General features: G+C 44.3%; 1 protein-coding gene across 1 annotated transcript; it reads left to right on the top strand.

Moving 5' to 3' along the window:
* The first annotated feature begins 18,412 nt into the window (after positions 1-18,412).
* Kpc2 (Kip1 ubiquitination-promoting complex subunit 2) lies at positions 18,413-65,501 on the top strand. The gene is made up of 10 exons (XM_065444914.1): positions 18,413-18,832; positions 19,002-19,063; positions 19,135-19,242; positions 19,386-19,488; positions 23,846-23,954; positions 34,751-34,872; positions 37,534-37,652; positions 37,770-37,856; positions 55,115-55,253; positions 64,456-65,501. The coding sequence occupies exons 1-10, from the start codon at positions 18,577-18,579 to the stop codon at positions 64,596-64,598; spliced, it is 1,248 nt and encodes a 415-aa protein (XP_065300986.1). The 5' UTR covers positions 18,413-18,576; the 3' UTR covers positions 64,599-65,501.
* Positions 65,502-72,089: the final 6,588 nt, after the last annotated feature.

Here is a 72,089-nt window from a genome sequence, read left to right as displayed (position 1 = left end):
TGCCGCTGCGGTGGCGGTGTTCCTTATCGACCACGCTGTGTAGCCAGTGCAGCACGCAGCCGTGCTTCGCCGGGGTCGACGATGACGAGGCGGAGACTGCGCGGCAATGTTGCGCAGAGTGCATCGTCACAACCTCTATGTTATCTTCATCTTCCTTGCTCTCAAGCTGCATATTTGTTAGCGATCGGCAGCCTGAATTCATCTGCTTTTACCCTTACTGCATCTACGTTGGCCCTATTTCTTCTTCACTAATTTTATTCTTTCTCTCTTTAGATTGAGAGGAATCCTAGACCTCACTAACCTCTTGTCACTGCCCTTTACCCTCCCTAACACTTCTACATCCTGCACTATGCTGGTATCCGCAGAGGGTATGAAATCTGTTTCATTTCTTTTTCTTCAATTAGGGATTTTCCAGGTCCACTTCCTGTTACTCCGCTTGCTTTTACTGAATAAGGTACTAATTCTTTGGAGTCTATTCCTTTCCGCGAATTCTGTCAGCCTCTCTCCTCTAGTGTCCCTAGAATTGATGCCGTAATTGCCAATTGCTTGTTCGCCAGCCTACTTTTTCCCAAATTTGCCATTGGAAACGGCCATGAGTACAGTATGCTGAGTTTACACCTTTCTCATTGCTAATTCAACATCTTCATGAAACTGTTATATTTATTCATCGACATGATTAGGGGTTGGAGTGTAGGCCTGTACTACATTTAATCTATATCTCAGCTTTATTACGATGACTGCTACCCTCTCATTAAGACTGTAGAATTCATCAATGTTGCCCGCTGTGTCCTTATGGATTAGAAATCCTACCTCGTATTCTCTACTATCTGTAGGACCTCTGCAGCACAGGACGTGGCCGATAGTAGCCACTGTATAAGCCTCACCAATTCTTCTAACATTACTAAGGCCAATAATATCCCTAGCAGTGTTTGATAATTCCTCAAACAGTCCTGCTAAGCTAGCTTCACTCGAGAGGGTTCGTGTGTTGAACGTTGCCAGGTTCAGTTTCCAGTGGCGGCCTGTCCGGTTGGTCAGGTGCACCTTAGCTGCTGGGAACTGAAGGCCATGGAGTAATTGTAAGAGGGCGTATCACTTATATTTCCTTGAACGTAGGGTCGTGTGACATTTCCGTCTTTTTCTCGGTGGGGGCGCACAGAGAACTGGACAAATTGGTGCTCGATTATGACTGAGGTATTTCGATGGGGGCGAAATGCGAAAACGATTGTGAACCGTGACTTAGGTGCACGTTAAAGATCCCCAGGTGGTGGTCCCAATTGATCCGGAACCCCTCGCCTGCGGCGTCCCTCATTCAACCCACCGTGCAGTTTCGGGACGTTAAGGTCCACAATTTAATTTTTCAATGAAAGCTCTCATTTTCATTGCCTTAATTTTTCCCAATGGTTACATCAGGGAGGAAATGTTACGTGGACACGCCTGTGGCTCTAGCTTTCGCAAATGGAGCAATCTGAACACGGCAACCAGGGCGAAGTCGGAGGTAATAAACGAAGTCTCGATCCGGGAAAAGGAGCAGACTACGCTTTTCCCTCAAAAGGAGACGCGCGAGACATTGGTGTAGGGCCTTCTGCATTGCTGAGCGAATCACGATCGTTAAAGTGTTTCGTATCAGCTTCCTGCTGTTTTCGGTGCATTAGATGTTCCTTAAATTTGTGCATGATTCATGCACTTAGCTCGTAAACGCACCAGTGTTTTGTCTAATTATTCCATTTAATGCGCCAGGTAATTTTCTTGTTCTTACATTTTCGATGTTCTTAATGCTATATGTTAAAATTGTTTTAACTTCATACTGTTAAGCTTGCCATGTAGCTCTAGATCTATTCCTCTATCTTGTACTATACAGGGTATTTAAACACAAGTGTGCCAAACCTTTAAAAAAAAACTAGATAACGTGCTATGAATGTGCACTCAACTCTGTATTGTCGACTGACCTTTGGAGCAACTCAAAGCATTTTTTCAGTGAGGATAAATAATTAGCTAGAAAAATATAGTGGACCAAAATGTAAAGTAATGAGTTAAACGCGAAACTTTCAAATTATAAGTTTTATAGTGTATCGGGAAATATTCAACCGATTTCTTTTCATGAAGTTAGCTGTTGTGGTTTAATTTTTCCTGGGCGTCATAGACAGCACGTGAAAAAAAGAAAGAAACCGCAGGTCTAGGCGCTTGCGCACAGCGACATTAGTGCCTTCAAACATTATTCGAACCACCGTACTTCGAACGAATGATCAATGCAGCCCGCACTGAGAAAATAGTGAATAGGCCGCAAGCGAAGATTACGGTTGCGACGCTACGCGGCCACGACCGTCGTCTCAGATGCATCGCCTACTGCCGCCATAACCTCCTCGTCCACGCTGCCTGTCAACAGGAGAAAAAGAAAACAGGCCTTCACGAATTTTTATGCGCTGTTTATCGCCGTATCCCATGGTTGCATTCGCTCCATCGCCTCAGCAGTGAAATTATCTTGACAAATGTGGAAGCCCGGACCATCGTCTTTCAGCCGTCTCCTTTGCTTATAGCATATTCATGCATCCTGTCTGCCTGCACTGATCATGCATTCGAAGTACGTTTGAGGGCCCTAATGTCGCTGCGCGCAAGCGAAAAGGTTAGTCTCCGAGATCCGGCAGACTCATCCTCGCGTTCTCAAAAAAAAAAATTGCCAACGCGGTTAAAGTTTGTCGAGTGATAGCACGGTTTTGCTTGCTTTGGGAAAGGATACAGACGCTGCTCGGCGCGCCAGCAGCCGCGAGCGAATGGACCTTCATGCTGCGCCTCGCTTCAACGCGAACTGAGCGTCAAAGCACAGCGCATACGAAGCTACCAGCACTCGGTGCACTTTGTACACATCGCAGATCGTTTTCAAGATATGGGCGCCCACGCGGAGCACGCAGCAGCCGCCGGTAGTGGCAGGCTAAGTCCCAGTTTGACCTTGGCTGAGCTTGAAGGTCAGATTTATGGAACCAGGCGCTTTCTGGGTTCGTACCTGGAGCTATCGCTCTGAAAGGGCCGCAACAGCGTTTTTTAGTGGTTGCCGGCTCATAGCGACATCGTTCCCAATGACCTGACAATGCCACTCGGTTTGCACACGACACTGCCTGGAAACTTCGGACAGTCTAGAACAGACGCTGCAAACAAACTGGGATGACTGGCTCATAATGACACTCTAGCTGGCTGGAACTCCCCCGTCTCTTTAACTGTCACCTACGAATTCTCGACCCATCCACGAAGCTACAGCTCCCACACTGCCTCTGCCACTGCGACGAAACATCATTGCGTCAATTGTGGCAGCGTATGGCATACACAAAGAACTATTCGTTCCCCATTGAGTAAGACACTTCGTGTGGAGTTTATCCAACATCTCCTGTGCATCCGTTCACACTGTGACACCAGCGCCTTCTACTTCCCACACGCTTGATCACGTGTATTCAACATCATTCTCTTCCACAAAAGTATTTGAACCATGGCCACATGCGTCATAAGCTGAGAAAGCGTACGTGCCTTACTGCTGTTCTTGATGTTGACAGTTCTCATTGAGTGACTTTAATTCCGATGTGCATCTCCGAACTAAGTGTTACCCTCGGTGTTTTCTCTCCTCTCTTTCTTTTCACACCTTAACCACTTTACCCCTGCGTAAGGTAGCAAATTGAACGTGCGTCTGGACTGACCTCCCTGCCCTTTCATTCGTTTTTATATATTTCGATCTCTTTCTCAGATCTCGCACGTTCGTTTTGAAGCCCTGAAGAAATAAGACTGCAAAAGCTATCTTATTGGAAAGAAATCAATTGGATGTTTCTCAATACGGCTCTACAACTTCTCTATTGAAGCTTTTGCGTTTAAATCAATATTTAAAAAGTGGATAATTAAGTTTGTTAATTAATGACATAAGCTGACAGTAAAAGTACTTTGTGTTGCTCGAGGTGATTATCAACAATAATGAAGTACTTGGATTCGCGTATAGGGCAAACCTAATTTATTTTAAGGCTTGGCACGATATAGCTTAAACGCTGTGCATATGCTGCTGCTTGTACAAATGAGTGAAATAGAGTATTAAAAACTGGTTTAAATACTCGTTTTTAGCTATTCAGTTTCTCGAGCATCTAGAACGAGTATGTAAATTCCTCAAGCCCACGTCGGCCTTGGCTTTTCGATCTCGGTTTATTGCCAAAGAGAACGTAGAATAAATTAGGTGAAACAAAGCTCACAATTCTATTGTACGTGCTCCACGTTAGTAGATTACATCAGGAGCACAATGTATGGTTAGAATTTATGATGAGGAGGAGGGGGGTGCATGGCCGGGGCAACCACCATTCGGCGTACCAATTACTCCGCTTATACCGGAGGGGAAAAAAACTGGTTCGGTAAGCTTTCATAATAGGTGCCGTCGGCTGCTGAGGATATTTCAGACGCATTGAAAAGTCGAACCTACTGGTGGCTCTTATGCAATAACTACATGGATCCATATAATTGTTATATTAGGTAAAAAAGAACACTGAACATTGCCACAGTCAAAAGTTAGTTTTGGGCTAGGCAGTAATTGTTTTTATTTCTTTTAGCTACGTTGACCGAGTGTCTTTATGCAGTACTGCAATATGCCACTGCGAAAGGCCCCGTAAGGGAAATGAAATAGCTGACTTTTATAATATGTAACCCGGCCTCCAACTATCGTTAATACATATGAAAGTGATTTATGGGGTTTAATGTTCCGAAGCAACTCTGGTGCCTTGAGAGACGCCGCAATGGAGAGCTCAGGATTAATGTTGACCACCGGGCAGAAGTGCAGCGTTCCCACTTTACCGAAGGGGGGAGGGGCGATCTAGTGTTATACAGGAACACTAGGGCGACCTAGTGTTCCTATATATGCTCCCGCAGGGAGTGCGGGAGCATATACAGGAACACTAGGGCGACCCAGGTGGTGGCGCCACCCGGAGGAGGAGGGGAGAGTAAGCCGAGCGAATTGTGCCCCCATTGAGGGATGCACACAAAATAAATCAGTCAGAGTTGTGGTCAAAATTTGTGGTCAAGTTTATTTCAGCCTAGTTCACTCCGCCGTAAAAAAAAGAAAAAAAGAAGAACGATTACAGCAGTATACTACATGTCCAGAACAAACAGCAGCCAGTAATTAGGGCTGCCTAAGGTCTGTGGCCTGGGGTTAGGGGGGATGCGAACGCACATCGTGGTTCGAACTTCAACCTATGGTTATCTTCGTCTATCTTCGAGCGATAGGGGTTACATACGTTCGCTTCTGAATGCCACTGTGCTAAGCGAGTTAACGGCTTTACCTGAGTCAATACGCATTGTCAGTGCCTGACGTAGTAGTTCTGGTAGTTGTCTAGTAGTAACTCTAGCAGTTCTGGCAGATTGTCAGTGCCTGTGTGCGTATATGCGCGTTTGTGTGCCTGATACTAAGTTATCGAGGTTCACACAGAGGAACGTTACACCACGTTTTCAAAATGACACAGCGCAACAAAGAAGGGAATAAACAGCCGAGCCGGTCAAAAGAAGCAACTTCCAACTGCTTTATTAGCAGATTGCACGGATTATATAACCACAAGAAAGCATCAGACAATATCGTCAAAACACGTCGCGAAACGTCACAGAGAACAACACCATCATTAGTCATAGAACACGTGCAATTCTTTTGTGCACGGCTGAACTGATCAAGAAATTTTTCCTCCTGTGAAGATCGGCACAAAGAAGGGGCGCTAACAAACGTACTGCCAGCGCTTAGTATGAAGTCAGCTTCAGTAAACTCTCGCGTAAGTTGTGATCGGTGCTTTTTCAGCACTTCACAGCTATCGAAATTCGGCGTACATTCACAATCGCGGCAGCGAATTCCTATATGTCCCTGAATTGCTCTGTGCACATTATAATAATGTTCTTGAAATTAAACACCGACTGGCCCGATCCTCAAACTATAGCTGTACCACGGAAATAAATGCCTCTGTCCACGGGCACACAGAGTCACTGCAGGCTGTGCTCTCAGCAAATGAACAATGAATCATGTCAAGAAACTTCATTGCCCGTAGGATCGTCAGTGTTGTACGCAATGTACGATGTAAAAGAAATAACATCAAAGTCAAAGCAGCGTCCATGAATACTTTGTTTAGCGCAAAACAACAGATACAAGAAAGACGACAGGACAAGTCGCTTGTCCAAAAGTCCTTGTCCAAAAAGTATTTTGAGTTGCTCAAGGTGATTATCAACAATAATGAAGTACTTGGATTCGCGTATAGTGCAAACTTAATTTATCTTAAGGCTTGGAACGATATAGCTTAAACGCTGTGCATATGCTGCTGCTGCTGCTTGCAAAAATGTGTGAAATAGTGTATTAAAAACTGGTTTAAATACTCGTTTTTAGATATTCAGTTTCGCGAGCATATAGAACGAGAACAAAGCGCCTTGTCCTGTTGTCTTTCTTGTGTCTGTTGTTTTGCGCTAAACAAAGTATTCATCAATTCGCACCAACTAGCCCGCCAACGCATTGTGCTGAACTATCAAAGCAGCGTGTCTTTGCGAATCTAGAAACACACAAATGACGATGTCCATCATTACCGGACCTTCACCTTATGTAAGTGCGTTTTCATGCTTTATTATACAGGGTGTCCCAGCTAACCTTAGCCAGAGTTTAAGAATATGCAGATACCACATAGCTGGACAGAACCAATGTAATGTTGTTTGCCATCGCCTTGGTGATACTCAAATTATTACTTTTCATTGCGTCTAATGAGATAAATAGTAATAATCAATTAATCAACTTCTCAAATATTATAATTCGACGAAAAGTGTAAATGAAAAGAATTGTACAGCGACCTGAAAAACTCCCGATACAGCTTTCTCTTACTCAATACGCGCTACATCAAAGTATTTTTCCGAGCGTGAAAGAAGCCCGCAAATGCACGCAAAGTGCCTCGAGTGGCCAGTCGCGTGGCATTCGCATATTTTAAAACTCTGGCTACAAAAGTTAGCTATGGGACGCCCTGTATACAAGGTCTTCACTTTCACCAGTGTTTCAAGCGCTAATCTTTTATCGAAAGAACACCAGTAAACAAATGTCTACAAAAGAAGGCTAAAGAAAAGCGCGAGACCATGTTGCGCGCCGCAATTTTATTTATTTTTCATTAACTTACCTAAGGTATAGTGCAAATAACAAACAGCAGGGTCGTCTCAGTAGTTTTAACAGCACCCGGTAAATGTGGCCGGCTCAGTGCGTCACCATACTTGCCCATTTTTTCCTTCGCCACATATTTGCATTTGTCTTTGGAGTTGTATGCCCCTTGTAAAACACTTCGCGGGTCTTTAAGGTAATGAAATGAAATGAAATAATGTATATGCTGTGAATCAAAAAAGGGTTCCGTTCACCCATCAGCGGGAGGGGACACAAGAAGCGACGCCACCCGGTCACACGTGCGTGACGGTGCGTCACCTCCCCCTCCCGCTTTTAACACCGCTGATAGAAAGCAAAGATGTGACGAAGCGTAAATGTGCCACTAAGTAAAGCCACTTCTAACATGACTTGTCCTTTTCAGTTTATTAGCTTTTAACGCAGACGAGAATCATGGCTGATGAGCAATGACCTTGGCATGAAAACGGCCTTTATTCTGCAGCAAATGTTCTGGTTTGTCGTAATAGAGGGGGTGGGGGTAAAAGGGCGAGGGGACTTATATGGCCTACAGGGGTCCTTCTGACCTTCTTTTGACCTCCTTGATAGGTCAATGAGATGGCTATTTACCATGGATCCTAAAGCTGCCACTGTTTTAAGATAGTCGTGTCCAAATTGTTTGGCGAAATGCATAATCGTTATGCGTATTTGCCTCATAGGCGCTCCTCAAGCCTCCCGAAGCAATATACTATACGAGACGCCAATGTATATTGTGATGCATATTCAGGGCGGATGTGCCGAAACTGATGTTATTAGAAGTCTTGGTAAACTGGCGTGCCTTGGCAAGCTGTTTGAACTCGAATATGCAAGTAAATCGGGTGCGCTAACTTTACTTATTAATTGGGTAAGTACGTATTGTATATCGGCGCCTGTGCGAGCAAGCGAAGATGATGCTGACGAAGTGGCGCCGCCGATGACTCTTGGCTCGCGACTCAGTCGGTCCTGCCTTGCAGTCAATCAGCAAGTGTTTCAGCAACGCAATCAAGGGGACACACTAGTGAGCTATGTTTAAGTAGATTGTTGCTAATCGATGTATCATGTACTTTCCAACGTCCACACCAGGACGACATCGAATGAAGCTATTTAAGATAATGGCAAAGCGTGCGGGCGCATGCGTCGCTAAACAAAACGGCATTACTTGCAAACACCGATCGCATAAACTGATACCCACAGCGCGTGGGGTCCCCCTTTTTTTTTTTGCTATTCGATATGGGCAATAATTAATTATATTCGTTTTATTTATAAGCAGGCTCAATAGTACAGCAGCTAAGGATAAGGAAAAAAGAGCGGTTCGTTGAATGCTTACAACTTCTAGCTCACTAAAAAATTGACAGTCGCTTAAGAATCCTTACGTGATTTGAATGCGAAAGGAATATCCTTCCTGCCGCAGGCGCCACGAGTACGTCAGTCGTGACGCCTGCGGCTGAAAAGATGTTCCACATCCACCGCCAAGGTTTGTGAGTGGTGGTGCTGGCTAACACTCCCAGGGTTAGTTCTTGTAGTAAAATATAAGTACCCAAAAAAAGTGGATGGGAAAACGGTGCCGCGGTAGCTCAATTGGTAGAACATCGCATGCGTAATGCGAACACGTGGGATCGAATCTCACTTGTGGCCAGTTGTCCACTCATCTACTTTCACTTCCATTAACTTATCATTTCTTTAATTCAATTAGTAAGTACAAGTCATTTCCCCTGTGTTGTCCTTGGCGTTTCTGTTTGTTCGCTTCTTATGACAAGGTTGTGTATATATATTACGTCCAAGCGCGTAAAAGGGACGCGGGAATCGAGAAGAGGAGAACGAAGACTGTGCAGCGGCCATTCCTGTTGTTCGTAGCCTGCTGTTCCTGCTCTCGCACGCCTAAATAAACCGCTTTTCCCCGTGCTTGTAACAATATATATATATATATATATTGTCGCGAAGCACTTTGGGCAGTAAGCGTTCGCGACTGGGACGTTGGAGCAGCGAGAGGTAGTGTAGCTGACCGAGCACCGAAACAAGGTTGTTCTTTCTCGTCGTCGTTGTCTCTCTCTTAGCCACAGCCCCACTGCTCCCTATTTTACAGTACAGTTATCTCCCCCGCGGAAAAGGAAGCCGTCCCGGTGACCTACGGGTAGGACAGCACAGGCGGATCATAGTAGGGCTTGAGACGCTGGGCATGCACAATTTCGCGTCCACGGCGGCGATGATCCAAAGGTAGCTCGAGGGGTTCCACAATATAGTTGACTGGAGACGTTTGTTTGATCACGCGGTATGGGCCCTGGTACTTCGACGCGAGTTTCGGTGACAGTCCAGTGGTAGAGGCTGGAACCCAAAGCCACACTAGCGAGCCAGGAGCATAGGATACAGAAGCATTGGAACTTTCTCGATGGTGCTTCTGGCGTTGCTGGTCTTCTGACGTAAATATACGGGAAAGCTTGCGACACTCTTCTGCGTGTGCAGCAGCTTCGGATAGGGTAGTTGTTTCCGTGGAGTCAGGGCGGTACGGAAGGATAGTATCCATTGTGGAAAAAGGTTCGCGTCCGTACAGGAGAAAGAAGGGCGAAAATCCCGTGGTAGTCTGCGTGGCGGTGTTGTAAGCGTAGGTCAGAAAAGATAGGACATGGTCCCATTTGGTTTGGTCGGATGCAACGTACATGGCCAGCATGTCACCAAGAGTGCGATTAAAGCGCTCGGTCATGCCATTAGTCTGCGGATGATACGCAGTAGTGGTGCGATGAATGATGCGGCATTCTTTGAGGAGAGCCTCGATGACGTCGGAGAGGAAGACGCGGCCTCTGTCACTGAGTAATTCCCTGGGAGCTCCGTGGCGAAGGATGATGTGGCGCAGGAGAAACCAGGCGACATCACGTGCAGAAGCGCTGGACAAAGGGGAAGTTTCCGCATAGCGCGTAAGATGGTCGATGGCCACGATTACCCAGCGATTGCCATCTGATGTGGTTGGCAGAGGTCCATAAATGTCGATGCCTACTCGATCGAAAGCACGTGCTGGGCAAGGCAGAGGCTGCAATGGGGCGGTTGAACGACGAGGGGGATCTTTACGGCGTTGGCAAACCAAACAGGAGCGGACATAATGATGGATGAATCGATACATCCCCCGCCAGTAGTAACGAAGGCGTAGACGCGCGTATGTCTTCAGTACCCCTGCATGCGCGCACTGGGGATCGTCGTGAAACGCTGCGCAAATATCCGAACGCAGGTGTCGCGGGATGACAAGCAACCATTTGCGGCCGTCCGGGAGGTAGTTGCGACGGTACAGGAGCCCGTCGCGAATGGAGAAGTGATGTGCTTGGCGACGTAATGCGCGATTGTTAGTGGGTGTCGATGGGCTGGACAAAAACCGCAGCATGGACACAATCCATGGGTCTTTCTTCTGCTCCAGAAGAATGTCCGTGGCAGCAAGGGAAGACTCGGACAATGAGGCTTTCGGGAAGCTAGCCTCGTCTGTTAGTGGCGAACGAGACAAGGCATCCGCATCCGAATGTTTTCGGCCAGAACGATACAGCACGCGAATGTCATACTCCTGCAGTCGAAGGGCCCATCGAGCAAGACGACCGGACGGTTCTTTTAAGGATGACAGCCAGCACAGCGAATGGTGATCAGTTATGACGTCAAACGGGCGGCCATAAAGATACGGACGGAATTTGGTTATGGCCCAAATTATAGCGAGGCATTCCTTTTCTGTGACAGAATAGTTCGATTCAGGTTTAGTGAGTGCACGACTGGCGAAGGCAACGACGTACTCATCGAAGCCAGCCTTTCTCTGAGCGAGAACGGCCCCAAGGCCAACGCCACTGGCATCCGTGTGTATTTCAGTTGGAGCGCTGGGGTCGAAATGGCGCAGGACTGGTGGTGACGTCAAGAGACGACGCAGCTTTGTGAAGGCGTTATCGCAATCCCGTGACCAGGTTGAAAGGTTGTGGTCACCATGAAGAAGCTGCGTTAAAGGTGCAATTATAGTGGCAAAATTGCGGATGAAACGGCGAAAGTATGACGCCAATCCAATGAAGCTGCGCAGTTCTTTCAAAGTCGTTGGTCGGGGAAACTGGGCAACAGCTTGTAGTTTCGCCGGATCAGGAAGTACACCTTCTTTCGACACGACATGGCCGAGGATGACCAGCTGCCGGGCAGCGAAGTGACACTTCTTCAAGTTAAGCTGGAGGCCAGCATCGGCGATGCACTTTAGGACGCGTTCAAGTCGAAGTAAGTGGGAAGGAAAGTCCGGTGAAAAGATAACGATGTCGTCCAGATAACACAGGCATATCTGCCATTTGAGGCCGCGCAAGATGTTGTCCATCATTCTTTCAAATGTGGCAGGCGCATTACACAGGCCAAATGGCATCACGGTGAATTCAAATAAACCGTCAGGTGTGATGAAGGCCGTTTTCGGACGGTCGGACTCAGCCACTGGCACTTGCCAGTACCCGGATCGTAAGTCTAAGGATGAGTAGAATTCAGCGCCTTGGAGGCAGTCTAGCGCGTCGTCAATACGGGGTAGCGGATAAACGTCCTTGCGTGTGATCTTATTAAGTCGCCGGTAGTCCACGCAAAAGCGAATTGTGCCATCTTTCTTTTTTACCAGCACTACAGGAGAAGCCCAGGGACTGTGCGAAGGTTGTATGACACCGCGTTGGAGCATGTCTGCAACTTGCTCAGCGATCACGCTACGCTCCGTGGCGGATACACGATACGGTCTGTGGCGTAAAGGCGCATGGTTGCCGGTGTCGATGTGATGGACAACAGTGGAAGTACGGCCTAAACGAGATTGTTGTAGGTCGAATGACGTGCGAAAGCGGTCTAGAAGATGGACGATCTGGGCGTGCTGCGCTGGAGTGAGGTTGGGATCAATACTCTGGTAAAATGCTGGGTCACACGGCGGCGTGGGAGCAGAAACTTGAAGGGCCAGAGCGTCAACCGGAGAAGAAGCCGGGTCGTCAGGCACATCGTAAAGGAAGCTTGGTTCGATTTCGTCGGCATAACCAAGACACTCATTGTGGAGCAGCCTGGCAGGGCAAGGAAACAGGTTCGATACATAAAGTGCGCTCGAACCTTGTCGAATGGCAAGAAGGGCAAAAGGAAGCAAGAAAGGATGGCGGCGTGCAACAAGCTGAGACGGCGTGAAAAGAACTGTGGAGTTGGAAAACCCAACGCAGGAAACGGGTACAAGTGCGGCAGAGTATGGAGGAATCTCGGTGTCGGCGGTGACGAACACACGACTGGAAGTGTCATCAGTATCTTCAAAAACGTTGGTGCCGAATGGCGACAGCGCGAGTTCAGCACGGGCACAATCTATAACGGCATGATGAGAGGACAGAAAGTCCCATCCTAAAATCATGGCATGGGAGCAGCGAGGCAGAACAACGAACTCAACATGGTATAAAGCGCCGCTTATAACAACACGCACGGTACACTTCCCTAAGGGTTCAATCGGCGCAGCGCTTGCTGTACGTAATGAAATGGCTGAATAAGTCGTCGCGACTTTTCTAAGGGTAAGACGAAGCTGGTCCGAAATCACTGATATTGCTGCTCCCGTGTCTACAAGCGCATGAACGGCAATGTCTTCTGCATAAACTTCAAGGATGTTCGCAGGAAATAAATGAGGTCTTGAGGAGTTCGCTGAGATCGCAGTTCTTGCCTCTGGAACTGCGGTCCTTAGTTTTCCTCTCGGATAGCTTCAGGACGACGGATAAGCGGCGACAGAGAACGCCGACGGGGAGACGGAGACCGACGGGTATTGAAGGGTCGGGAAAGAGGAGACGAGGCTTCGAAGGGCTGAGCGGCAGTAGCAGAACGGGACGGAGAGTCGAAACCGTTACTTTGTGCCCTCGGAGAATCCGAAGGATACCATCCACGCCGGCGGCAAAGCCGTGCTACATGCCCAGGTAGGCCACACGAATAACAGATAGGCCGATTGTCATGGGTGCGCCATGGATTAAGAACAGCGGGCGTAGACTGTCTGAAATATTGGCGAGGTGGGCGCACGGGCTGCTGTGGCGGCCAGTAGCTGCTTGGGTGGGCAGGAGAATATGTTGCAGCTGCTTGCGGAGGTGAGGGAAAGGCGCTGGTAAGTCCGGATTGATTACCTGCAGAAGGAGGCCGTGGATTGGCTACAACGGCAGCGTACGTAAGTGGCACAGGCGTAGGAGGCGGTTGATGAGCAAGTGGTACTGCGTTAGCGACTTGTTCTTGTATCAGGTGACGGAGATCTGGAGACAAGCGCGGCTCTGAGGCTGGAGCGACTGGCAGAAGAGAGAGTTGGCGCGCCACTTCTTCTCGTACAAACTGCTTGATGCTGTCGAAAAGTTCTGAACTGCAAGGAGCCGAAGTGACGCCATCACTCAGAGCTGAAAGCGCGACGTCCGGAGCGAGAGCTCGGCGCGTAGAAAGCCGCTGTTTGCGCAGCTCCTCATAGCTCTGGCAAAGCGCTATGATGTCGTTGACCGTCTGAGGATTCCTTGCCAAGAGCATTTGGAAGGCGTCGTCTTCGATGCCTTTCAAGATGTTCTTGACCTTGCCATCTTCGGTCATATCAGGGTCTATACGCCGGCAGATGTCAACTACATCTTCAATGTAGCTCGTAAAAGTTTCGCCCTTTTGTTGGGCACGACAGCGAAGCTGTTGTTCAGCCCGAAGTTTGCGCACAGCAGGGCGACCGAATACTTCTTGAAGTGCCGTTCGGAATGCTGACCAGGTGGAAAAGTCAGCCTCATGGTTGCGGAACCAAAGATGGGCGACCCCGGAAAGGTAGAAAGGGACGTAGCCAAGCTTGTCAGCATCAGACCATTTGTTGTGGGCACTCACTCGGTTGTATGATGAGAGCCAGTCCTCTACGTCATGATCGTCAGTTCCATTGAATATGGGAGGATCCCGTTGGCGTGGCGCACCAGGACAGATGACTGGAGGCGGTGCCATGGGTGGCGCGGTAGGGCTAGGCTCCTCAGGCATGGGAGATGTGACAGGGATCGTTCGGCTTCGAAGTTCCAGGTTGGCAATAAGTCCAGCACCTTCCACCAAATGTCGCGAAGCACTTTGGGCAGTAAGCGTTCGCGACTGGGACGTTGGAGCAGCGAGAGGTAGTGTAGCTGACCGAGCACCGAAACAAGGTTGTTCTTTCTCGTCGTCGTTCTCTCTCTCTTAGCCACAGCCCCACTGCTCCCTATTTTACAGTACAATATATATATATATATATATATATATATATATATATATCAGGCACGTACCCAGGATTTTTTTTCGGGGGGGGCCCACCACCTCCATCATCATCATCATCATCATCATCATCATGTTATATGTCCACTGCAGGACGAAGGCCTCTCCCTGCGATCTCCTATTACCCCTGTCCTGCGCCAACCGATTCCAACTAGCGCCCGCGAATTTCCCAATTTCATCGCTCCACCTCGTGTTTTGTCGTCCTCGATTGCGTTTCCCTTCTCTTGGTACCCATTCTGTAACCCTAATGGTCCAACCGTTATCTAACTGGCGCATTACATGACCTGCCCAGCTACATATTTTCCTCTTGATGTAAATTAGAATATCGTCTATACCCGTTCGCTCTCTGATCCAAACCACTCTTTTTCTCTCTTAACGTTATGCCTAGCAATCTTCGTTCGATCGCTATTTGCGTGGTCCTTAACTTGCTCTCACGTCTCTGCCCCATATGCACTGGCAAAATGCACTGGGAAATGCACTGGCAAATGCATTCGCACCGGACATATTGCACTGGCAAAATGCACTGATTGCACACCTTACTTTTCAATAATAATGGTAAGCTTCCAGTCAGGAGCTGACAATGTCTGCTGTATGCGATCCAACCTATTTTTATTCTTCTGTGAATTTCCTTCTCATGATCAGTGTTCCTTCTGGTTAATTGACCTAGGTAAACGTACTCCTTCACAGTCTCTAGTGGCCGACTGGCCATCCTGATCTCTTGTTCCTTTGCCCGGCTATTTATCATTATCTTCATCTTCTGCATAATAATATTCAACCCCACTCTTACACTCTCTCTGTTAAGGTCTCCAATCATTTGTTGTAACTCGTCTGCATTGTTGTTGAATACAACAATGTCATCGGCAAACCGAAGGTTGCCGAGATATTTGCCGTCGATCTTTACTCCTAAGCCTTCCCAGTTTAATAGCCTGAATTCTTCTAAGCATGCAGAAAATAGATTTGGAGAAATTGTGTCTCCCTGTCGGACCCCTGCTTTTCTTGTGTAGAATTAAGGTAGCTGTAGAACCTCGTAGATATTCTAACGCGAAAGACGAGTCAGTAAGACGAGAAACTATTTACAGATTATATTTACAACAACGGTTGCAGCGCTGACCGGTTAGATTCACAGCGCGAGCCCATTTCGTTCTTCCTCCTCTTTTCTGGAGTGATGGCGCCTTCGCGCCCCGTTCAAACAAACAAATACCTCACGCATGTAGCAATATTTTCCAAGCTTTTTACGTAAGCGTTCTGCACTCCTTGATTACGTAGTGCCTCTACGATTGCTGGTACCTCTACTGAATCAAATGCCTTTTCGTAATCTATATAAGCCACATAGAGAGGCTTATTGTACTCTGCAGATTTCGCGATAACCTGGTTGATGACATGGATGTGATCCATTGTAAAGTATCTCTTCCTGAAGCCAGCCTGTTCCCTTGGTTGACAAAATCCAGTGTTAAACTTATTCAATTGGAGATTATTTTGGTAAAGATTTTATATAATACTGGGAGCAAGCTAATGGTCCCATAATTGTTCAATTCTTTAACGTCTCCTTTTTTTTTTGTGGATTAGTATAATGCCTGCACTCTTCCAGTTTTCTGGGACCCTTGCAGTCGATAGACACGTCGTATAAAGAGCCGCCAGTTTTGCAAGCATTATGTCTCCTCCATCTTTGATTAAATCGACTGTTATTCCACCTTATCCTCCCGCTCTTCATCGTTTCATGTCTTTCAGGGCTCTTCTGACCTCATCGCTAGTTATAGGAGAGTTTCTGTATCCTGTTCATTACTGTTTCTAAGTGAACTATCGTGACTCCTCTGGTTACTGTATACAGGTCAGCTTAGAATTTTCCGTTGCTTTTACTATATCTTCGAGATTCCTGATGATATTATCCTCCTTATCTTTTAGTGCATATATCATGGTTTGTCGTATGCCAGGTTTCTTTTTTACTGATTTCAGGCTGCATCCATTTTTTACGGCTTCTTCAGTCTTTCTCATGTTCTAGTTTCGAATATATATTATTTTCGCCTTGTTGATCAGTTTTGACAGTTCCGCGAATTGCGTAACGCTGTGCGGCCGCCAGTCCCATACAACCGCGTAGAGCGCAGGACTCTGCGATTCTAGACGTACAGCGCTCACCGCGAAAGGTTAGAAAAACACCCACATAAGCACAGCAGAGAAGTGGCTACGTGAGGCGGTTCGACCGATAACTGTAGAAGCGTCATTCAAAACAAGTAATTGTTCTCCACTTCCGCCGGCGTTTTCTCTACTTCCTTCTTCAATAAAAAGATGTTGATCCATAAATATTCTCATAAACAACGGTTAACTTTTTTATTATTCGCTTTTGCTTGCAGTTTGTTTGTTGCCTTGGCTCTCTCCCTTAGTAGATCGCTTAATTTCTCAACTCCTTGCAATTTTTGTTTCCAGTTGCCAATTTTCACGAAAAGTGCTATACAGTTGGGGAAAAACAGACAAGGTAACGGGCGACAGTCATCTTGCTTATGGGTTTAAGGGTTATTGCAGGGTTTCATGATGGACGCTCTTTCACATTATTTTATTTCTCACCTTATCTAACCCATATATCACGTGTATATGGTTCCGGGCATCTGCCAGCGTCGCGGCGAGCCGTAACTCAAGGAAACAATGAAGCAAAGGGGTAAGTTAAAACGCAATTGGCGTTTTCTCCGGCCGCAACTCGTTCCATGAGAGTACAAACCAGCCGAGTAACAGCCGCATCCCTCTCCTGGTCCCAGGATCAGCCTAAACAAAGAAGGTTGAACTAATAAAGGCAACAGCTATGCGCGTGACGGTTGAATAGATGGTGCAACTGAACGCATCTCGAGTTAATCGCGTGGGTGCGGAATCTACGAGAAAACTGTCCTTCACATAACAAGAGATGCCGATAACTTACGCCATCTAAAAGGAGTGAAAAAGGGAGCATAATGCTGACCGATGAACAGCTGCGAAGTCTCAACATTGATCTGGCGGCGCTTTAGGAATGTGTGAGGAGTGGTGGCGTGGGCGGGGAGTGGGGGGGGGGGGGGGGTATGCCACTTGATTTCGGGGGGGGCCCGGGCCCCCCCGGGCCCCCCCCTGGGTACGTGCCTGATATATATATATATATATATATATATATATATATATATATATATATATATATATACATATGGTGTCCCAGTTAACTTGGACCAAGGTTTTAAATATACCCAAGAGCTCCAGAGAACTCGTACCGACTTCGTAGTAGTCGTATGTACTTACGGCCAGTATCTTTTCATCACGAAGTATTAATTGCTTTTAATTAGTGAACGTTTTAATTATTGCTATGTATCAGAACGAAACCCTGAAGTTTACAACTCTGTACCTCAACAATGAAAAATGATAATACGATTATGTGATTTGAATCTAATAGAACATTTAAAGCAGACAAAATTTACATGATACACATGAATATAAAAGAAATTTAGTAATATGGAAATACAGCTTTTGCAGAACCCTTATAACCAACGTAACAAATTCACGTAAGATGTACAATTACATATAGAATTTGTCCGCTTTAAATGATTTAATGGATGCTGTTTATAGAACCGCGTTATCTGTTCTCGATTCAGAGCTATGAATTTGTAAACTTCGTGCTTCTATATTTTTCAAACTGTCGAATATTTGAAAATCGTTTTACCAAAATTGAGGGCCAAAATCGAAATTCCGCTTCCAACAGTCTCTAGAATTTAACTTTCTCTCTTAAATGCAACAAATTTCATTAAAGTCGGTCCAGGTGTTATCTCAGTAAAACGCGTTTGCGTTTACATGTATTTGAATAGGCCGCGTCAGAGTGGGACCCGAGCTAAAGCTTCCTCTTTGTAAGAGTCCGCCGCGGGGTAAAATTACCGCGCTAAAGAGAACTTCATTGAATTTGGAAAATAAGCATATTTGGTTTGCCGCACATATACCTTTCAAGTAAATAAGGAAGCGAAGGAAATAAATAGTTTGCAGCACAACATAACCACTTTCTTGGTTTCGAAATTGCCCGTAGGTGGCGTCATAGTGCTTCGCACGTCTTCGGCTGCTAAGGCGTGTGCGTCGCGAACAGCTGATGTTAATTTTTGCCTCGTTCTTATTTAGTTGCTTCGAAAATGCACCCGCAATCGCATGAAAAGCTGCGTCCAGAATTCTTCTAAGTGCGTTTGTCTTGCTAGTTTTGAGATATGTTATACTTAAGCACAAGGCTCAGTGGTGCGTGCGAAATGAAGATCAGCGTAATGAGTAGTTCTGGTGTTGAGTGGACTGTTGAGATTTTGCCCGAGTACACTGTTGAAAAGCTGAAGCAAATGTCTCTCAGTCATTTCTGCAACCCGCTGGACTGCATAAAGCTTTCCGATTTCTACAAACTAGTATCCGTTTCCCAAGCAAGACCGCTGTGTGATCAAAGTTCTGTCAGAGAGGAAAAGATCCGCGATGGAGGTGAGTCTACCAAAAGTACTGCTTGGACATCGAAAATTTCATAAAAAGTGTGCGCTTTCATTCTGAAATATACGTTGTGTGCTGCTGTGCGGTCCTTAACACAGTATAACGCAGTATCTGGTAACACAGCTGACGAGTTCATTTATAACGTGATTTGTTCTCTGCGCAGATGAGCTGCTACTCCTGAAACGTAGTTCCACGTTTTCTTTAAATGCGAACAAGTCAACTGAGGTAATGTGTTTTCTTGTTTTGTCACTTTGTGTACATCGTTTTATTGTGCCTGTGCAAAACTGCCGTAACAGGGTCAGAAGCAAGCAGTTCCGGACAAAGCTTCCATCGATTTAGCGACGGCGAATGTCGAACGCAAGAATTTCGACAAACCTGCCATGGGCGTGCCGCTAGTTCCTGATGTAAGTGCAAACTTTCTTCGTGCTTGCAATATAGCAGTGTCCACACACCTTGTGTTATTGGTTACCACTGCAAACTCTTATCGGCGCTCTAAATACTTGGCGACGTCTTTGCACTGTTTGCCTTCCTTCTGGACCTGTTGCAGTTTCACACTGAGCTGAGAAGGATATTGGTTTCTCTTGTGGAGTTGTCCGAGAAACTGCTTCGTCATCATCCGGACATTGAAAACATCTTCAAGAATTTGCAGGGTGAGATTGCTGTGCTTCTTCTCTATATATGCTCGTTGTTACAGCACCTTGGTACATAAGCGTGGTCTACAAGTCTCTTACCATCTGGCGTCATAATGAGGCAGCAGTTTTTAGCACAGGCCGCTGTTATTTCTCTTTGTCAAGGATAAAGCTTTAAAGCCAAAAGACATGAAGAGAAAGGAAGTGCATGACTCTTTTGCAACGTTTCTGCAATTTTGTACGAGGTCTGAGACTTAGTTCTATCATATGCAATCCTAGGTTTTACAGTAGCATGTCATAGAGCCGCAACAGTTTTATTTGTCAGCAATGTGCACACGTAGAGTTGTGAGAATTACGTATCAGAAAATAGCTTTGTGAGATATGTAACTCCATATGGTTCATATTAGCAACTGCACAGATCCAAATCCCATTTATTTGGAATGATTAGTGGCCAGCTACAGATTTTTTGTGGTAGATGCTGGGTTTGAGATCATTTGTGCAACAGCACCAGAAGCATGCATTTGGTACATGTATTTGGTATATATACATGATTTTATGAAAGCAGAGGTGCACATGGTTTGCTACACAAGTTGCCGGTGGTTGCTCAGTGCATTTCCTTTCCAAGCTCTGCCACTACTTGCAAACGGCAAAGTCTCTAGCATGCTCCTCTGTAGAAAGCCATATGTGCACGAACTTCGCATTCTTCACTGATGGATCCCAAACACAGTAGCTAACGCAAGATGTCACAAGTTCAGCCTGGAGCTAGCTACTATGTGCTGCAGTGAACTACAGGTACGTTGTGTGTGGCAAATCACTTGGCTACCATAGTAAGTTTGTGAGTAAGGGTGGCCTCTTCTCTAGTGGACAGTGCGCTGTGTGTAATTCCTGCCGACAAAGAAGGCGGTTTTGCTGTGTTACCTGCTCAAGACTTTAACGCCAAGGCTCTAGAAGCCATCAGTGCCACGTTTAACTGTCATAGGGATGTGTCGCTGGCCAAGGTAAAGGCTGTGGCAAAGCGCATGTGCAACAGACTTAACCTGCAAAAATTAACCAAGGCCTTTGAAAACAGCAAGCGAGATCACCTACAAGTTTTCTTCAGTGCCAAAACGCATAAACCCGGTGTTCCGTTACGGGTTATTGTGTCAGAAATTGATACTTGGCAAAAGCTGTTGGCAGTGTTTTTACAACAAAAGTTGGGCCTTCTGCCTGTCAGCGACCCTTTCCTCGTTAAGAGCTCAGAAACTGTGATTGAATTTTTGAAGTCACATTCTGACCGTGGTCTTCAGGCGTTTTCCATTGATGTAAAGGATCTTTATTATTCCTTGCCGCATAGAAGCGTACTGTCCTGTGTTGAGCAATGTATAGATAAGTATGGTGCTGTTTCCTTCCAGAATGAGGCCGGCATGTCTTGCAGTCAATTTTTAGAACTTTTACAGATTTATCTTAATTCCACCTTTATCACTTGGGATAACCAATGTTTTTTGCAGAAGAGCGGAATTTGTATTGGCTCTTGCATTGCTCCCATTCTTAGTGACTTGTTTTTATCCTGTTTAGACCATGACATTTCTTTACAAGTGCAAGGCACTGCAGTTTTTAAAACATTTAGATACGTTGATGACTTTTTAATTTTCATTGACTGCTCTTCTGATGCCTTCATTCTGGAAGCTAAGAAAGCGTTAGAAACGTTTCAGAAGTGCTTAGCCCCCCTTCAAACTACTCATGAGCTGCCGGCAGATAGGTCTCTTCGTTTTCTTGATCTTCGCCTGAATTTTCAGGACTGCCACACGTGTTGGTCGTACGAGCCGCGAGCCAACAAACCACTTCTGCTGTATACGTCCGCACATTCCAAGCTTGTTAAGTGGGCCATTGTCTGTTTGTGCTTCAAGAATGCCCTTAGCAAGTCTTGCTGCCATGTTGTGGACGCAAGCTTGGAAGCGCAAACTTTACGGTTGTCCTTGGCTGGATATCCCAGGGTGGTGCTAGTGTCTGTCGCGGAACGCATCTTAAGAGAAGCGCGATCCAGTACGCAAAAGTCAGTTGCCGATGCCCCTCCTGGCACACGCCCTAAAGTTAGTGTCATACCCTACATGCACGGGATTTCCCACAACTTGAAAAAGATTGCCCAAAGAGCGAATGTAAGAGTTGTTTTTTCTGCTCCCGACAAGCTCGGCAGGCTTCGCAGGCTGACGGATCCGAATGCCGTCCCTTCCGATAAATGCAGAAAGCATCACCGAAAAAAGTTTGTCGAGTGTGTACACCGGGTGGTGTACAGCCTTCCGCTTTCATGTGGCAAGAAATACATAGGACAAACTGGGCGTTGCCTCAATGATCGGCTCCGTGAGCACAGTAACAATGTTAAAAACGGCTCTGGCGGTTTCTTGGTGATCCACTGTCGCGATCATGGGTGCAAACCTCTTGAGGATCAATGTACGATTGTTTCCCGTGGCAGCACGCAGCTCATCCGTGAGATATCTGAAGCACAGATGATCGCAAAATTGGGTGATGCGTGTGTCAGCTTCCCGTCTCTAGCTCTCACAGAAAAGGAATTACGTTACTTGGACGCGGCATCACACGACACGTAACCATGTTACATGATTTCGCACTTCATTTCCGTGTAAGCGCATGCGCGATCTACGTGCATGCCATGTATAAAATGACGCAGTGGCACAATAAACTTAGTTGAAAGTTTGCGCTTGGTGTGTCGTCTTCTTTCACGTCCGTGTCGTTTTTTATGTCGCGCAATAACTTTTAAGCAATGGATTACCAACTTGCCCGGAATGCTGCTCTCATTGAGTAAGGGATGTGCCAGACTGCTGTGTGTCATGTGTTTTGTTTGTTGTTGTTTTTCAAAAGCCAGACAGCCTTTTGACGAAATTGGAATTTTCATTTCCTTAATGCCTTGTAGATCTTGAGTAGTATTTGTTTGTGTAAGTCGCAGTTCAAACACCAAGGGAGCTGAAATGTATGGGAGAAAAATGTAATTGGCGTAATTTAAGTGGACTCCAGATAAACAAAAACTTGCTTAAATGGAATGAGAGTACGAACTTTGGTTGACCACATAAAAGCATGATGATACTGTTCTTCACTTAATCTAAACATTTCTTTTTGCAAACTTTAGTTAACGGAACTGAACTAAAAGCTAGCATGGCCTTCACTGGCTGTTATACAGGATGCGAGACAGCTACAGCACAACAACCATGTGAGATGGTAATGATGGAGGATCAAGAAAATATGATCAACCTGGCACTTGCACCACTCTGACGTCAGTGACTGCTCTACGGCATTCACACTGCTCAGCTTATTAGCTTGAGCATTAGCTGTTGTGTCTTGATGTGCAGAGCAGCCACACTAAGTAACTGTGTACCAGCAATGATGCTGCACATGTTATTGTGTTGGGCCATGTGTGAGATGAAGCTTTACTGGTTTATATTGAACACAGTGATACTGCAGAATGCTTGAAGAAATCTTCGTACATACACTCATATTCTACAAAAGAAGCTGTGAACTTAAAGCAGAGCATAATCGCAGAGCATAATCGTAACCATTTTTTGAACTCTCCTTATATTAATTTTCCAATGGCGTTGAAACAAAGCTAGATTACAAGATTTACATTTTATTTACCATCAAGTTAAGTTTAAGCAGAGTTCACTGCTTTGATATTTTGAGACAAGAAAAAGAAACACACTCTCGTGAGTAACCTTAATATGAGCAATTAACCACCATATACATTTGATTCAGTGTGTGTGTCATTCAATTTACTTTTTTCTTGCAATTTTCAAGTGGAAAATAACTATGTTCGCAGTCAAAACAGATTTTCAGACAACCTGTAACAGTTGTTCAGAGTGCCCCTTATAAGCACTAATGATGAGAGAAGCATGCCCTAGACATGCTGTGGTGCCTGTCGATGTGTCTGTTTTGAGTGTTTCTTCTTCCGGTGTTTGTAAATTAAGTGAGCTGAATTTGCAGTAAGTAGACATTGCATGCATGCACAGGTTTGTGAAAGCACATGTAGTAAGTGTGCCAACAGCCCCATTGTTGCTTACAATGCAAAAAAGAAACTTGTTTGGGATCATATAACTGAAGTGGATTTGCTTTAGCTTAGAACCAGTCTATTGTCTTGTGACAATCTTGAACTACCTTCACTTCTTTTCAGTAATACTATAGAGTCGTCAAGTTGTTAATGGCCAATTAGTCTTTTACCATGGTCGATGCACGAAAACAGTGCATCTGTTACATTGAAAAAAAAATATATCAGGCGTAGATCACAGTGTAAGGCTTACCTGAAATTCTTTATTGCATGATATTTGTGTTGTGTGTAAACTGCTTGCAGAAAATTTTGTAGGTGTGTTTAACTTGGGGCATTGTGATTTTACCCAAGGCAAGCTTATGGAGAACCGGGAACCTGAAATCGATGAAGCAGCATTGAAAAAGCTGTTGGAGATGGGATTTGATGAGCAACAAGCAATTCAAGCATTGAGAGAAAACAAGTAAGTGTGACTGGGATGCAACTTGCTATGGTGTGAGAAGCTGTAAGCATGCTTTTGCAAAATACACCATGCTTACATGTTTGTGGTAGGTTCCATTGAATGGCCTTAGCTCTTTCGTTACCATAAGAAATATGCTCATTTTCAGTACTTTTATGTTCTAACATTTTATTTGAAGACGTAGTAGTCGCAATGTACACTATGATACATAAAATTATAGCCTGATCACTGGTGTTTTAAGTGACTGTATAGCAGTAATAATTGCTCACACAATTTTTCAGAATTTCTATGTGAAACTTCAAGGAAGCACCTCAAGGAACATAAATGAAAGTAATAATTTGCTATCTTTAGTTTAAGTACTGAGAGAAAAAAAAAATCTGAAATGTACAAGATATGCACCTGGTTCCTAGTTACCAATTTTTGTACGTCAGATCATGTGAAAAAAAATAGGAAGATTTATTGGCATGAATACTAGCCATAGTGATGTCCATGCAGTGTGGGAAAGCGGTAGCTTTGCACATGTGAAAATGGGGAAGTTCCTATTTTACAGGGAGCACTTGTGTTTACTCATTTCAGCAGGCACCTGGTTCATGTTTTACTGCATTCTTTAGGCTCGCCAAGCAATGGTTTTCAGGTCAGGGAGCATGTAGAAGCCTCCTCATACTTAATAATTGCATTCGAGCAGCTTTTCTGGGCAAGTAAGGTCGTCTAGTGTGCATTCAGCTGGTGCTGGAGCCTCCACATGCATTGTTCAGTTCCTGTATAGTACTGTACAGTCATGTGGACTGCTGTGCAATATTGCACAGTAATGAATAAGGGCACTTGAACAGGTGGTGTTCAAACATGTAAGCGCGTAGGCAGCTAGTCAAGCTCGGTTGAAGGTCGGTCTGTAATCCACTGCATGCTCTTGTATGGATGAAAATCGTACACGGCGGGAAGGATTGCTCGTAATAATTTGAGCATACATTTTCAAAGTGCTGATAAAAAAAAAAACAGCCCATCAAGGGTACAATAATGTTGCCCTTGAGGTTACTCAAACACAATTATCAAAATAACACGCACTCATGAGAATCTACCGTTGTTTGAGACATCATTAAAACAGCCTATATGTCTAGATCAGAAAAATGACAACCCAAAAGAAGCTTTGCTTTGCTTATGCTGTCATTTAAAAATTATCTTGCAAAATCGGCAGAAGCACAAACTTTGTGTCTTTTTACTGACAAAGTGCTGGATACCACGGAGGATAATCTTGATGATACCTCCAGTCGAAGTTTTATTTTTCCAGACTCTGCACTCTGCCAAGAATTGTCAAATCTGTCAGATAGCTCAAGCTCAGTCATCATTTCAGAAGGTGCATGATGTTGCTAGTCAAAGAATTTCCACAGAAATGTGTAACAATGAGTAGAAAAAGTGTCGATCGAATTGACTGATTTCTGTAGACATGGTAACGAAAGAGTTGAAGTAGTTCATCATGGCATAGGGGAAGCTCAGGAGTTTTCATTGTACTTGAAACCATGTCGAACATAAAGTGTATGCTCGCTGTTTTAACTAACAGCTAACTAACAACTAATTAAACTAATTGATGCTCTTTGCCTGCTCTTTGCTTATACTCGCTGAACTTAATAGGTTAATATATGTTAAAAAAGGGAATTGCTAATTTCAGTATACATTTGTGTAGTTGCAAAATAAACTTATATAACGTGCCTTCTGCTCATATCATTGCATATTAAACCTACTGCCTTAATGCCTGCCTTCTGCTCATATCATTGCATATTAAACCTACTGCCTTTATGCTTACCTTGACTTGCCGATATGTGCCAGATATGTAGTATGCAAGATCTTTATGCCATCAATTTCGTACTTGAGGTATGGTTCTGAACCCTGCACTTTCATTGCAAAAACGGGACCCATAAGGATGTTCAACTGTCACGTCCCATTTTTTAAAATAGTGTTTATTTAGCGATGGGTAGATCTTCGTGTTCAACAGTGTTTGCCTCTCGCCAGGTGATGTCTTGATGCACTCCTGATGACTTTTGCAAAACCTATTGAAGGAAAATCAGGATTGCATCACCTCTATCATTACCTAATCCAGTGCGTGTACATCTTACACTCTTGTGGAAAATGGCAGGTGTTGTTGCCTCCACATGCAGCATAATTTAGTCACACTATAGTCCTGACTTGGCATCATGTGCAAATGAGAATTTATTGAGATGCATATGACTTACACAAATTCAACTTTGCAGCCCATCGTCATAAAATGACTGGCAAAAAAAAAAACAATCAAACAGCTAGAAAAAAAATGGCAAGGAGATGAGGAGAACGAGATGAGGAAGTGATTGGGAAATTGGTTCAAAGGCTCACTGTAGTTGTAGGCAAACAGCCTTGAGGCCAGCCTAGTCCACTCCACTGCAGAAGAATGCCAAAGACAGCCCCAACATCATGAGGCCATCAAATCAACCCCGCACTTGGTCTTCTTTCCTTTGAAAATGTTTCATTCCTTTAATAAACACTCTTAGGTTGCATCTTGTGAACTAAGCTATTAAACTGTTAAGAGACACTGAAACACGTTCGTGTGGTGCTTGTGGGTCAGACTGTGCCTATCATGTATTGATTTGGTGCATATAAATTCCATGGAGCTTTTCTTTTTATGCTTTTTCATTCATCCTTGTCATCCTGTTTGCGCTGTCATATTCATAGTATAAATTACCAACACACCAGTGGCGTAGCCAGAAATTTCGTTTGGGGGGGGGTGCTCACATTGCAGCTTGACCTCCTCCTTATAGAATTTTACGAAGAGTCCAATACATGAATAATAACTGTGTTGCTATTGCCAAAGATGCTGCAAACGAATTCTTGAACGTTACGCACTGTCAAGACAAATAAAATATGTATTTTTTCATAAAATAACATACCTTTACGTCCCAAAAATTGTGCCCGAAATAACTGATATCAATGCTTCCATGTTCTTTGTCTATTTAATAAGTAAAGAAAGTATTGCACGAACTTTAGAACTATATCAGTTTGAAACCAGCAAAGCAGTGCATGCCACTTATATGAAAAATGTAATGGCCCTGAAATGAACAAGTTGAGGACGAATATGTTAATGAAACTTTGTCAGTCAAGAACCTTGTTTACATTTTTGTACACATGCAATGGCCAGGGAAAAATCTCAATGACGCTGTCATTTGTTCAAATGTATTGCGCAGGCTGTTACGACTTTGCACCGCTGCACCACTATTACGACTTTGTGGTCCCGTAGCGCTCGTCACCCGTTTCGTGACAGAGCGTTGGTAGCGAAGACTCCGAGCCAGGCGTCGATGAGAATAACAAAAGGGACAGGACATGAACGGGTCGGCACTGGGGCCGAGTGCTCACAGCAAACGCGACTGTTCCCACACGGCGACGTCCGGCGAAAATGCGTGACACATCTCATTCCAGTCGAGAGCGGCACTGGCTCCCGGTGGGTCGGCGGTGGGATCCGGTTTTTGAGGCGGCCGCCTCGCAGCTTTATACTCCCCGAGAACCATTGTCACTCAAACGGCCCAATACAAAGTCAGCACTCGACGGTCGTCCGAGAGGTCCAACCAGCGACCGCGCTGGCCACCCGGTTCAAAGTTCGCGCGCGCGGTGACCTCCAGGCAAAAGGAGGTGCGGCGCCGGGCTGTCTGGCACTCGGTGACACGTTCGAACATGTTGCCCGCCGATGCTCCTCCGCAGGGCACCGCTGCCTGACGGCTCAGCATCTTGACTTGTCAAGGGAGAATTTGGGCGCTCGCAGGATAAATTCTGCATCTTGCAGATTCGGAATCCGGGCTGGTGGTAATGGCACAACAGCATGCCCGCCCTCAGATAAGGCGCCGGGAAGACGAGCTGCCTCCACGTGGCTCGGATGCCAGGCGCGCACGTTCGTCAGGCTCGTCCAAGTTCACGTCCAGTGTCGGGACGCCAGGTAACTTCACGTGCCCAGGTCCCACCCGCCAGAACAGGAGCTCTGCTCACCGCGTTGTCGCCAAGGCACCTCGACCAGCTCCACTCGGTCATTCCTAAGCCCTTGCTTCTCGCCACTGGTCCCGGTTGGTCGTTCTGCAGCTTGCAAAACCGACCGGCATAAGGCAACACCCAACACGAACAAATGCCCTCTGTCTCCCCTCAAACACCAGACAAGGCCATAATCCAAATCAATCTAACTAAATTGCTATCCCTCTTTTTGCTCCTGCTTCAACAAGAGGCAGGTGTACGATCTGGTACACAAGGCTCAAACAACCAGTTTTCAAATTAACAACACACCAAAATATCAGGACCAATTAATAATCAACAATAATAATGACAAATAGAATGGTCCCCTTGAAATTACTTTGACCGAAAACATACCTACTACTGAGGAAGCAAATGAGGTCATTCATTTTTCCCGGCGATATTTTCGCGGAATCCGAAGCTGCTTATATTTGCGACCCTGCTTATCTGTGTAGCGGCGGTACAATAAGCCAGATTCCTTGCCAAATGAAACCCTCTTTTTTTTCACTCCCCGTTTGAAGCTCTTCCTCAGATCGGCTAGTGAACAGTCTTCCTGTTGCTCGCGAATCAGAGTTTCTCTTTCAACTGCCGCCTGCTCCTGCCAGCTGGCGGAAACTGGAGCGACTGTGGAGCCCGCGTCGCCTAATTGCGGCGTCGCATCTATATCGCGGCTAGCACTGCACGAGTCACTCCCACTCACTTCCAGGACCCGCTCGCCTAGGCCAGCCTCCGAGCTCTGCCTCTCCCGTGACTGCTCGCCACTCAAGTTACCTTGATCAGTCCGTGTGCCGCACCGCCTTTCGCTCACCGACGCAAAGTCAAATTTCCTCGACAGCGGGAGCGCTTTGGATCACGTGAGCGCCATGTACGCCACGTCGGCAAAGAATGATTTGCCCTGATCCTTCAGCAGCTGCTCCGAGTTATTTGAGAAGAGGTAGGAAAAGTGCTCCGGGAGGGCGGCTGACACAGCGGCTTCGGTGTTAAGTTTCCCAAACTCTCCTTCAATGATAACCGTTGTGATCGGTAAACAGACACTCTCCTCCTCGGCCACTTGCCGTATCCTAGCACACTCTCCCGTAAAATCACTCGAGGAGACGAAAGACGGGTGAACAACGTCCATAGTTGCTGCAGAGTCCCGAAGTGCACGGCACTTCTTACCGTTTACCTTAATTTCCTGCACATAGGGCTCCAATAGACGTATGTTTTTGTGAGTTTCCTGTATTGTTGCAAAAGCAATTCTCTCTGGGCAGCTTGCAGCGATGTGCCCTTGCTTTTTGCAATTGTAGCAGGTTAACGGTTCCCGTTTTTCAAAAGAACGCGTCGTATCGTTTCGCTGTTTCGGACCATCGTCATCATTCTGAGATGCATTCTGTCCTTCCCTTACAGTTTCTTTGGGAAGGGACTCGTCTTCCCGAAACTCGCGACGCGTGATTTGCTTCCATTCGTCGGGCTTCCCGGAAAACCCATCTCTCCTATCAGCTTTTTCTACGCGCACCGCCTTGCTGTGCAAGCTGCGGCGGGTGTAATACTCTTCCGTTAACTCTGCTGCCTTGTTTAGCTTAACCTCCTTTAGCCTATCTTGCAGCCAGAGCCTGACATCCTCATCAATGCAACGGTAGAACTGCTCCAACGCGATGCATTCGACGATTTTGTCGCGGTCGTCGTAAACCTCTTCGCCCTTCAGCCATTCCGCCAGGTCGGCTTTTAGACGAAACGCGAAGTCAACATTCGACTCCTTGCGCTTTTTTGCATACCGGAACCTCTGCCGGAAAGCTTCGGGCGACAATTTGTACTTCCGCAGTAGCGCTTCCTTCACATCACTGTAGCTCTCAAACGCCTCTTTCGATAAGCAAGTTATTACGTCTGATGCCTCCCCAGGAAGCAAGGCTAACAGATTCTGTGCCCAGAGGGATCGCTCAATGCTATTCCGTTCGCACACGTGCTCAAATTTCACGAGGTATTTGGCCATATCCTCTCCGACGACAAAGGGTGGAAGTTGATCGCGTATTCTTGGAACGTTAGAAGTGAGACTAAGCGCCGGCGAGCTATTTCGGGTTTCCAACTCTTTCATTTTAAGCTCGTGCTCACGACGTTCCCTCTCTCTCCTTTCCTCCTTTTCCTCCTCGCGACGTTCCTTTTCTCTCCTCTCCTCCCTTACCTCCTCGCGACGTTCCTTTTCTTTCCTTTCCTCCCTTTCCCGACGTTCATTGATATCCGCCCAGGCCTCTGCGGCTTCCTCAGCCGTTACGTCTCCAGTCCTCATGACCTCAAGGACCGCATTCTTTCTTTTAGTTGAGCCCAACTCAATGCCCAACTCCTCACAAATTTGGAGAAGTTCCTTGACCTTGTACTTCTCCATCGTTCACACTGTCCTCCTGCTGTTTACCCTTTTTGAATATACCTGCCGTACGCTACTATAACACTACTAGTAAGACATATGCAAGTATTTCACACACTGCCCCGTTTACCCCCTCAGCATCCCCTGGTTTTCAAAACACTCTCACTAGGCTTGAAACACACAAGGTTAAACACAATGCAACACCAAATCCTTCCCTAAGCTACTATAACCTGTGTCAGAGAAAGTCTGGTGTTTGAGGTAAACTTCAGGCACTCACCGCGCCGAGGTAGCTGATGCCGGTCAATCCCGTAGCTGCCATCCACTGTTACGACTTTGCACTGCTGCACCACTATTACGACTTTGTGGTCCCGTAGCGCTCATCACCCGTTTTGTGACAGAGCGTTGGTAGTGAAGACTCCGAGCCAGGCGTCGATGAGAATAACAAAACGGACTTTATACACTATATACAGGTCATTATACAGGACATGAACGGGTCGGCACTGGGGCCGAGTGCTCACAGCAAACGCGACTGTTCCCGCACGGCGACGTCCGGCGAAAACGCGTGACGCATCTCATTCCAGTCGAGAGCGGCACTGGCTCCCGGTGGGTCGGCGGTGGGATCCGGTTTTCGAGGCGGCCGCCTCGCAGCTTTATACTCCCCGAGAACCATTGTCACTCAAACGGCCCAATACAAAGTCAGCACTCGACGGTCGTCCGAGAGGTCCAACCAGCGACCGCGCTGGCCACCCGGTTCAAAGTTCGCGCGCGCGGTGACCTCCAGGCAAAAGGAGGTGCGGCGCCGGGCTGTCTGGCACTCGGTGACACGTTCGAACATGTTGCCTGCCGATGCTCCTCCGCAGGGCACCGCTGCCTGACGGCTCAGCATCTTGACTTGTCAAGGGAGAATTTGGGCGCTCGCAGGATAAATTCTGCATCTTGCAGATTCGGAATCTGGGCTGGTGGTAATGGCACAACAAGGTGCAGCTGTCACTGGCCGTGTATTGTAATTGCACTGAAATTATAGTCGCAACAGAGAGCACATATAAAAAGCAGGAGTTCTGCAAAATATATCAGGGCGAGTCAAATGAAAATGAACCAATGCGAATATATGACAAATGGGACACTTTATTTAAAAGTAGTCTCTATGACCATTTAGACATTTGTCCCACTGACTAACGAGTTGCATGATTCCTGTCTCATAAAACACCTTGGGTTGCTCCTTCAAAAAGACTGTAATCGACTCTTTCACGTCATCGTTTGACATGAATCTGGTTCCCTTGAGCTGTTTTTTTAATTGCCCCAAAATGTGCAAGTCTGGGCTGTATGGCGGATGTCGCAGCGTTTCCTACTTGAACTTTGCCCATTTTCTGTCAACCACATCAGCGACGTGGGGACAGGCATTGTCATAAGCAAGATGACCCCATTCGTCAGTTTTCCATGTCGTTTGTTCTTGATTGCGACACGCAGCTGATCCAGCATTTCACAATATCGGAAACGATTGATAGTCTCTCCAGGTTTAGCAAATTCTATCGGTAATGGCCCCTGACGATAGAAAAAAAAAGTCAACACCTTTCCGGCGGAAATGGCGGCCTTTGCTTTCTTTGGGGGTGGTTAATTCGCATGTTTCCACTGTAAGTTTTGTCGTCGTGTTTCAGGCATGTATAGAGACACCATGATTCATCTCCGGTCACAATTGCAGACAAGAAGTCGTCACCCTCATTGTGAGACCGGATCAGATAAGTCAAGGCAGTGCCGAAGTTCTCCGTCTTCTGGCAGTGGCTCAAAATCTTGATCATTCATTCCGTACACAAGAGCCGATAACCGAGATGTTCATGAATTATGGTCTGAACTAAACCGTCACTGATGTTCACATGCTCTGCCAGTTCATCTATGCTTATACTCCGTTCTTGTCTAATCAGCTCACCAGCCTTTACAATTGCGTTAGGGGTGATTGCATGGTCGCTTTGGCCCGGTCTTGGATTGTCTCTGCAAGTTTCACGTCCTTCTTTAAACTGTTTAGTTAATTTCCTTTCCCTTTATCCTCTGATAGCTTCAGCACTAGTTAAGGAGGGAAGGTGTTTAAGGTCCGAAGACGGCGCCCCGCGATGATTCGAGTGCATGGTGACTGTGCGAAGAAGAGCCATTGTCCGGTAAAGAGACGCTTTATTCAAATGCCGAGGTGTCTGTCCGAGTTCAAGCCCGAAACTCCGCTCTCGTCCAGCTCGGACTGTCTTCCCTTTTGTTCCGAGCGAGGGTGCAGATCTGGAGCCTATTCTACGGCACAACCACTAATCCGATTTCTTTCCATGCGTGAGTGTCTCCTGCGTCCCCTCTTCGCGGAACCCACTCGCGTCCTTCGTTTTCGGTTATTGGCCGATACAGGAGCATGTGAAATCGTTCTGCACTTTGCTGGGTCACACAACAACGGCAAAACCAACTCCCTAACCTCAACCTAACTCATTTCCTCCAACGCTTCACAGTGGCCAATGAAATGCAATGTTCAACGTACACGGCAGCCACACAGCGACAAATTTCTTTTTGGGAAACACCTTCAGCTGTCGGAAACCTCAAGTCACCAAGCTGTTCAACTTTTGGAGCGTCCATTATGTCATGCAACCATGTTCAACCCAGTGTATGAGAGCATTAAGAACATTTATCTTCTCACACGCATGTAACTTTTGTTAATGAGAGATGCCTGTGTGCCATGTGCATGCCTCGCAGATAATGAACAGAACCATTATTGTGTATGGGGTTGGTTGGCTCACTTTCATTTGACTCTCCGTCGTAATCAGAAATGCGAAGATACAGTTTCATGCAGAAGTGTTTATGGGAACAAAGTTAACTGCACGTATATACAAAACCTCGCAATAAGATATTGAAATATATCTATAAGTCTCCAATAAATCTACGTATCTAAGAAAAAGTCACTATATATAATGCGTCAAACAAGGCAAATAAACATGTTGCGCAACCACAAAATCACAGATCACAGAATCCTAAGGCCCGCCCCCTCTCTCTCTCCACTACCCTTGATGTATCATGCACGACGGAAGGCGGGACGCTTCCTCTTCACTTTTCTCTCTTGCGCACTCTAGGCTGAGCCATCACCATCAGCTCAATCATCGCCCGCTTCCATCCTATGGTTTCACTCGCATGATACAGCATGCGGCGCGCAGTATGTTATCGCCCTTGGACTTTATACAGAACATGAGGGCGATGGCAGGAATGCACCTGGAGTGTCCATATAATTGCTATCGCAATAATATATTAAGAGTATCAGACAACTGAAACTTCCCATGGCCCATTACTTTCTGCAAGAGAAGAAGTAACAAAATCGAACTTTCACCATGTGACAATTCGCTTCGCCGTAACAATGTCTTTTTCTTTTGTGGGGCCGGGGCACCGAAATGAAAAAAAATGCAAAGGAAAACATGCTGTCCACAATCGAATGCCTACTTATGGCACCTAATGGGGCTACCGAAGGAATATCGAAGGAAACGCGAGACGCTTGGTCCATAGAGAACCATATGCACACTGTTCAGTATCCTACACCGGCAAGACAAGACTTTCCGGAGACTTTCCGAAGACTTTCCGGAGAGGTTGCGCTCAAGCGAACTCGTTGTAATGCATCAAGTCCCCACAGTTATGGCGGCGAGCGACCATTGTTTCTTTTTGTCGTCTGCTATCCAGAAAGCGTCCAGAACTCTGCCGGCCGAAAATCCACTCGACCAGAGAAAAATGAACACGCACCAAAGTGTGCCGCGCAGTGGTTGGAGCAACACGAGAAAAACGCATGCGCTCTGGCTGACTCTGGCAGCACACGGGTAGCAAGAACAAGAAAATTGAAGAGGCTCAATGTGTCCTTGCGAATAAAAGTCAAAGTAGAAAAATAAATAAGAACATAGTTATTTTTGCTGGTTTTAATGTTTTGAATGGGTGCTTTGGCGCAGGTGAAAAAAAATTTAGATATTTTTTTCTGTGACATGATGGCACAAATTAACCACCACGACACTTCGTCTCATCGGACCTTGCTGTGTGTTTTGTCAACTTGTCCGATAGTGCGTTGATTTGGCTTGTCTTGGAGTCCCCCACTATGACGTGCTTTGTAATCAGATTGTGGTTTTGGCATGTGAAACCCCAGAATTTAATTCATTTCATTTCATTTAGCATATCTACATGTTGCTGGAATGAACTAAATCTGATGTAAGTGCTGTCCATTTATCTTCCATGCTGCATTCATTTCAAAAGGCTTTCTCTTTATTTTCTTGCCTTTTGGCCTAGATGGTAAGTGGTGTTTGAGGGCCTGCATTATTTCCGTGGTCGTCGCTTTTCGCACTTTTTTTGTGTATGCTGTCAAATATTGATTTTGTCAAGAGCCTCGTGTATGTGAGTTGGTAATCTGATACATTGTGTTGTGCATTACTCTATAAATTGCACTTTTTTTTAGGATGTGTCCAATGGCAGCAATGGACTGGCTGCTAACCAAGGGCTGCAGGCAAGAAAAGGATGCCGACTGTGAAACTTCCACAAAAGATGTTCCTGCTGGTGCTACTGCTCAAGCTAGTGTGGGTAAGCACAGTTAGTTGGAAATTTGTAATATTGATAAATATTTTTCTTTGTCTGAAAGTATCACCATCTTTCTGTCTTTGTATATGATATTCGGCATGCTTGGACTCTTATTGTCAGCATTACACATTTGAAATGAGTTCACTCACATTGCAGCTATGCTTACTGTTTAAATTGCTTTATTATAGTTGCTATGCTGATATGTGCAACACTGGAAGCTGTTATGACTGCTACTGGGCAGGTACGGCATCCCGCCAGACGGCCAGGATCATCTTTGATACCCCGAGCACTAGGGCCAACGCTTCATGCTCAAGTTGTGAATAATTCCTTTCTGCTTTGGCAAGTCTTCGAGAGCGAAAACCTATAGGCTTGTCAACATTGCCAATGTGATGGGACAGTACCGCTCCAATTCCGTTCGGTGACGCATCGCACTCCAAGCGCAGCAGCGGCAGTGAGGGATCGAAGTTAGTAAGCATTTTGGCATGGCATAAAGCGTTTTTTTACTTCTGAAACGCTTCCCGTTGTTGAGAGCCCCAATTCCAGTGACGTTCTTTCATTAGCAAATTGTAGAGCGGGGATAGCAGACTGGCCATATTGGGAAGGAACTTGCTGTAATACGTGAGAAGACCCAAGTAGGAATGCAGTTCACTCACCTACTTGGGTGTTGGTGCTTTCATGATAGTGTCCATGTTCTCCAGAGGGTGCAGCCCTCCTGTACTGATCTTGTGGCCAAGGTACAAAACCTCAGGCATCCTAAAGGTGCACTTGTCCTGCTTTAGCTTGACGCCGTGCTCTCGAAAGCGCTGGAGAACTGCCTTGAGGTTCTTTCCGCTGTCGTTTCCCTTCTCGGCAACCAGAACGTCATCCAAGTAAGCCTGGACTTCCAGCAACCCGTTCAGGACGCTGTCCATTATTCGCTGAAAGATAGGTGGGGCAGAAGACACACCAAATGGCAAGGGATTAAAGCAGAATAATACCCGATGTATGTTAATGACAGTCAGCTTCTTTGACTGCTCATCCAGGAGAACCTGGTTGTAGGCGTCTTGAAGGTCCAATGTGCTGTAAACGTCACTCTCGTGCAGTGCAGCAAAAATGCCATTGATTACCGGGACTGGGTACTGCTCTGTCACACAGCTGGCATTTACCGTTAGCTTGTAATCGTCACACAATCGAACTGTTCCGTCTTTCTTCATTACCGGAACTATCGGCGTCGCCCACTACGAGTGAGCCACCGGGGACAGTACTCCAGATTTAACAAGCCTGTCCAGCTCGTTAGAAACCTTTTCTCGTCGCCACTGTTATGACTGCTACTGGGCAAGTACGGCATCCGACCAGACGGCCAGGAGCATAACAACGCTCACACAAGAATGGGAACACTGCACCCGTTTATTCAGTGACAGCCCTTTTTCAAGATGTTCTCAAGCAGCTCTGCTTGCGTCGCGACGTCTGTCTGACGTCACGGCGAACGCGGTTTTTCCTCTTCTTCGTTGTCACTTTCACTTTGCAGCAGAAGCAAATGTACGTTCGGAGTCTTTACTTCTTGAGTACGAATGGTTACTTACGGCCATTTTCGGTCACTGTGCATTTCAGCTGCCGCGGTGGCTCAGTAGCTGTGGCATTCCACTGCTGAGCATGAGGTAATGGGTTTCATTTTTGGCTACGGTGGCCATGTTCTGTTAAAGTTGGTTTGCAAAAATGCTTGCATACATAGATTTAGGTGTGCGTTATGGAATCCCAAGGGCTCAAAATTAGTACAGAGTCCTCCACTATGGCATTCATTGTAACCTTCTGCGCAGCTTGAGACATTAAACCCTGCAACCTAATTATTTTATTTGCTTTTGTGGCTTTCCTCTGGAAGTGCTTGTACAAGCATACTTTTTTGTCTCACTACAAAGATGCTATCTGACCATCCTAATCGAGACATGTAATGAAATTTAACGTGTATGTACTGATTAACAAGGCAGAACATTGAGCGCATGTAGCAATATTATGTGCTGAATATTAAAATTAGTCTTAGTTAGTGAGGTTGAATAATGAGTGCAAGCTTGGTGCTCAGCTTTCCCAAGAAAGAACAATAACAAATAGTTTAGGGAGTCTTCTGTAACAGCACAAACACCAGCAGCGGTGGTCTTATTGTCGTTCTAGAACAGAAAAACCATGATTTTTGCAGTGCACATGCTGCAGCTACAAGTGAGTGTCTTGGCTGTCTGGAGCAGGCACTGTGTCATGACTTAGGCAACTGAGTATCCTGGGTTGCTAGAGTAGATCGGTTTTAGAGTAAATGTTATTAGGATAATCCTTGATTGCCTCTTATCGGTAATTAAATACCAAGCTCATTGTGCTATAGCTTCTGTAGCATGTGTACCTGTCATATTTTTAGGTGCCTTCACTATGTTCTACCCACCTCTTAAGCCCTATGCTACAGTTTTTGAAATTGCTTCTCGAATTTCTAGGTTATTCCTATGTTTTCTTATGGCCACAAACACAAGGAGTTTCCTTCAGTCTTTCCGGTCATAAAGATATGAAAGTGTGGCCAATCATAGTATTGTTGTAAGCTCCTTTTTTGTGACAAACTTGCCTACCTTGTTTTCTGCTGTAAATTGGTATTGTGTGATTCATGGTAATTCTGCTGAAAACTTATTTGTGACAATGGTTCTTTTTCAGTGAATGCAGAAGTTTCAAATTGCAGTGCAACAACAGAACCAGAGCAAAAAGGAATTGTGAATGCGATGCTTGAATGCTTTCAAGAATACAAAAGGAAAGACTTTAAGCCCAATAAAAAGGTACAAGACAAGTAACACTAGTATACCAAAGATCGATTTCTGTTTGCTCTATAGCTCTAACAATAGAGCCAGTTGAACCTTTTTTTTTCTTTTTATTTTTTTTCTGTGTGCTTTCAGGCCATGAACAATCTTAAAGAAATGGGCTTTTCGGAAACTGCAATCTTGGATGCACTCCGAATTCACAGCAACAGCCAGGAAGCTGCGGTATGTGGTCATTTTTATTGATTTGAATTAACTTGACTGTGGTGGGACATGCGGAATTGGCTCAGAGTAGTTAAACTGCGCCTTAATTGAAGCAACTCTTTAAGGCCATCTGCAACGAAATTTTCAACCACATAAAAAGCCCAGTTTCAGATACTTTAGGCATACAGTAGTCTCTGCGGAAAATTTTATGCTTGAAATGTGTGTGGGTACATCACAAAACACTCGCAAACATCCATGTTTTCATACTGAAACTGAAAAAAATGCCGCCATTACCACTCACCAGAAGTGACATATGACTTAGACTGTTGAGAACCAGCACCCATGTCATCTGCTCCCCTGGCTTGTACCGTTCTCGTGTATCAGTGAACAGGTCCCACACGTCTGCTAGCTGCTTCATGTGCTGTGCCCACGCTGTTATGTGCCCACAATGTTCTTTTAATGCAAAGCATTCTTCAAGCCAAGCTGGTTGTCTTTATGTGGTTGTCTACATTCAACAAGCAGAGCCTCCATGTGTTGAAGAGTGCATTGGGGTGACCAAACTAAAGACGCAGACGGAATTCATGCACAGCGCAGTTACGCTCAGCGGCAAAAATTCGACGCTCTACAGTCTAGCGTGGCTGGTGTGGGAATAGAACATATCATATCTCACACTGAAGCCGCTGGAGCAGGGTGCATTGCACACTAGCATGGCTGACCAGCAGCATGCTGGCCTACAGTCAGGGTTCACTGAAGTGTGCATACTGAGCGTGCGCCTTTAACAAACAACATAGTGCTCGCTCACCACGCACTTGCGTTGCCGCAACAACTGATCACAGCACTGCTGTGGGCCATACTTAACAGGCTGAACTATACGGAGGGCACAATTTTAGTGATCTTAGCATCTCCAGCATGACGTATTCGACTTTGCCATCCACTGCCTGGCACACTGGAAATGCGCCTTTAACCTTAGCTGCCTTAGACTGAGCAGCCAATTATCACCACCTGTAGGCCAAAGTCTGGAACAGGGTAAATAGCATAAGACGACAAACGTACTCCCTCACTTTGGTAAACACACAAGGCGATACCCTACAAGACCAGGCTGATGCTCTGGGTGAACACTTTGAGCGCGTGTCTAGCTCTACTCACTATTCAGAGAACTTCCTTAAATATAAAGCAATAGAAGAACTCAAGCCTCTGAATCGGAAATGCACGCCAAACGATCCTTATAATCGCCCTTTTACCATTGCTGAACTTAAAGCTTCCTTATCAGCATGTCAGAGCTCTGCACCGGGCCCCGATAGAATCATGTATGATATGATTAAGCACCTACACTCCGACACACAAACCATGCAACTCACACTTCTCAATACTATCTGGGCTGCTGGTTATCTTCCATCAAAATGGAAGGAGGCTATTGTAATCCCTATTTTAAAGCATGGTAAAGACACTTCATTGCTTACTAGCTACCGTCCTATAGCGCTTACGAGCTGCCTCTGTAAGCTTTTTGAAAAAATGATCAATCGCCGTCTCGTACATCTCCTAGAATCCAGTAAAATGCTTGACCCATTTCAGTGTCGTTTTCGGGAAGGGTGATCTACAACCGAGCATCTTGTGCGCATCGAAGCGAGCATTCGCGATGCCTTCGTGCACAAGCAATCTTTCTTATCTGTATTTCTGGATATGCAAAAAGCGTACGACACAACCTGGCGGTATGGAATCCTGCGCGATCTTTCCACGCTAGGTATCCGCGGCAACATGTTAAATACTATAGAGAGCTACCTAGAGAACCGTACATTTCGAGTGAAAATAGGTCCTGCACTGTCGCGTACATTCATTCAGGAAACTTGGGTACCCCAGGGTGGTGTACTCAGCTGCACGCTCTTTGTCGTAAAGATGAACACGCTTCATGCATCTTTACCACCAGCTATTTTCTATTTCGTCTACGTAGACGATATACAAATAGGTTTCAAATCCTGCAACTTCACAGTCTGCGAGAGACAGGTACAGCATGGTTTGAACAAGGTGTCACAGTGGGCAGCGAAAAATGAATTTAAAATCAATCCTCACAGGAGTTCTTGTGTTCTGTTTACAAGAAAGAGGCCTGGTTCCGGATACTTGCTTAAAACTGTGTGGACAACAGATACCTGTAAACAAAGCACACAAATTTCTAGGTGTTATACTTGACAATAGACTCACTTTCATCCCACACATGAAACATATTAAAGAAAAATGTCTGAAAACAATGAACCTAATGAAACCTCTATCGCAGACTATGTGGGGTAGTGACAGGGCGTGCCTAATGAATCTCTAGAAGAGCCTGATTCGGTCACGATTAGATTTTGGCGCCGTGATCTATCATTCTGCCGCCCCGAGCGCGCTGAAGATGCTAGATCCGGTCCACCATCTAGGAATCCGCTTAGCCACGGGCGCTTTCAGAACTAGTCCCATTGAAAGTTTATACGTAGAATCAAATGAGTGGCCACTTCATATGCAGAGAACATACATCAGCCAAACATATTTTCTGAAAGTGCACTCTAATCCTCAACATCCGTGTTTTAATACCGTTAACGATATGACATATTCTACACTCTTTCGCAATCGTCCCTCCGTAAGGCAACCTTTCTCGCTGCGTGTGAGGGAGCTTAGTAAAGAAATGCATGTCCCACTCTTCGAGCTTCGACTAATGCATCCAGCCGAGCTGCTACCTCCTTGGGAGTGGCAGCTGGTACAATGTGATATATCTTTCCTACAAGTTAAAAAGGAAGCCCCAGATATCGAAATTCGAATGCATTTCCTGGAACTCCAGTACAAGTACTCCTGCACGGAGTTCTCCGCAGACGCATCGAGGTCACACGACGGGGTGTCCTACGCAGCTGTCGGTCCATCCTTCTCGGAATCCGACGTACTGCATCCGGAAACTAGTATCTTTACGGCTGTGGCCTATGCACTATTGTCGGCTGTGAAGCATATGGGGAAATCAAAACTCCAGAAATCAGTTATATATGCGGACTCCCTTAGTGTTGTGAAGGCCTTGATGTCTTTCTGTTACCACAAAAATCTGGTAATTAATGAACTCTATTCCATTCTGTTTAAAGCGTATATAGGAAACCTGCATGTCATCATATGCTGGGTGCCAGGTCATAGGGGCATCGAAGGCAATGTTCTGGCGGACCAGATGGCCACGTCAGTTGCATCGCATTCTGTTAATCTCACCGCCGCAGTCCCTGTCACAGATCTGAAGCCCTTCTTACGGAGGAAACTACGGAACCACTGGCAACGCCTATGGGACGCGGAAACAAATAATAAGCTCCACGTGATAAAGCCACAGTTAGGATTCTGGCCTTCAGTAGCAAAATCACGCCGGACAGATGTCCTATTCTGCTGTCTAAGAATAGGAAACACATTTCGCACACATAACTTTTTACTCACCGGAAACGAGCCTCCAACCTGTGGTAGATGCGGGGAAAGGCTGACGGTCCTCCACGTCCTTCTGGAGTGTCGGAAATCCGAATCTGAAAGAAAGAAACACTTTCCCTTAGCATACCGGTGGCACATCCCCCTTCATCCAGTAATGTTACTCCGCCCAGAACCGCTGTTCGACACCAACGCAGTCCTGGGCTTCCCGAAAGATGTTGTATTACATGTTATTAGCCCCACACACTCATAGCGTCTCCTCTCTTTAGAGGATGCCGCTGTGATAGCTGTTTCATATAGCACATGCCTCTAGGCCCTTGTGTTTCAAGGGCTCTGGTGAGGCAGTGGTGCTCCAGGTAATTTCACCATCTAATATATTTTCTGTATTGCATCACTCTTTCACGATGGATTTTATTGCACATAGAACATGTCATTTGTCATCGACATAATCTTATTACAGATACATTTTACGCACTCTAAGCAACTATTTTTAAGGCCCCTATACAGCCACTTTACATTATCCCCATAGTACTCATAACTACATTGCGAACTCATCGCCACTGCCTTGGCGCTCTTTGGCCGCACTTGGCCCTTGCGCCAATAAACACTACATATCATCATCATTAGCACCACCTGTAGTAAAGGATGGGAAGTAGCTAAGGCTCGGTGCAAGTGCACGTTATATCACGGCCAGCCTCCAGCCATGGTACAGTTTTACTCATTTCACTCTGAGTGGCATCACATTCTGGCTTAGTTTGCCATTGCATCTAAACCATTGCTGCCGTGGCACATTCTCCTTTGTGACAAATGCAGCACGTGGTTCCTGCTGACAGCATTTCTGGCCCTGTGTCAAGGCTTTAGTTCATCTACTTCAATGCGCCTGATGTAGAGATGCACAAAATGTCTCGAAGGTTATTCACCACCGGAAATGATCGCTAGATAATATTGCCCCGGAATACAACTTACAACTTATCTTTGCTTTTTGGGATCCATCTCAGCTGATAGTACATATAGTCATCCTGGGAAACCGTTTCACAAGCAAATCTTGCATGCGTAAGTTACTGTACTCGCAAAATGTAGCCTGTGCAGCTTTGTCAAGTGCAGTTAATTTGCATGCTTTATGCATACGTCTTCCTCAGCGCAGTGTCGTATAATGCACAGTTATCGCTTGTGTTCGGGTATGTGTTCAGGCAGCCATCCACCACACAATGCGTCAGTGCTCTTGCAACAGCTGAAACCACATGCGCGACATGAAGGCGCTCTGAGGGAGACGCTCATCAACTTGCAACTGTTGAGCGAATGATGTGCCTGGGCACAACTGAGAGATCAGCATATGCATACAGTTCTAGGACTTTCACCATATCTGCATTGCTACTGCTCACCGCCAGGTGCACACATCGTCTGGTTAAGCGAAAGGCTGCTAATAAGAAAATTGGACAACTATCAGCCCTGCGGCTTTGCCAAGCTTACTTTGATAGTATATGTTATGCATTTATAGCCAATTTAGCCCAAGTGAAGTTTCACTGCAGTTGGCCTTTAATGATGATTTATGATTCTGCTTGCAAACGGATGCTGTACAAACAGTCTAGTAAGATGGTGTTTTCTGTTATACATTCTTAGCATGTTCTCAAAACAGGTATAAAGTTGCACTGTCATATTGTCCAGGTTTCGTTTGAACTTTGGCAGCCAATACAAGCAAGAGCATGAACAGGTGGGGTCCCATAGAGCATTAAAAAATTATGGGGTTTTACGTGCCAAAGCCACTTTCTGATTATGAGGCACGCCGTAGTGGAGCACTCCAGAAATTTCAACCACTAGGGGTTCTTTAATGTGCACCTAAATCTAAGTACACGGGTGTTTTCGTATTTCGCCCCCATCGAAATGTGGCCGCCGTGTCCGGGATTCCATCCCGCAACCTCGTGCTCAGCAGCCCAACACCATAGCCATTGAGCAACTACGGCGGGTTCCATGGAGCATGCATGCACTTAATGATCAGTCAAACAAAATCTTCATTGGGTAATAATTTACGTAGTGTCTAAAGCTACGTCGGACATACATGTGAGCAAATAAGTTTGTCGTCTTAAATGTATGGCGGATCCCATAAGGAGATAGCTCTTCCACAGCTGCTTTCTGCAATGCTTCGCGCTACCTTCAGAGTACAATGATTAAAATGCATACACAGCTGCTTATCACAAGCGTATACAATCCCAACATCAAATGTGTGAGGTGGAATCCTGCACAAGTAAGCAGGAAAATCTTGAGCTGTAGCAGACTTTGATGGCAGTCAGTGCTAGCATGGCGGAGGGCTTGCTATTCTAACAATAGAGGCGTTTAGAGTTAGCTCTAGGCAATAAATACGTTATAGGACAAAAGGGTTGAGCAGAGTGTACAGTAGAATGCGGCGGAAGACAGCGCACTTCCTCTCTACTTCCCTCCCTTGCATGCATGAGATAGAGCCATAATAGCCTCGCACACTTTCACTCGCACATACAGCATACGACACGTGGCGACGATTTTATCATCCTTGGGCTTTATACGGAACCTCACGGTGACGCCGACGACATAAATGCACTTGGAATGTCCATATAATTGCTATCGCAATAAAATAATGTGGAAATATTTCGGACAGTTTTCAGGCAGTGGGTAATATAATGACTAAAAGTTCATTCCGGCAACCTCTAGCTGTGGTGTAGTGGTAGAACCTCAGATTGCCATGTTGTGGTCCTGGGTTCGATTCCACGTCGTTCCCCCCCCCCCACTTTAAAGTGCAGCTCTTAGGTGCCCATGTTGAGCGTCGGCGTCCCTTGTAACCGAGCAAACGAGCACAGCAGCGGGGGATGAAAGACAGCAATAGTGAAGAGTGTGCGAGGAGAAAAATGGAAGAGAACCATGAGAACCAGTGGAACCATGAGGCAAAAAACAGAGAAGGAGGGTGTGGCGAAAATGGGAGAGGAAAAACATAGTGCCACGCAAGACGTGTTCTGCGGTGACAATTGCTACGAGATGTCACTGGAGTAGTGTGCATCGTCTGTTCACCAATGACATCACCGGTAAGGCATGTAAGAAGTGCGTCTACCGATACCATAATGGAAACAAAGTGCTGCTTGAGCGAAGGTCTGTCTGCGGTGACTACTTTGAATCATGCTCACATGTCACACACATGCTACCTCTCACGATCTCCCAATTAGTGAGGCAGTCGCACCACACTTCGCTCTGTTTGCAATGTGCTGCACAAGACAGATTGTCTGCATCAGCCAGTATACTGCGAAATGAAAACACATATAGAGCAGTGCTCAAATTTCACAGTAGGGAGTATCATAATCATCAGTGAATTTTTTTTCTTACTTCTTCTCTTTGCCTTTTCGCCATTCGCATCTGATAATGGCAAATAACAGCAGGCCTTGTGCCCTCACTGCTGCTCAACTGCAAGATCTATTTCACCATCGGGTCATGCAAGCAAGTAGAATGTGTATGGGTATATTACCTACATTTATTGCGCTGTTTCAACACTATGTTCATTCTACTGTTTTTACATGTGCTTATTCTGCTGTTTTTATGTGTGCTGTGTAGCATATGTAAGAAAGGAGCGATAAACTTAATTTAAACACGTGACCTGAAGGTCCAATGCATGTGGCTGTTCGGCAGTAGTGAGGACGCGCTATTTCCTGCGATCGTGCCTTGTCAAATCTAAGTAGTGAAAAAGGTTTTCGCCTTGTCAGCCAAATTGCTGCAGACAAAAAAAAAATTTGTGAATCGGTTCCAACCCAGGTATCCAGCGCAGCAATCAGAAATTTTACCGCAACGCTAACAAAATGTCGAGTTGCGGTCGTTTCTGTATTTGTAATATTAACTGTTGACTGCAAACTGTTCCAAGTTTCTGCCGCATGATTTTTGTTGATTTCAGCATTTCTGAAATACAATTCTTGTGCACTTTACCTATGTTCTACTCTAACCTTTTATCTGTAGCATGTTGAACACAAACAGCCCCTGCATGTTTCGTTAAAAAAGAGAGCCTTCAGCCCCATTGGCACTGATTGCCATCAAAGTGAGCTACTGCACATATATTCTCCATCATGGTTGTGCAGAACCCCATCTATATAGCATTCACTACTTAGTAGATGAAACCGCATCAAAACAAAAATGTGTATATACAGACATGACCAGAAATGCCTTTTAACGCATGCAGAACTACAACGTCTCATGTGACGATGTAACTCGTACCAATTTTTAGGTTTTTATTAGCGGTCTGCATAGTGGTATGATTAAAGCAGTCTCCCTAAGAAACATCAAGAAACGACTGCTTTGAGCAACAAAGCAAGCGGAATGACAAGGGTCATTCGCACCTGTTCAAGAAGGAAAGCTAAAGGTGACTTGAAGAGCAACCAGCAGAGCTAACTGTCAGGGAAGAGCTCCACTTCTCTGATTTGTGTACATAATGTTTCTGTCAATTTGTAGGTCACACTTTTGATTTCAACATCTTCATAATTGTGAAATGTTGCAGCGCGGACGCATTTGTCATGTTGATTGGTAGTGGAGCTTAATTGCATTGGTTCATATGTGACAAGAACACGTTGTCATAATATCGCATCGAGGGGCACCGAATGAAATACGTTTTTCTTGTAGTGAAAGTATCTTACTGTGAAACATGCAAAGACCAACTAAATACGGTGGACATAATTCCATAAAAGCATTGCCGAATCTGTCTAACCTAATTGTAAAAAAAAATAGTAAGGAAGACATGTGATGTACCTTTAGCCACAGCCAATAATACAATATAGTCAAGTCATATTATAGCAAAATGAGATATAACGAAATTATTTATATAACGAGGTAATGAATATAACAACATCATTCTGGCTTCAACTTTGTTATATAACGAGGTTTTACTGTATATCTAACAGTGACTGCCTTAGCACCCATGACCATCAGTCCTGTGAAGTAGAGAGAAGAAAGATAAGACAAAAGGGACGTGTTGCTCATGCAGTACGCATGCATCGGGTGCCCTTGGAAGAGTACCTTGCATGCATTGTCAATATACTGTGTGCTACTAATTCAGTTTGTGGATTTTAATTGTTTGAATCAACCAGCATCTTAAAGTGGTAAATGAAAATAAGAAGCTCCCCTTCATGTTTTAAAAGTTTTGTATGGGCTGCAGCCATAAAAAACTGATATTAAATAAGATTGATAAAGTATCATTTTTGTCCTTTTATGCCGATAACCAAGGAATTTGTTTTATGTCACCAAGTTCTGTGGCATATTTCTGATGACAGGCATGTCTAGTTTTTCCAACAGGAATAGTTCTCTCAGCTTGAAACAGTCTGCTTTATCTTTTGCAAATAGCCAGAACAGGTGAGTGCACAGGATGGCACTGAATTTCATGTTGAAAGTCAGTGCTATCCCATTGTTTTTACGAGTGTCCTTGTCTATTTCGTGCTGTTCGTAAAAATGAGCATTTGCTAACTGGCCAAGCTCTATGTTCATTTTTCTAAAACTAGGCTTTATATGCACTGTCTGAGGTATTCCTGTTCCATTTGTGTATGTGGTGAACCTTGACAAGCGCAATAATGCGTTCAAGCTCGGCTTGTTAGAGTAGACCAAGAGGGAAATAAATCTTCTTGTTAAAGGGGGAGGTTACCCGGAAACCGAACTTTTTTATTTTTTAAGATAGCCGGATGAAACTTTCAGGGTATGTTCACAACCAAACTAGGAGTAACTGCAAGGTTTCGTGAAGCTACATTTAGTAGTTTCAGAGTTATTGAGGTCTAACTAGGTGGCTGATGTGTATGCCTGAAGAAGATCCTGGAGAAATCCCAGGACATAGTATGAAGCTGAAATTCACTGTGATGATCTCTTGATAGACATCTGGGGAAGGGGGGGGGGGGGGGGGGGGCTACAAAGGCTTTTTTTTAAATTTCCCCTCCAAAAAAATTTAACACAACTTTGAATATGATGTAGCCAGCAATGAGCACATTCATCAAATATTAATTGCTTATTATAAATTAACTGCACCAGCTTTCAAAAAAAGAAGCTTGTTACACCCTGGCAAGGTCATTCAGGAACAGAATAAAAAAAAAAAACGGCACACAAATCTGAAGAGTAGTTCTTGAGATATCACCTTCCTCAGCACCACTACTAGCAAAAAAATTTATTCTGAGAAAAGAGGCCTTGAAAGTTGAACACGTTTTTATAAGAAAGCTCCTGCAGAGCTTTTAAGCTGTTGCGGCTCCAGGCACACCCAGTTTGTAGGATTCTCAACTGGCGACAAACAACAGCACAGTTCCGCCGCTGCAAGTGTCTTCATTCAAGGCATGCAAGGCATTCGCAGCAGAAATTCGATGCTCATACAAGCCACCTATCGCGCTTCCGCACACCGAACATCTGCAGTGTCTCGGACTTCGTTGCCGGCATCACGTGCAACAATGAAAATGAAGGCCACAGAACTAGTGAAAAAACAACAAAAAAAAGCTGAGAAAATAATCTAAAAGATAGTGCAAGGCAAAGAGCACCTCGCAAGCAAACGTCTGTCGAGGCAGACGGAGCAAAGGCCAACAACGGGGTGAGCGTGGTGGGCACAGGATCGAAGGGAGGAGCCACTGCTGCCGCCCACGCAGCAGCCAATGGCAGGCACACTTTAGCCCGCTGGATTTGAATTCGCTGCTCTGGCCAATCAGCGCTCAGCATCACATGGTGAGAAAACGCCAGTAGCGTCATTCTACAAGGCGGCAAACGAGAAACAAAAGAATTCACAGTCAAAATGACACCAAGATGGCGCGGGCAGGCCGCATGGGCCGGGAATGGCACACGCGCGAATTTGCTTTCATTTCAACATTTGTGCGTGTTTTGTGAGCTGTGGCCACCTCAGAAATTGCTTTTTTTTTTTACTTAGCAGTTGAATTAGGTGCTGAAAATTACAGAACAGGTAGTTTATGAGACGCACAACCCAAAAATATTGTTTTTCAAAAATCGCCGTGTCCCCCCTTCACTGGACTTGGGCTTGCCCTAGTTACAGTTAAAGTACTAGTTGTGATGTATCATAAGAATCCAACAAACAAAGATGCCAGCGACAGCATATGGGAAATTGCATGTACATACTTACTAAATGAATTAAATAAATAAACCCACGTCTTCACATTACGTGTGCGATGGTCTAACCAATTGAGCTACCGCGGCGCCATTTTCCCATCCACTTTCCTGGGTATTTATGTTTTACTACTAGAACTAACCTTGGGAGTGTTAGCCAGCGCCACCACTCACAGACCTTGGCAGTGCATTGGAACATCCTTTCTGCCCGCAGGCATCATGAGTATGTGATCTTTTTGGGTGAAGGCGACTGGTCAGTGCTGGCATTAATGTTGCCGGATTTGAGACCCTTCTTATGTAATTAACAAGAAGAAAGGGGGTTAACCGAGGGGCCCGATTTTTATTAATAATATCATAAGAAGCCAACAAACAAAGACACCAAGGTCAACATAGGGGAAATTACATGTACTTACTAAATGAAATAAAGAAACGATAAATTAATAGAAGTGGATAAAAAAAACAACTGCAGCCAGTTGTTTTTTCATCTGCTTTCATTTCCTATAATTTATCATTTCTCTAATTCAATTATTAAGTACATGTAATTTCTTCTATATTATCCTTGGCATCATTGTTTGTTGATTAATAAGAATCTGGCCTCTCGGTTCCCTTTCTTCTAGTTGTGATGTAGAATGATGTGTCAGAAAATGAAAAAAAGAAAAATGAAGCTCTTTGCAGGTCTATGCATCAGCTTAGCTAAATTATTTATCAATGACCAGCGAAGCTGTCTAACTTTCAGACCAAAAAGAATCATGCTGTCGTAGTGCACTATGCCCTCTGGACACCATAGAGTTTCCTACTAATATTACTAGAGGGATCTGCAGCTGTGATCATTTCGCCACCATGGGAATGATGGTTAGCGCATGAATTTGTTTGACTTTCGTCCTTGTGGCTACAGATGTTCTTGTGGCTTTATCTACTGCGCTTTGTCTGCCTTTGTTAGTCTAAATTTCGTAGCACTCCTGTTTTTCTAAATGCAGACGGCAATGATACTCAGTGAACATGCATAATCGCTGCGAATCGTTGCATTTATAACTCAATATATTGTTGGAAATTATCTATTCTCAAAGTCGCAACATGATTTGAAGCTAGAAGAATGAAGTTTAGGAAAATCCATGTACTAACCATCATTCCCGTGCTGGCTGAACAGCCATGCTTGCAGCTCCCAGCGCCACGTTTCCCTCTAGCAATTTTTGTGGGAAACTCTATGCTCGACATTATTTCATTCCTGCAACACACACTGCTCGCTTGATCTCTCTGCCTCTGCTCCTGCTGGGTGCATCCACCTGTTTAATATTTACAATTTTGCTACGCAGTCTTCAGTGTCCACTCAGGCTCACAGAGGGATTCAACGATGCCTGCTCAAGGTTTCAGCTCAAAATATTTTTTCCCGGCTTGTAGCCATAGCTTGTAAATTAATTTCAGCTGTTCATAAGGCATTCTGGCAGGCCCTGCAGTTTTATGTTGCACATAAATCACCTGCACACTTGAAATTGCCCCCATAAATACTGTGCAATATCCTGCGTACATCTTGCAAATTTTCACTCCAATCTGACTTAATTTTCGAACAACTATCATTTTAGTCTTTCCGTGATCTATGCAATGTACCTCCAATTATTGCGACTTTGACTATTCAGTTAATTTCAATTGAAGTTTTGGTTCTCCTACAGAAATTATTTCAAACATCCCAGTGGGTTTCATTTGCAATAATGAGTCTTCAATAATTTCTTGCAACCTCCATAATTAACTCGAATCTTTATCATTTCCCTCGCAGACAAGATGCAGTCCTACCGATATTCATTCCTGCAAGGTTTCATCCAGATCTCATCTTTAGGGCTTTTACAATTGACATGGACACTTTCTTCAAGCATGCTTTTTTGGCACATGGTTTTTCCGGATGAGAGAAACAATCTTAGTAGTGTCAACTTTGCTTTGAAACTGTAAATGGCTGAACAAATAAATTTTTAAAGGAGGGATTTCTGGATTATTTAGCCTGCAAAAATTATGCCTACAGATGATGTTAGAAAAATCCACACTTAAGGTAATTAAAAATGCGATTACAGTAAAAGCTCGTTAATTCGAACCGCAAGGGGAAGCCGCTTGAGTTCGAGTTAACGAAAGTTCGAACTAACGAAAGTGAAGGAGAGCAACAGTACACTGCGATTTGGAAGCAGTAGGGCATGTCAGAAAGTGATGGCGTTTGCTGTGGGCACACGCCATCTTCAAGTCGAAGCTCTGGGTCCGACTGTGCCCCACCACCGATGTCCACCGAAACGAACGTTAGCCGAGGCTTAACACCATCACAATGAATCGCGATGGCCGATACCTCCTAATCTGAAAACAGAGGTGCAGAACCGATGAAGACTGCCGAGACAAAGATGCTAACACGTGAAGGTGGCGAAGGCCCTGATTCGTTGGTTCTTGATTGCAAGCGCAGCTGCGACGTACTTGATTCTCTCTGTTTTGGCGCTTGCCGTGCCATCTCTGCACAACATTAGCAGCTGTACAAGATTTGTAAAGCCTCCGGGATTCGCAACAGGCAAGAAGTCTCGGAGGTTACGTAGAACAGAGAGGCGGCAGCCGCCGCTGGCTTCTGGCTGACTCCGCGCAGGTTAGATTTGTTTCCGATTTTGCCTTCTCTCGCCGTTCTCTCCATTTCGGAGGCAATACAGCCTTGTGTGTAGGCAGTAGGCGTGTTTCTCTGGCCGTGTGCCAGGCGAGCGTAGTTCGAATTATCCGTGAGGGAACCTTCTCGCGTTCGAATTAACGGAGTTTTTTATACATAGACTTCTATGGAGCTTGGCCGGACCAAATCGTACAGTTCGAATTATCCATAAATTCGAATTATTGAAGTTCGAATTAACGAGCTTTCACTGTATTGATGGTGCAACCAGCCGCATTGCAGGAAAAGCATATGAAAGCGCTTCGAATTCATTATCTCTGCACAGGATGGGTGCATGTTGAGTGTGGTTATCTTAGCCTCATTGGAAAGTTTTGCTGGGAAAATTTAAAGGGACCCTGAACCACTTTTTATCGAAGCGGAGAAAGGCACCTGAAGGGAAACAAGGCTATTGCAGAAGTACTGTGCCGCAAAAAGTACTTCAATGCATTCAGCAGAAGCGAAGTTATTGGCAATCAAACACGGCCTCCGCTGTGCTTCCGTTCCTTCTTCAATGCCTTGCACTGTGAAGGCCATGGCGCAGTGAGGCATGCCCACAACGCTCCGCCTTCTAATGTCACAGTGGCGCACAGTTCAAATTTCATTTTGGATGTTAACATATATGCCACGACTTCCACCTTTGGTGCCTACGACACGCTAAACATAAGCCAAACGCTGTTGTCCTCAGCCAGCCGCAGTGTGCTTGGCCAATGGACTCGTGGCAGCACCCCACGGCAGCCACAGTATCTACGCCATGTAGCCGACCGCAGCTTGATGTCAGCTATCAGCCAATCGCAGCCATCTAAGGTAATGATGAAATAGTGCGTCCGATGACGAACTAATGCATCTAGAAGAGAGTGAGGACAGCACCTTCTGTTGAAGAGAGAGCATTTGAGAGAAAAATGACTTTTCAATCTGCTTGCGAGCTCCACACACTGCGTACAACAGCAAAACTTGGCTGAGGTGTTCACAGCAGCGTATGCTACCCGCGGACTATGTTATTTCACCAAGCCCGAGAGGTGGTTCAGGGCCCCTTTAACAAGTCTCTTCTAATTATTTTCCTTTTTTGCACTGTCAGTAGTCTGAGTAGCACTTTGTCTACATTAATACTAAAAGGATCATCCATATTATGAGCAGTGGATGATAAGAAAAATAACATAGATTGAAAGGAATCCTTACATTACAGTGGCTCTGCTTTCATATGCTACTGAATGCTACTGTAAGTGAGAAAAAAAATACGTACTGTTGCATATCTGCGCTGCTTGTTATTTTGTGAAATACAATTACAGAGACTGATTGGTCCAACAGCACATGTGACATGCACAAGTGCCGTCATTTGCCTTGCCATGCACTTTGCTTCAAGGTGACAGTGTTGTTAGGCATAATGGCATCTGCTATGGCACTGCTTGCTGTTCATATAACAGGGATGCATAATGGGCCATGACATGCAGCATGAATGTACTACAGTTCCATTCTTGGCATATGTAAATATTTCATTGGGCTTTGGATCATTTTTTTTTTTTCCAACCACAAAGGTGTTCCAAAGCATGTTTCTTAGGGCTACCTTGAAGGTGTTGCAAACCTGGAGGAGTGTATCACCTGTCTTGCTTTTTTTTTTCTAATAGCTACAGTTTCCCTTAGGGAGTTAAATTCATCACAAATGCAATAAGACTACTACATCAAGTAATTTTCAGAATTTAAAAATATGCATTAGTCTTATCTGCATAAATGTATTTTGCGATGAAGGGTGTGGCACGCTTTAAGTTTTTTGCCAGTTTGTATAAGCTGTTTATTTTCATCCTATAGCACATTCTAAACAATATATGATCGTGCTAATGTGATTATCTTTACATATTGGCATGTGTACTTATTTATTCTTTTCTCTATGACTGCATTTCATCTGCTTATAATTTAAATTTAAGGCTCAGTGCAAGACATGCCTGCATGATTGGAACTTACTCGACTGTTATCATTGATTCTACCTGTTGTGTATGCTCTCACTGAACCTTGTGTAATCAGATTGTATGCACGATATGAATTGTGTAGTACTTTCTGGAAGTCACGAAGGCACCAGCGATTACGCTGGAACCATCGACAAGTCATGTGTTAAAGCCCATGCGCTTGACTCGCAGATCAGATTTTCGACGATCGCTGACTGTGCTCGCCGCTATTATTGTGCTTGACTATTGCTTGTTTTTTTTCTAGGTACAATCATCGCCCAATGAAGAGTTGCTTTTGTGATTCACAGTTTTCACAACTGTGTTTGTCATGGTCACTGCAGTGTGACAATATTCTTGAGAAACTTGCCCTGAGAAGTTTATCTTCTGACGTGCCCAATTTTGATGATTTCTTAGTTTTAGAGGAACCCTAGCTCAGGTTCTGCTACAGGTACCGGTTTAATTCTCATTTTGTTAAAAAGATGGACTCTTGTAAACTGAAATAAGACGGCCTGTTTGCCTATAACTTTGATCCTGAGTGTTTTAAATCTTTCTTTTTTGCTGTATTGCATGTACTGTTAATTCCAAATCCAATACTTCCATATCCAGTACACCAGTATTTTTCATTTTACTTATGGTTGTGTAGCTAAGCCACCATCAAACAACGAACAAGAAATTTCAAGCACCTTGAAAACTACCTTCTGTACAAATAAACTGAGTGCACATTCGAATTCAGCACATTAGAATATATAATGGATGGAGGTTTCACCAATGTCTATTTATAGATAAAGCACTTTAAAAAGAAGAATGCCCCTTAAAGGGACACTAAAGTGAAGTTAATATTATAGGTGTGAATTGTAAACCACACTGTATAGATCCCTAGCATACTGTTCTCGTGGGGTCCAGAGCTATCATTTATTATTAAAGTGCAGGAAGAGAGGAGGCGGTTAGTGAATCCATTGGCACTGGCGTGAACTGCTGTAAGCCACCGTTCAGTATAGTACATACACGTACGTGATTGGCTGATGACTTCACGTTTTTGTTGACTTTTCCAAAATTGCATTTTCATAGAAAGCACACTTATGCCATATTTGCAGTGGCTTCAGCACAATGCACCAACAAAAATGTTGTGGCACTAGTCTCATGAATGGCCTTATATGAAACTCAACCTGGCCTGGATAATGCAACGATTCTATTCCAATCCTTTTCCTTTTTGTGCTTCGTCAACGGTTCGAGTGATGCCCCACCTATGTTATTGCGAGGATTGGCCAGCTGTGAGTGGTAGGTGATGTGAAAGTGATGGAATAGAGTGAGAGGAATCACTACATCACCTGGACTTCTTTCAGTACGATGTCCTGTGGTGTACACTCTGCACCCTAGATGGTGCCTTAACACCATGTCAGAAAGGTGAATTTAAAACCATGTGACAAGCTTTGTTGTGGAGGGATACGCAGGGGATGCTGCACTCATATACACCAGACCAAAATAGTCTGTGAGATGTCATTTGTGTTTTTTGTATGCAGAAGCTACACTCAGTCTTCAGTGCAGGCTTCCTGTATGCACTGAGGAGAGGCTTCACTCAATGAAAGTGCCATGTGCCAACTGCTTTGCATCCAGGCATATTCTGGTGCACCTTCATATTGGTAAATGCTGGCCCAGAGTAACAATGATAAGCCAAGTCAAAGGCTTTGTGTGACTCTGGTAGCTGCTATTGTTGTAGTGATCATCAGCACCTCCCTCACAATTGGCTTATATAGTTATGTTATTGGGAGTGTAGTAAGTACAAACAGCTTTTTCCAACCCCCGTTTCTTGAGAAACATGCATTTAGATGAGCTTAAAACATGTAAAATGTGATATTGGGAATCTAGTTTGAAATTTTTGGATGTAAATAAAGTGTATAAAACTGATGAAATATGAAATATGATTAGATAAGAGCATTTCACATCTTCGTCACAATATGCTGCCTCAAAACAATAGGTTAACTTCTAGAGCCTGCACGGGCTGTTAGTTCAGCTTGTGTTGCTGTATTGGTGTGTTCCTATTTTATTGACCATCAGCAGAGCGAGTGAGTGGTCAGTGTGGTCAATGTACATGTTTGCAACATTCACTCAACTTGATTTCATGCATTTGTTTCAGTAGTAAGAGGATTTAATGCAATGGCATCTACATGTTTTCTTTCTCTCATGTGCAGTGTGAGTGGCTGCTAGGGGATCGTCGACCTAAGCCTGTGGACTTGCAAGTTGGCCTTGACACCAGCAGTGGTATATACAGGTCCATCGTCAGTAATCCTGTGGTGCAGCTGGGCCTGTGTTCACCAAAGACTCTCCTAGGTGTGTGGAAAGATTCCAGTGTTTTTTAATTATGCTGTTACATTGGGTTACTCAATTGTGAACACAGTTTAATGGCATGCTATTATTAAGGGAAACTCCAAAGTAGGACAAGTCTCTGGCAAAGGAATAGTAATAATTATCAAAATGCTCTCAGGCTCAAAGGGAAAATGTACTGACTTCTCGATCGTTTGTTGAAGAGCCGGGCTTGGACAAAAAAATTTAACCCAATTAATTTCCAGCATTTGACTGATTAATTCATAGATTGGCTGCCTCAATATTTTTTTCATTTTCCGCCATCCCGTTAAGTTATTTATTTAGTTATTTATTTAAATACCACTCACCACGGTAGCCCAGTCACTATTGCATTGCGCTACTGAGCCTGAAGTGCACAGGTTCAATCCCAGCCGCGGTGGTCGGATTCCGATAGGGTAAAAACACCTGTGTACCAGGCATTTGGTGTACATCAAAAACCCACAGGGGCGTCTGCTTCAGCAGATGTTTGGTGTGTTGCAACACCACGCACCCGAGCACACAAGGGTTGGACTCTCCCACGTCGAACCGTGCGCGGCTTAGTTGTGCCCGGGGAAAAAAGGATCCTGGGGGTTGAGCCAATGCTCAGGGTTCAGGGCTTCACTCGGCAGAGGCAACACACCTCTTTCGTCTCAGCTTCACGTAGACGACACTCCCGGACTGACCCATGGGGAGAAATCGGTAGCTGCCTTTTTCTATCCTCCTCTCCACTCTTTGTCTTTCTCTCCCACTTTCAGTCTTTTCTGTCTACTCCTTTCTTCTGTATTACTTTCTATCTTCTAGGCAGCAAGGGTTAACCCTGTGTGAGTAGTGAACCTAGGTTATGTCATATTCAGTTATAGTGGTAACGTACAGCTGGCATTTGCAGGAGCTGTTTTACAGGTCCTACAGTGTCCCCTTATAGGGCTCCATGGTGGGTGGCTGGCATTACTGCCATAAAATACACACTCACTTATGACTAATTCCTTCCCCCCCACTACCTGATCACTCCCTGAAGAAGAGGCGCACCAATGAAACCGTCCAGTTTTTTGGACGCCAAAAAGAAACATTTCCCTGATTCCATGTAATCTATTCCCAGAAACAAGAAAAGACAGTAAGAATGATCTCGCCTTTCGTAGTTGCGAAGTCTCCGATGGAAACTCTTGGTGCAGGCTATAGAGTATTGAAGATGCCGAGCGGTGATCTCCTTCTAGAACTCCGTGAGAAGAAATAACATGAAAATCTGCCTAAGATACTGTCATTTGGGGACATCCCGGTGGAAGTTACACCGCACCGCACCATGAACACAATTCGAGCTGTCGTTTCCAATGATGCTCTTATGGAATTGATTGAAGCCAAACTTCTGGAGGGTTGGAATGATCACAATGTGATCAATGTCAAAATAATTAAAATGAAGCATGACGGAAAAGAGATCAATACCAAGCACCTAATACTTACATTTGGCTCAAGCATCCTGCCCAACACTATCGAGACAAGGTATGTAAAGGTCCGAGTCAGACCATATGTCCCAAATCCTCTGCAATGCTTTAAGTGCCAGCGATTCGGCCACAGTTCACAGAGCTGCCAAGGCTGTCAGACTTGTGCAGAATGCAGTGCTAACGAATATCTCTCTGAATCATGTAAAAACTCTCACCACTGTGTGAACTGTGATGGGAAGCAAGCCACATACTCGCGGACCTACCCATCATAGAAAAAAAGAAAAAGGAATTGTAACAATCAAGGTAAAAGAGAATGTATCATTCAAGAAGGCACGCAGGTGGGTATCGTACCTGCCCAAGAGCAGCTTTGCTGATGTAGCACGTTGGTGGGCAGCAACACAACAGCTTCTGGCAGCTGTCCGGCCCACACACAGTGAGCCACTAATGGCGCCATCTGCCCTCAGTGGGTGGCTGCAGCTAACATTGCTCTGCCACCCCAGCAGAAGGGGCCATCTACCTCCGTGCTGGTGGCCTCAAAGGTCTCATCCAATGTTTTGTGGCCTTCACATCAAACATTGTCTATCGCTCTTGTGCGTCGCAAGAGGCGATGGACACAACCAGCCAGACGACACCACCAGCGCCAAAGGAGCAGCGAGATTCTCGCGATCGCTCCAAAAAGAAAAGCCTCACATCGCAGGGCCTGACAAGGGCTCTGTAAGTTGATTTACATTCCCTAAACACACAGCACAAACTTTTTTGTCAATACAGAAACACAAATATTGCAGTGGAACGTTAGGGGACTTCTCCATGACCTCGGTGACATTAAAGAGCTCCTTTGCAATTACAGTCTGAAGGTGCTGTGTGTTCAGGAAACGCATCTCAAATCAGCACACACAAGCTTTCTGAGGCATTATGCAATTTTTTGCAAAGACTGCCACAATGCTACGGCCTCGTCCAGAGGCGTAGCAGTCGTAGATAAGTCTGTTGCTTGCCAGCATTTTTCTCTCCAGACACCGCTTGAGGCTGTGTCTATGCAAGCAGTTCTCTTCAATGAGTTAATAACTATCTGTAGTATTTATATACCACCTGAATTTCACCTCACAAAAACAGAACTTCAAAGCCTCATTAACCGGCTCCCAGAACCATACATGATCAGCGATGATTTTAATGCCTGTCGCACTCTTTGGGGCAACTCCCGGTGCGTCACGAGAGGCCGGCTAATAGAAAACTTTCTAGTAAACTTCGGTGCATACCTCTTCAACAAGAAGGAGCCAACCTATTCTAATCTTTATCATAACTCGTATACATCAATAGATCTGTCGATTGGCTCTGCTTCTCATTTCTTTGACTTAGAATGGAATGTACGCGAAAATCCATTCAGTAATGACCACTTTCAAGTAACCCTAAACTTTGTTAGACAACATGACTCTCCTCCACATGCCCCTAGGTGGAAACTAGCCTCCGCCAATTGGGAATATTTTAAAGAGTCAACTTTCTTATCGTGAACATTTATCAGTGAATTTAGTATATACGACGCAGTAGGGCATTTTACCGATGTTATAATTGCTGCAGATGAGAAATGCATTCCACAAACGAGTGGTAGCTCATGCAAAAGACGAATATCATGGTGGAATGACAACTGCAAGGAAGTGCAAAAGAAACAATAAAGCATGGGGCGTACTATGCCAAGCACCGACTGCAGAAAATCATGTTGAATTTAAACATGTCAAGTCGCAGGGAAGGAGAACGCAGAGGCAGGCTAGGAGAACAAGCTGGGAGAGGTTTCTATTAAACATAAATTCTTACACGCAAGAGGCAAAGCTTTGGAAGGGTCTCAGAAGGCTAAAGGGGCAGCAAATTCATGCATTGCCCTTGGTCAGTAACCAAGGGAATACCTTGGAAGACCAGGCCAACGCCCTTGGCATGCACTTCGAGCGTGTATCAAGCAGCACGAACCATTCCTTAAATGCAAGCGAGTACAGGCGAAGCTGACTATATTGAACCCATTTACATCTAATTATTCTGTATATCAAACAATTTCTGGACACGGTATAGTTACAATGAGTATATATAGCAAAAATTACACTGACATCAAACAAAATTAGCAGTGACTCCCTATATATCGAACGTCGAGTGGCAGGGAAGTGCCCCAAAAATTGGCTTTCCCTCGTGGTGGCTGGGAAACCCGTCGGCGTGGCTCGATCCAACCGCTCTCCCAACTGTGACCGCGCTGCCTCAAGCGAGCCGTCGACACTCCCCTGCGAAAAATTATCCTGGCCCACCCGCAGCGCTTGCTCAGACAGCCAATCAGAGGCCCTTGTGCCCTCGTCGTGCAAGATGGCGAAAGTGCGAGCCGTCTCGCTGCTTGTCTGGTTCATTATGTCTGCCCCTTGTGGGCCTTCTCTAGCAGTGTTGCCATGATGAAGCGGCAGAATTCGCCTTTCGTCATGATGCTCGAAATCATAAATCGGGTCAAACGTGGTGAGATGTCAGATGTTCCCGCAGCATGCAAGATTCTGAGGAGCGCTCTCAGCACGATCTTGAAGAATAAGGGGGAGATTAGGGCTAAAGCGGCCAAACTCGCGACCTGGTGCCTGTGGCGCCCGACGCATACGCATGGCCATGCACAAGTGGTTCATCCGAAATTGCTTCAGCCGTGCCGGCTTCCGCATGCTCGGTGATGACTGTAAATTCTGATGAATGCGACAAAGCCGTTGCCAGTGTTGCTGAAGTTTGGAGAGAGCTGTCAGAATTTCCGGAAGCTGTGAACGAATCAGCGGTGGACGAATTTGAGTGCAGATGATAGTGTCGCGACCACGGGAGAGCCTGAAAACGAAGACTACATTGCCGACGTCGTACCGAGCACAAGTGAAAGTGGGCACAATGAGGAAAGCAACTACGGTCCTTTGCCCACTTCCTCCGAAGTGATTGGTGCATTCGCACTAGTCCAGTGCTTCTGTGCTACTGTGGAAAGTTGCGGCCTCAGCTGCTTTGACTTCTTAGACTATGTGGAGAAGTGCGTGTGTCGCAGGAAGTGAAATTACCCAAACAGAAGGAAATGCAGGATTATTTCATGCGAAACTAAGCTAGTTTCATCAATAAAGTGATTTTCTCAATTGTATGTGCTTTTATGACATCCAATTATTTAGCAGGCTTGTAGCGAATTTTCAGTTTCTCAACAGTATGCAGAGTTGCTAACTGGCCTACAAGGCTACCTTTCTAAACTTCATCTGATAATGCATGACTATGTGTGCAGTAAAGTGTTGTTGGTACGCAAACAAACCACTTAATTTTCTGCTCAATTTATATAAATGCTGTTGAGGAAAGCACTTGTTGCATGACGAAGGCAAGTACTCTTGTAGAAAACATTGGCTCCAGGCTAAGCCTTCCCTCATTCGCCGACTGCCGATTTCTTCCACGTCTTTTTCCAGGGACTCTTTTTGTCTAGACTATAATGCTCCATTTATACTTTTTAATAAACCATAAACGAATGTGCTGTGAAATGCCAGAAATGTGCTGAAGTTGTTAACACTAGCATGTGAATATTAGTGGTGAAAAAGGCTGTTCACTACAGTCAAAGGCCATTATAATGAAGCACTTGGGATTTTCAAAATCCTTCATTTTATGGGCCCCATTGTTGTAAAGATCATGCACCGTATCACTCACAGTTGAGCAAGCTGAGGCTGTTAAGCAAAAGAAGTCTTTCATTAAACATGAACTTAAGAGATACTTCGTGAAAGAAGCTGCTAATTTTCTTCTGCACACATCGTCTGATGAAATGTGCGACTGCAGTCAACCTTGTGACATCGAGGTTCATGGTGTAGTAGTGCCACTTGCCAAAGTGTCCGGCCATTCAACCCGCTGCATTTCTTTTTCCTTCAGTGAGGAGGTGAGTGTGGGAGAGGGGTTTACCATACATACTGAAAATACTTAATTAAATTCTGGGTCTAAGTTTGAGGCACGCTGTAGTGGGAAACTCTGGATTAATTTTGCCAGCCTGAGGTTCTTTAATGTGCACCTAAATCTAATTGCACGGCTGTCTTCGTATTTTGCTCCATCGAAATGGGCCCACTGTGTCCAGGATCAAACCTGCAACCTAGAGCTCAGCAGTGCAACACCATAGCCACTGGGCTACTGCAGTGGTTTGCCTAATGCTGAGTCCAGGCGTTCCCACATGATTGTGGAGACAACTGGCACTCCCTATGCACACTGTATCTCAGTGGTGGCTGAAAAGGGTGGTGATACCACTACATGTGTTCACTGTAAGGCAACAAACCACCCTTGCCTTAATTCCTTCGTTGTATGGGCAAATTCGTTTGATTAATCTTTCTTGTAGATGCGTTCGCAATACGTAACAGAGATAGGAATGCGGCCAGGACATATGGATCCTTCTTTATACAGGTCCTTTCGTTGTAGAGGTGTTCATCATAGAGGCATTTGTAGGTATTCGAAAGCTATACATAAAGTGTTCGGTATTCAATTCAGTTCTGGTAATATTCCATTTCTATAAATAAGATTTGGTCTCGAAAATTACCGTTCATACAACCCTAATAATAAGGTAAATCTATAAGTTATTGCTGACAGGGAAAGCTACATTCATCAACACATGTTCTTGCGATGGTTTGATGAATCCATTTTATGCCGATTGTAACATGCGACTTCATGGAATGAAGGACATGTTGTGCCCTTTGACAGCTACTATATTCCTGGTGAAAAAAAGCTCACAAGCACCATTTAACTTTAATGACAAAATGCGAAGCTCATGTGTCATATAGTACTCACTGCCACATTTGAGCAACTCAGCTCCAAACACATCAAAATGAAATTTGTGCATTATATCTTTACAACTGAGCAAAAGGAGCACCAAGTAAGGTGCACACAGAGCTCAAACAGTCCTCTCTAAAATTATCACTCATTTTTTGCATTTCTGGTCAATATTGGAGTTGAAATGCAGGTGTGATCGCTAGACCAACATTTTTTTGCTTTACTTTTTTTTTTGCGTTCTAGTGAAGCAAAGAGCAGATTGGGTGAGGGAACAAACATGAGTTAATGACATCTTAGTTGAAATCAAGAAAAAGAAATGGGTATGGGCAGGACATGTAATGAGGAGGGAAGATAACCGATGGCCAGTAAGGGTTACGGACTGGATTCCAAGGGAAGGGAAGCATAGCAGGGTGCGGCAGAAAGTTAGGTGGGCAGATGACATTAAGAAGTTTGCAGGGATGACATGGCCACAATTAGTACATGGCCGGGGTTGTTGGAGAAGTATGGGAGAGGCCTCTGCCCTGCAGTGGGCGTAACCAGGCTGATTATGACGATGATAATGATGAAGCAGTTCTGAATTTCTCTGTGCCTCCTATGATGTGTAAGGTAATTTACTTCTCACCAGAACACAGCAGTAAGTGAAAAAAAAAAAAGAACAGCATTGACACTATAACTGGATTAGGGTGCCCAAAATGCTGCTTCTTGTGACGTCAGTGGTGGTGTTAAAACAAGCATATACTACAAACAACAGCAATTACAGTAGACTTCCATTACTTAGACTCCGGTTAATTAGATTTTTCGGTTAATTCGATCCTGACCGAAAGTCCCAGCCAGCACCCATGCATTTATGTGGGCCCAAACTTTTGTTATTTCAATCCTAAAATTGGCCTTTGCCGGACGATTTGAACTTGACAAGTTGGCATGCATGCACCTGGCCCCTATGATGACTCCAATAGCGACTCTTTTAGTGGCAACATCTGTCTTGGTGGAGCTTAGGGGACAGTTATTGCATAAAACTCGTGTAAAAAAAAAATCCTGTCAAAAATGCCTATTTTTGGCCTACCCTAGGAAGATTTTCAAGCAATAATCGTAGATCACAATGTCTGATTATAGTAGTTACCCAATTCTAATGAGTGCCTTTTTTTATTTTTCAAGGAAACTGGGCTGAAAATTGCCTGCTTGGTGCAACAGGTGCAATAAAACCGCATTCGCAACGTTCACATGCTTTACTGCATAACACTACAGGATTCCGGCAAAGCTGACTTTAGGAATGCAGCTGCCATTGTGCAACACATATTAGACCCTTGCCATCTTTCTTGCTAAAAAAAAAATGTGTGTGCTAAATTTATGCTTTATTTGAAAGCTTTAATGCCATTTCTACGTTAGTTTCCTTTTTTGGATGCACAAAGGGTGTGCACGCATTTGATTCGGAATCATGTTAGATTTGGGCAAATACCAATAAATGAATCAGTGGTGTGTTTTGGTGTTCTTTTTGCAATTTGTTTAATTCGACCGCCAGATAATTCACTCAATTACGCTGGTCCCGTCACGGTTTTATTAACGGAAGTCGACTGTAGTAGCAATATATTGAGATCGCGTGTTAAACTACAATGAATTCTAGGTATTCTCGTATTACACCGCTCTTCTCGACAGAAGATACCCGACAAAACATTTTTTGCTGTGAGCCTTAAACAAAGTAGTTCATGGCTATGAGAGACTTGCAGACCTTAGTTTCACAAGATGCGGGCACCCACATTGCTGCTCCTGTGCTGACATCGTGAATGTCAAGCACTGAGCAGCTAGCAGAAATAATCCTTTTTCGATGACCCAAATCGGGAGGGTGCATGCCAATTTTGAAAATTAATTTTCAAAGAAGCTACACAGCCCTCAGTGGTGCAGTTTGGTGCACACATCCACAATGCAAAGCAGAATGTATACAAAAAAAGTTTAGCTGAGATCCATACAAACACTATTATTTTTATCCTTATACCACATACATGCGGGTGTTTGTCTTGGTTTTAATACACAGAATCACCACTTGCCCTTCCCCTTTCCACATAACCTTCAGTATTTGGTATGTTTTCTTGAAGCTCATTTTTATCCACTTCTTTGCACGGTTTTAGAAAATCCCTTTTCTTGTGAAATGAAGCTTTCTTTGCTTACGAGCGACTTATATTATGCTTTTGATAATGGCAAGGGCAAGGGCGATTGTGGGCAATTTGTGGCAAGGGCAGAGTGAAAAAAGGCTTTTTCTCCAATTATAATGGTTGCTGTATATGGTGTCACTATCATATCAAATAATGTTGCCACGAAGCTTATTCAGATTTATTATGAAGGAGACACACAGATTCAGCACCTATACCTAGTAGTTAGTAAGACCCACAGCAGAATGCCATGTCAGAGCAAAATTTGAGTGTGAATGATCGTAGCTTAGCTGTAAAGCCTGACACCCTTAGTGACACAGGGTAATCTATTATGCAGTTTCTTCTCATGCTTTATTTCCACTGTAACCAACATAATGTTGTCACAATTTTGCTTCAATTTTATGTTTTATCATGATGTGAAGTATTAAAAACCATTTAAAAGATTTTCAAATTTTCAAATAGTGACTACTCGAACTAGAGAACAAGCTGAATAAGACAATATTCAATTCTTTATTCAAAGGTTTTCAATATTTGCACATCCCCTCCCTCTTGTCGGCACTGTTCTATAATGACACCATTTAACACTGCATCAGTATAATGGCGGTGCAGTGGCACCCGGGCAAATGCTGTGCAACAAAAAAGATTTATTGAAATGGCATAAGGTTACTATATTTCTCATACACTAGCATGGCTTTGTTTTGTTCATTTTCTTCTATTTTTTTCTGAAATAGTAGCCTACTTCTTAGTGTAAAAAAAAGGTGAGAATTCCTGAACGGTGTTCTTGTATGCTGAAGGCTTAAATACCCATCTCAAAAGTTTGATTCAAATTGTTTTATTGCGTTACAGCCTTGCTCCAAATGCTGGAAAATCCTGGTTGTGCCTCTCGCTGGCTGAATGACTCGGACACAGCACCTATTCTAAGCCAGATCTTCCGTATCTACCATGCTGAGAAACACTCGGTGCAACTTGTGAGGCCCTTAGTGACGTGAGCATGGCTACTGAGTGTAATAATGGAATGTAACGAGGAATAAATTAATGTGCAAACAGGGATATGTAGGGAGATGTACTAAAGCAGCATATATAGCAGGTAAGGATATGCCATATTTTTTCGATTATAAGGCGGTCGTGATTATAAGGCGAGGGTGCAGTTGGGGGGGACCCGAAAAAAAAACTTAAATATGCACACTTACATAAAGTGATGTAGAGTACCTGACGAATTATTCAGACTCAGTAGGGTTGCCCAAAATACTGAATTGGAAGCTCCCAAAATAATCAGTGTAGGTTATATATCAACTTTGCCTCTCACTGCTGTGAAGGCACGCCAAAGGCAAAATTCGCACTGCTTTAAAGTCACACCCTAAAGTCACACCCCAAGGTGAAATTGGCCTACTATAACCGGCAGCCCGTCTTTAATGTTTTATTTTTCTAATTCTCAGTGCGGGCTATATTGAAAATATTGTGCTGCCTCACCTGCCAAGGCTTATTAAAATAAGTTACTACAATTTGTGCTGCAGTCTAAAATCTGAATGGCCCGAAATGTGGTGCTGCTAGCGCCGTATTGAAATAGTAACTGGATCTATTAGCATCGCACATAAGGTGGGGGATGACTTCGAGGGTAGGGATTCTGGGAAAAAACCTCGCCTTACATTCAAATAAATATGATTATTTCAATCTTGTGTTTTTATGATAGCGTAGAGTGCATTGCGTCATCGCGTATCTCTAAAATGGGCAATTGAAGACATGGCTTACAGATAGAAGTGACCACTAACATCAGGAAAAAGTGTGAAGAAATTTTTATTTATATCATCATAAATTATGACCATCAATACAGATTGAGAGGGTTTACTACTATGTTATTCAAGGCCATTTTATAAAAGTATTGATTACTGAAAGTTGCCTTTGTTTCTCTGTGCCCATCTCTTGTACTCAATTGCACTTTTTGGCACGCTATCTTGCTTGCATGATTGCTTAGGTGTTTGATTGTTTGCTGCAGCGTAGGCTGCAGTTGCTTGTGATGACATTTTCCACCTTTTATGTGTAGAAAAGTTATATTTCCTGCTTTATAATAAACAATCGGGTCTAATGAGTAATGAATTACAGGAGGTAAAAAAGCTTCAGCGTATGTTAGTTTTATAATGTTATGTTCAAGTAAATATAACCGCATCAAAAAACATGTGCATAGATGCACTCGGTGCATGGCAAACCAGGAAGTATATTTAATAGCTTTACAGTGACATTGATCGATGCTAAACATACTCGAGTGTTGCAGACAAAATTGCATTTCAAGTTTCTAATAAGCATAGATGAACACGGGGCTGCTTACACTAAGCATTTCACCCATGGTAGCCCGCAAGCAGAAGTTTCATGCAATTGCATGATAGTGTATACAGTGCTGCACAGGAAGTTAATGTGTGACAGAAGATTGGAACTTCCGCGAAACTTTTGACCTTTATCATTGGTAAACCTACCCCATGAGTACCGCAGCACCATCAGGGTAGAGTCTTTGCCAAGAAACATGGACCCAAACCTGCACGCAGCCAGGCGGAATGCTAGGGCAAAATATGTAGAGCAATATCTAGCAACCAAGGCGAACACGGTATATACGGGCGCTGCGGTGTATCCTCGGAAACGAGGAACAACACAGCAAAAAGTCGTCGCGACAGTAATTGGCTCGGACTATAAGGAGATCACTTACGCGTCGGTACGGGACTGTACGGTAACTGAGGGAGAAGAAATGGCTGTTGTTCTAGTAGCCACTGAGAGTTACCGCTCAAAAAAATCCCTTACAATATTAACGGATTCTAAGGAAGCATGCCGTAACTACATCAATGACAGAATTGGTCAAAAGGCACTCCAAATCTTCCTCCGCACTGGCCAACACAAAAGACTAGTTAGACACAACATTTTCTGGATACCAGGACACACTGAAATTGGGGCAACCAGAGGGCCGATAGGACCGCTTGCGAGCATACTAACCGAGCGGACCTAAATGGAGACCCCGAGGACTTCATGACGGTGATCCCGACATACTCCGAAATACTAAATTATCATGGAGGAACGAGGGCCAAATACTCCCCGTCCCCATGCTTAATCAACAAGAAGCAGTTTGCTGGCGGAAGCTGCAAACAGGAACCTTCCCCAAATCTACACAATGCAAAATGCAAATGCATTTTGCATTGCATTTGCATTTGCAATGCAATGCAAAATGCAATGCAAATGCAAATGCATTGCACAATGCAATGCAAATCTAAGCAAAATGTTCCCAAACCAATACAGGGACATATGCCCATGGTGTGGCGCAAAACCCTTCCTTCATCATATCACGTGGGAATGCAGCAAAAGCAAAACATTCCACAATATTGAAAATCCGAGTACGGAGCAGTGGGAGAGTATGCTCTCCAACAGGGGCTGGTGCACCATGCCCAACGAGCTGCCACGCTCAGTGGTGCCCTGGAATAGGAATGCCAACCTTGCAAGATGGGTGTCACCATTGACAAGAAGATGGAAACACTCGGTCTGACCGCTGAATGACTCCAAATTAGAGCAATAAAGTGTATCCTATCCTATCCTATCATTAAACAACTTTACAGCCACTTACTTTTCCTTGCATGAAGCTTTCTACCTCTGGGTAAACTTACCCACACCTAAGATGCTTCTTGCAAGCAGCCCCAAGTGTAAAAAATATTGCAGCTGTGTTTTACTGCTTCCAACTTCATTTCTACATAGATGATTTCTTGTTTCCTTCTCTCGTTCTGTTTTATGTAACTGTGTGCTCATGTATGTGGCAGAATTTTTTTGGTGATACCCCATGGCCCTATACGACCTGTCACCACTCTAAAACGAAGGAAATGATCTGTGCATACAATACAGTTATGTCATTCTTGCAGCTTATTTAAAAAATACCTCAGCTGAATGACGGAACATACTATAGCAAACTAATATAAATGTTGCCATGGATAATGATTATGACAAGTGTCACAATGTTTATATACATTATTCTCAAGCAAGAAAAAGTATATGCAGGCATTGTGTGCAGCACTCATTGCCAATGTGTGCAGTAGTGATGCATTCATGATGCCAGGAGCTGTAACCGGTGTGATGTTAGTGATGTTATTGTTGTCAAGGTAGAAGCATCTGGCAATTATTTCTACTGTCAGCATCCCACAATAAAGCCTCTATTTGAGGAAAGCAACAACCACATAATTTTCTTTCCTTTTTGTTAAGTTTTAATGTGTTCCTGATGTACGAGCTTAGCACTAAATGTACAGTTCTATAAAGGGCCAAAGAATTTATCTTTACACAGCTGCATAGTAGGATTCACTGTCTTATTTTTGAAAAAGCTCTACTTCTCTCTATATTGACCCAAGACGCAGTTGCGCTTGGTGAGCAAGGGTTGTCAAAAACAGTAGTAGTGCTGTGTGGAAGCAGATAAAATGTTTTATGAACAGCTCTGTGCAAAAGAGCAGCTGCATTCTTATTAATGACACTGAAGTGGATTGTTAAGTTATGCTGGATCAGTAAATTACACTTCTAGAATGCCATGAACATCAGTCTTACCATGAGCAGAGTCTTAGTAAACCAAAAGAGACACAAGCAAAAGATGGTCCTGTGAATTTTTCGTGCTAGTTTCTCGTGATTTTGTGAGACAGCATCTGCTCGGAATTAGTTTATTGATATATAAGGATTACGTTGTAGTCTAAAGAATCAACACGATTATCTTTGAGAACATTTTCTGAATTAAACCGGTTCCAAACATGAAAAAATTTGCTTCAAAATTTGGGATGTAATATGAAATAATTTCATTTCCTCTAGTAATAAGCAACCTTTTCTTCTGCCAGAAAAATACAAATTGATTGTTAGAAAAAATTCTTTACCAGACTATTAAACTAACTTAGCATTGATGATTAGTGTCCCTTTAAATACAGTCTGTGAGACCAAACTAAACTTAATGCAAAGAAAAGAAAATGGGACTTCATGTCTTTCATAAGTACAAACTTGCGTACATTCGCATGCGTGCTCACTGGTCAGCATCATATAGGTCTTAATGCTGTCAACACGAGGCGAGCCTTGCAATATGAATAATTGTCCTGGTGGCCTCGTCAACTTCTTTATTCTACGTAACAAATCGGTACCATTATTATTGTGTGTTGCAAGTGAAAGCTGCTGTTCTGAAGTAGCAATCATTCAGACTAGATGTCTCCAGAGATTTGTAAAAGTTTCAAGTACAAGTAGGAATTGTTTGAATTGGCATGCCCATGTATGTCAGTATAATTGTTCCAGTGAAGGCAGAAATTCTCAGGAGCTTAGTAACCTCATTGCATTCGTGTGTGTGCTTGTGTAGGTAAGAAGTATTGCGCACAAAAAACGGGCCATGAGAGATGAAATGCCCAGATCACCTTAACTATGGCAGATCAACTTGAAAAATAGTGCTTAAGTTTTTCCCCAAAATTATGACAAATATATTATGTGGAAGCTTTTAAAGGGGCTTTGCAACACCTTTTGAGTGTGGTAAATAAACTTGCCTAGTCACTCGTTAGACTTGCTATCTTGAATATCTGAGACAATTATTATTCTGCGACTTGCTATCTTGAATATCTGAGACATTTATTATTCTGCGCATGCAGCAGGGAACATACCATTTCACTCAGAAAGTACCTGCTCATTGCTTGCAACTTCATGGAATCTGTAAAACTTTTTGTGCATATTCCTACACACTTTTGAAAACGATGGCCACTTGCTAGGTTTCTTGTGATGTCACTTCCAAGGAGCACCTCCAGCAAAAGCAGAGAAATCTCACGACTGAAAGTCTGGTGGTGCCATATGGTGGCATAGGAAAACGCCGCTTTATTGACACTATGGCCTCACAAGATTAGGCAACATGATGGAGGGTTACACCACATGATCTTGAGGTTATGCAGACACAAAAGCTCAGTACAATAATGGGTATAACATGGTGGGACGGCAACTGTAGTAGCAACAGCCCAGTTTTTAGTGCAGTTCAAGCGACAAAAAATTTTAGGAATATTTTATTTCTGAACCAAATTAGGTCAGCGCAGAAGCTGCGAGCTCCGTTGTATTCTTTGCAATTGATGCAGCCACCACTCCTGGCAGAGGCATGCAGTGCTGTCACACACGTCGCTGAAGCACCCCGTGGAATTTAGCCACTAGGAGCTCACGCTTGCAGGATGCTGTAAGAAGTCATGAAATATCTATAAAACCAATGTGATGCACCTGAGCATTGATATACAAGCAAGGGGAGCATATATGTTGGAGTACCCTAAAGCAACATGAATCCAAGGCAACGGCAAGTGCGTGTCATCTGCAGCAACACAGCTCGAGAAAATGCTGATTTCTCTGCACAGAATTGTGGTGCCATCTGTTACTGCACAGCTGTGTCTTTCCATAGAGATGACAGGTGGCACCTCTGTTTTATGGCAACGACATCGTGAGCTGCCTGTCTGTAACCATGGACCTTCATCCCTTGATATCGAGAATCATTCTCAAGAAGAGCACTGAGGTAACTCCCAAACTTTGATGCCGAGGTGATATAAAGCGTAACAATAGTCTACAACACCATTCACTTCCCGTGAAAGACACAAAGGGGTCGGAAACAGCTACCCATTCGACCTGAAGCAGGCAGGTCTGGGCAGGCCTAGGCAGGCCAGGTGCTGCCATGCCAAGCAATGACATCATTTTCATTGCATCCGTGCAACGGAAGTCTGCAGGAGACCTCTACATAAATCGATTCTGCGGTAAAAAGGAAGGAAAGGCTGCAAGGGCATGGCATTAGCAGTGTTTGATTGCTGATTAACTCCATTCATACAATGTGCATTCAAAATGCTTTTTGTTAAAAAATAATTTGCAAGAAGGTGCTTTTTAATAACACACTTCGCACCTTTCAAGAAAGGTGTTGCACGGCCCCATTAAAAGAAAAGCCATGCATTTTCACTGTACCAGTGATGAATACTGCCATTCCTAGTTTTGTTATAATTGATGACAAACTAAAATCTAGTTCAGCTAGCCTACTTCCTTCATGTAGAATGTCAGTATGACTAATTAGTAGCTCTCGATGCATGATGTCTCATTATTTATACTAATTGAATGAGTGAAAAAGAAGGAGGCCAGGTAACATGGGTATAGTGCCAATTAAAAACCATCAAGTGATAGAAACAGTATGGCAAATTCTGTCTGCAGCATATCTTCTAGTCTGTTATGTACTTTTGAGTGTTAAGAGCTATTTGTTATAATTAAGCTGCTGTTTATTACTGCTTACTGTGTACATTTAATGTTTACTATCTGCATTTACTTGAGTCATGTGAGAATCGACAGAATGTTCGAACAAAATGTTCATGCAAGTCAAATTGAGAGCCCTACAAGTAGTATGTCCAGTTTAATCCTTGTTTCTGTACTTCATGTGCCCCCTGTTTTAAGGTCACCTGGTGCATAACTGCTGCTTTTTCATGGCTGTGTAGTTGGTCTCGTATGCACCACTGCTGCCACACTGATAGTATACCATGTACTTCTTTTTTTAGTTCAGACAGATTTTTATTTTTTTAATTTCCCGCAGCAAATAATGCTGTTCCACCTATTTAGCTATATTTTTTGTGGGCAGACGAAACTTGCCTCAAGCAGAAGTCATTGTGCCCAGGTGGCTAATAAAAAATTCACTAAATAAATTTTAATTATTCACTTTAAGGGCACATATTTGAATTGAAAAGTTGAAGCCAAGCTGTAGTGGAGACTTGTTTGCATAGGAAGAGTTGTAAAAATAGCACCACTTTCCAGATATGCAGCCTTAAAGTGTACTATGAAATATATTGGCGTTCCAGTTAATTTTTCCACAAACATACATCAAGCAGTTTAGGATAATTTTAACCGGAACACCGACTCATCTTTAGGGGATCTTGGGGAAGGGCATCGCAAAAATGGGGCTAGTTTTAGGGTTTCTGCTAAACGGACATGACTTCACTACAACTTGGCTGCAATATCACAATCAATATGTGTTTTAAATTGAATAATTAAGTTAACTACCGTATCTTTAATTAGTCATTATATTGTGTTCAGGTAATCTACCTGAACAGAGCAAATCGTGCAACATGCTCCGTGCAATTTAAAAACAGTTGTTCGAAGTAAGGAAAAATGCCTCGTAGAGGTGCAGAAGTCGTTCGTAATTTTTACTTCAAACAGCAGCTGGTAATGAGTTGATCATATTCTTTTGTTGTTTTTTTTCACACTTTGCATGAAGCACAGCACAACGTAATGGAAGAAAGATATGTGAGAGCTGTTATACCCAGAATTGAACTAATGATCTTGTGGTTTCCAGCTTAGCATTCTGAGTACTACAGCACTGCCGCTTTGCCCAAGTGAACAGATAATATACTTCATTGTGCAGTGACGTATGTTGACAGTTTTTCTGTAAGGCTCATATTGTGCACCATATTGTAGTGTTGGTTGAGTAGCAGTGCTTGCAGCGCTGGGGA

This window comes from Dermacentor albipictus, chromosome 1 (assembly GCF_038994185.2).
Source record: "Dermacentor albipictus isolate Rhodes 1998 colony chromosome 1, USDA_Dalb.pri_finalv2, whole genome shotgun sequence".
Lineage (NCBI taxonomy): Eukaryota > Metazoa > Arthropoda > Arachnida > Ixodida > Ixodidae > Dermacentor > Dermacentor albipictus.
This window is presented reverse-complemented; position numbering and strand designations above follow the sequence as displayed.

Coding starts and splice junctions, on each gene's coding strand:
- Kpc2 (XM_065444914.1), top strand. CDS start 18,577: ATGTTATACTTAAGCACAAGGCTCAGTGGTGCGTGCGAAATGAAGATC. Junction 18,833..19,001: donor GGAAAAGATCCGCGATGGAG/GTGAGTCTACCA, acceptor TTCTCTGCGCAG/ATGAGCTGCTACTCCTGAAA. Junction 19,489..23,845: donor CATCTTCAAGAATTTGCAGG/GTGAGATTGCTG, acceptor ATTTTACCCAAG/GCAAGCTTATGGAGAACCGG.